The sequence below is a fragment of the Sciurus carolinensis genome, chromosome 3 (assembly GCF_902686445.1).
Source record: "Sciurus carolinensis chromosome 3, mSciCar1.2, whole genome shotgun sequence".
Taxonomy (NCBI): domain Eukaryota; kingdom Metazoa; phylum Chordata; class Mammalia; order Rodentia; family Sciuridae; genus Sciurus; species Sciurus carolinensis.
Window position 1 is genome coordinate 40,077,113 of NC_062215.1, and position 72,089 is coordinate 40,149,201.

Genomic DNA, 72,089 nt, shown 5'->3' on the forward strand with positions numbered 1-72,089 from the left:
CTGGGGATATAGCTCAGTTGGTTGAGTACTTGTCTCGCAAGCACAAGGCCCTGGGTTCAAATCCCCAGTCCGCAAAAAAAAAAAAAAAAAAAAAAAAAAAGTAGAAAAGAAAGGCTTTTCAAACAAAAACTGAGACCAGCATTATAACATGATATGTTAATAGAAGTGCCTCAGATGGAAAGACTGGGACCAGAAAGACAGACACTTGGGTGTACACTAACAAATGAAGATCCCTTGAAATGAAAGCAAACATAAAAGACATTCATTTTTCTTTTGGTACTGGAGATTGAACCCACTATGACACAACCCCAGCACTTTTTTAAACTTGAGACAGGATCTCACTAAGTTGCCCAGTTTGCCCTCAAACTTGGAATCCTCTTACCTCAGCCTTTTGTAGCTGGGTTGACAGGCAGGCCCCAACCTGGCAAGACACTGTTTCTTAATTTTTAGTCCCGCTTGAGATACTGTCTTTCGAAAGCAAAAATAGTAACAATGCCTTGTGAGTTTATAGAACTTGTAGAAGTGAAATTTAAGACAACAATAGCACAAAAGATAGGTGGGGGGAGTTTATGGTTGTAAGATTCCTACCCTATATGGGAAGAAATGTATTACTATTTGAGGATTACTATGATTGATTAAAGATGTCTAATGTAAACACATCTTTTAAAGAGGCATAGAAAGGTCAGTGTTGCCATGGAGTCAAGCAGAGGTTGGCAGCCCACTGTCCACATCCCGCCCCCCACACCTGTTTTAGTCAATCAAACTCTATTAGACACAGTCATACCCATGGGCTTGCTTGCTGTCTGTGGCTACTTTTGCATTCTCATGGCAGAGTTGAGTAATTGCTGAGTAGTTGCAATGGAGACTGCATGGTCCACAAAGTCTAAGTAACTATTTTAACTGATCCTTTACAGAAAAAACTTGGTGGCAGTGAGGAGGACCAGGGAGGTTAGACAGTAATCCAGGTGACGAATGATGAGAATTCAAATTACAGAGGCCATGCAAGTGACTGGAATCAGGATATATTTTCAAGGTAGAACTACACAACATGGACAAAATTGACAGTATTTAGGTTTACTTCTATCAAGGAATTACTTTTCTTTTAAAAACAAAACAAAAACTTATACCAAGGTCAACTGGAAAATTATACAAATAACTGTACAAGATTTTGTCTGAAGTTGAATTTGGATGCTCAGCATCCTGTTTTTGTAATCCCCAACCCCACCAAGCATTTCCAGAAGTATCCTACATCCAGAGCCCTTCAGGTTCAGAATTTGAAAAATACAGATCTGTAAGAATAACCATCTACACATCACACAAACATGCCTTAATAGATGATGTTGTGTCTCTGAGCACAACAGTGTAGTGGGACTTGGCCAACACCTAACTAGTGTCAACCCTGCTACAAGAAAGGAAGCTGCTTGCAGTAGGTGTGGTAGTGCAGAAACAATGCAGCCAAGATGGACCATTTGCCAAGTGGGCTCACTGGACAAGGGAAGGCAAGTGCTCTTGGCAGCTATGTTTTTAGATGCCAGCTTGTCTGGACATAAAAATGAAACAGAGGTGGTATCATGGAGGGCCAGTGTTGTGGGTGGAATTTGTGGAATTTGTCCCCCAAATCTCATATGTTGAAGTCCTTATCCCCAGTGCTTCATGTAACCTTGTTTGGAGATAGGGTCTTTACAGAAAAGTGAAAACAAAGTCATTATTGTGGATCCCAATCCAATATGACTGGTGTCCTTATAAAAGGGAAATTTGAACCCAGAGACAGAGGGAAGATGAGGAGAAGAGAGAAAGGAGGAAGGACACCTATAAGCCAAGGAAAGGCCTAGGATGGTCCTCGCCAGATAGCCTCAGGAGCCAATTCTGCTGACACCTTGACCTCAGACTTCCAGTCTCCAAAATCATGAACAACTCTTTTGCTGAAGCAGTCCAGTAACATGGCACTTGGAATGGCGGCCCTAGCAGATGCATAGCCTATCTGCCCACTGATGGTGAGAAGAGAGAGCGTTAGAGCAGCAGGATGCCTGTCCATGTTTCCCAAAGTATGCCCCATGGCCCTTCGGCGAGTGTAGTTCTGCTGCATACCCTTGGGTGGTGCAGCATGAGAGATTTCAACTTACATAATCATGTACTTACCTTGCTGTGTAAATGCTTCTAAGAATAGTTGCACAACTCAAGGTTTAAATGCTACCAAAACTATAGGCTTAAATGCTAATTTTAAAATGGATGCAAAAGAAAACGATCTCCAGCTGGGGTCCAGTGAACACCCATCCTTCTTTCTGAGAGTTTTGCTACCTTCAGCTCCAACTGCCCTCCAGGCCTGTGCATGCATGTGCATACATATACACACGCTTTGTACTTTCATGCCCTCACCAAGGAGGCATGGAAGAGAATTTGTTGTTTGTGAAAAAAAGTAGACACTCAAGTCCCTACTTCTCCAGATGTTGGCGACACCTACCTTTCTGCAGACCATTCTTCCATCTTTCTCTGCTCTCCCTCTTTTTAAAAATTTTTAAAAATTTTTTCTAATTAGTTATACATGACAGTAGAATGCATTTAAAGAGAGCCAGGCCGACCAGCAATCTGAGAAGATTGTCAGCGCCCCAGGTCGACCCACAGCTGCATTTGGTGAAACCTGTGCCAAGGAAGGTGAGGGCTGGACGCCTTCGTTCTTCAGATAGAAAGACACACCAAGATCCCGTGGGAGAGGCGGGATGTTTATTTTATAGGGAAAAGGGCTCTTGGAGCCGTGAATAGCATGCACAGATAACTTTATTGCGTGTGTGTTATGGTGATGGTGACACGGTTTGCACGGAAAGGGGTTAAAGAATGTCCGAGTTCCCACTCTGGCACCTCTCACCATTCCTATTTCCTCTCGGTCTCAACTTCCTTCTTTCGATTTCTTGCGGTCTCTCTCTTCCTCATTCCCTCCCCGTCTCTCACTCCCTCTGTAGTCTCTTTCCATCTCTTCCTCTTTCCTCATCTCCCTCCTCTACCTGCGTCTTGGCCACCCAGCTTTCATTCGCCAGGAACCCCGTCCAGGGCGGGCGCGCACACGACGCCAAAACCGCCATTGGCAGTGCGCGCCCAGGGCTGCGGGGAGGCGGTCCCCGCGTGGTGCACCCCGCAGCCCCGGCCCGCGGCATCCGGAATCCCCAGCACGCCCGCGCTCTCCTGGGTGGGCGCCCTGCGCTCCGGGAAGCAGAAACTGCAAGTCTCCACCGGTTCGGGCGGCGCCCCCGCACAGCTCCCAGCTTCCATCGCGGCGTCTGCGGGGACAGGAGAGGACGTTGGCTGGGGCTGCCGCTGCGGCCCTGCACTCCTCTACCCGGCCGCCGCACGCCCGGACTCCAGAAATCTCCTTTTATCTAGGAACTAAGGGCCACGCCAGGCTTGTCCCTCCAGCACTGGGCTTTCAAATCCACACACACACACACACACGCACGCACGCACGCACGCACGCACGCACCCACCAGGGTGACCTCCTCCCGGTTTTAGTTCAGAGAGCCTGCGTCCTGCGATGCTGATGGCTACCTTATACCTGCACTTTCTCTTTTGGCCCAGCCGTTTTAACCGGATGTGTCCCAGACTTCTACATGTTAAAATTTGGCAAACACTATCCGTATAGAAGCAGGCAGTAGGGCTGGGGATGGAGCTCAGTGGAAGAGCAAGTGCTTAGCACGCGCAAGGCCCTGGGTTCAAACCCTAGCACCCAGGGAAAAAAAATCCTAATTCAGCAGCAGGCAGTGACAAATCAGAGGGTTGGCCCGAGTCTTGTCACACAAGCAGTTAAGAGGGCGAGGACCCCCATTTCACACACTCACCCTGGGAGGACTTGATCCGGGCTCTGCACGGCCCCTTGGGGGGCTGGCTGGAGAGTGGATCTCCCCTCCTCTTGAGGAAGCAGGCCAACGCCACCAGGAAGCAACAGACTATGGCGCAGAGGCAGAGCCCTAGTGTGCTGTAGACTAGGGCCAGCTGTTCGGGGCTCAGCTTCGATCCTAGAAGGACTGCAAGACAGTGTAAGACCTTGAGTTCAAGGGGGACCCCACTCCTCAGGGCCCTTATCTGAAGTGTCTTCTTAAACCAGCAGCCATCCTAACTCCTGTCCCACCTCAGAAACCCTCAGTTCCCCTTCCGGTCAAAGTCCTTCTTTTCCCCTTCTTATGCCCAAGCCATCCTTGTGGCCATCCCCCACTCCCAGTTAACTGCTCTCCTCTTTGACTCCTGGAGAGGTGGGATTCCTTTCCTGACCTGAGGCTTGGCTAGTATGCTTTCTGGGTCCTGGAGGAAATTGACATCCACTTCTTCCAAGACCTCAAAACTGGACACTTCTTGAGCTGGCCCTTTCTGTTGTCTCTGTTTCCTAGGGAGTTGATGGGAATGGTCCCAGAGATAGATGGATGTGTGGATGACAGTACAGGAATGGTGTCTCCATCTTCTCTGCATCTGGCTCCTCCTCCAATGAGGAGCCTTCCTGGATGAGCTTATACTTCGAGGTCAGTACCAGCAAGATTACTAACCAGCCTCCAGACTTGGGGTGCCAGAGAGATCCACTGCCGGGCCAAAGCCCTCCTTTGACTTTTTTCTTATCCCAAGATGTTCCTGGCCTTTGGAATTGGGATGTGAGCTAGGTCCTCCAGTGGAAGGACAGATAGCTAGATGTAATATAATATGTACATATTGCACTCATGCGTGCAAACTTGTGTATGATGGGACCAGTTACTGAGCCCATTCTATGTGCTGGGCACTTTGCACAGTAGTTTCCTTAATCTTCTGACTCCATTGGAGGATAGGATGCCACTTAAAAAATTGAGATATTGCTGGGTGTGGTGGTGCGCGACTGTAATCCCAGCAGCTCAGGAGGCTGAGACAGGAGGATCCCAAGTTCAAAGCCAGCCTCAGCAAAAGTGAGGTGCTAAGCAACTCAGTGAGACCCTGTCTCTAAATAAAATACAAAATAGGGCAGGGGATGTGGCTTAGTTGTACAGTGCCTCTAAGTTCAATATCCGGTACCAAAAAATTTTTTGAGATATAATTCATATACCATCAAATTCATCATTTTAAAGTATATATTTCTGTGTTATTTAGCATTTTCACATATTTAGCATATTCAACCATCTCCACTAATTTGAGACCATTTCTCTTGCCCAAAACAACCCTGTCCCATGAACTCTGCCCCCTCTGCCTTCAGGCTGGCTGACACTCTCTGCTCTCTAACTCTATGGGTTTGCCTGTTCTGGATATTTCTTATCAATGGAGTCAATCAATGTGTGACTTTTTGCTTCTGGCTTCTCTCACTCAGCACTGTGTTTTCAAGGTTCACCTGTGCATAGTAGTGTCTCAGAACTCCATTTCTCTGTATTGCTGAATAATATATTCTGCGTGTGGATAATACCACATTTTGTTCATCTACTTGTCACTTACTTGTTGGGCATTCAGGTTGTTGCCACTTTTTGGCCGCTGTGAATAACACTGCTATGAATGTGCGTGTGTGAGTCTTCCCATGAATGTGTTTTTAAATTTTCTTGGGTGTGGATGTCATTCCATTGCTGGGTCATTCCATGATTGCTTTTTAAAGAACTGCAGGACTGCTTTCCACAGCACCCCCACCATTTTACACTCCATTTTGTAGATGACAAACCTGAGTCTCAAAGTCATATTGTTTGTTCCCAGTCTTAGATTTGTAACTGGGAGCAGGTCTGACAGAGTCCCAGGCCAGTGCTCTGGGTCAGTATGCCAGACAGAGACGGGCCACAGGGCAGGTACTGCCCCTCATCCTTACACACACTCTTAGATTCAAGTGTTGATGATGTGATGGAGTTGGCAGGATTCTTAGTGGTCGTCTGGTGTCACCATGGCATTTACAAAGTGGGGACAGGAGCTCTGGGTGAACTGGTACCACACCGAGGCCTGTGGTGCTGTCTCGTATGTGCCATGCCCAGAGCTCAGAGAGCACACAGAGGAGGGGATCAACCACGGGTGCTGGCCTGTGGTTCTCAGGATGTGGTGCTGCACATCCGGAGGCTGAGGCCCACTGCTCCCACTGGCCCCTGGAATAAAACAAAAATGTCCTACTGGCTGGACCAATGGGAGAGAAGCCAGCAGCCTTTACAGCAGAGACAGAAGGCCAGCTACGAGACAGAGTAGAGATGGACTGCCATGATAACTCAAGGAGGAAGACTAAACATTTGCAGATGCTGAATATTTTCAGCATGAGGTTTGAATGGACCACAAAAGAACAGCCACTGATACCACGTCCTGGAGGAGTCCTCTCCCTTCAATTCTGGTCTGAGTCAGGACTCATTTTACCCAAGAAGATGCCCTGGGGGTAACCCTGTGCCAGCCCTGGCCCTACACCTGAAGCAGGCCTGGCAGCCGCAGGTTTTGCTCTCTTGGGAGACGTGAGCCATCATGTGAGAAGTCTAACTGGAGAGGCCACAGGAAGAGACCCCATGGAGTTGGACAGGCCTGAGAACAGATGTAGGAGGAGCAAGGTGAGGCCACCCCAGCATCAGAGCCAGGCCTTCAAGGACCCCATCCCTAGCACCATCCACCTGGTGGCCCCAGGCAGACCAGCCAGCCAGAAGACTTGCCCAGCTGAGCCCCACACAGAACTGCAAAAAATAGTAGAATGTTATTTTTAGGGCACTAAGTTTCCAGTGGCTTTTCCATGCTGCATGGATGACCATCTAGAGCCCCTCTGTTTTTAGGGGATTAAAGGACTTTTCCAGTTTCTCTGCTTTCCTCTTTTCCCAGATCAAGGATTTGAGGTTTCCTATGGGAAGTGAAAAATGGTCCCTACCTAGAGACCTGCTCATAAGTCATGCTTTTCAAAACCCTTAGACTAAGAAGAAAAATGCATATTAAAACTATATAAAAGAAAAAGAGTCATTTTCTACCTGTCCCACAAGGGGTGTGGAAAAACAGGCACTTTACATGTTGTTGGTGGGGGTTGTCTCTTTTTAGGGTCGTTTGAAACCATCTATTGCCATTTATTTTTAGTTTTTAGTTTTTTTAGTACTGGGGGGATAGAACCCAGGGGTAAGCTATATCCCCCAATTTTTTTTTTTAATTTCCCTATCCAGCATCACTAAGTTGCTGAGATTAGCCTCAAACTTGAGATCTTCCTGCCTCAGCCTCCTGAGTCACCAGGGTTACAGGTATGCACCACTTTTCCCAGTCATCTACCACCATTTAAAATGTAATTTTCTGATTCCTTTGATTGATCCACTTTCATATTTAGGGGTGTGTCCTCTTACATACACACAGGTATCCGTTGCAGCATCATTCACAGCAGCCAAAGACTTCAGACATGCTAGGAGTCTAGTAGCAAGGACAGTGGATTGTGGTATGTCCAGGAGATGGAATACTATGCAGTCACTAAAACAAATAGGGTGGGTCTGTGTGTTCTGAAAGGGAGCAATCACCAAGAGACTTGGAATGACATAGCATGGTGGGCACTCTGGATGCCAGCAAGGGTATAACCGAGGTGAGAAGATGTGAGTGTGCCTCAGAAGATTTATGTGTGAAAGAAGAGATAAAAAACTGCAATTCATTGCTTCTGGGAGAGAAACTGAGAGGCTGGAGGTGGGATGGAGATTTTTCCCAAAAGCTTTTTAAAAATAGTCTTTAAAAAACGATGTATGTGTATCATTTCCAAAACAACACCTAATAGTGGCAATCGGATTCCACATTTCTCTAATTTATTCCCCCGGTGCTGGGGATGGAACCCAAGGCTTGCTAGGCAAGTGCTCTACCACTGGGACCACATGCCAGCCCATACCTGTAAAGAGTCATGTGAAGCTGACCAGGAAGGATGGGGAGATCACACAGCAGGTTTTCTGCTGCTCAAAAGTCACCTAGATGGCCTTGGTCACCATGTCCTGTGGCAGTAAGTGCCAGGACTCTCCTTGGGAAAAGGAATAGTCTGCACTGGCTCAGTGGGGACATATTTGTCACTTCTCTACTTCCTTTCATTCAATCTTGAAGGTCACTCAGTTCTCAAACTCAGGAACCACTTCCGTTGGCCTCCTGTGACCCCTCAGGCCAGGCCACGCCCAGCTCCATGTGGTGTAGAGCCCTAGCTCTGTGCTCACTCTACCCTGATCCCAGAGAGCATAGGAGCTCAGCACAGGTGTTAAACCCAGGGCTAGGCACATGCTAGGCAGGCGCTCTTCCACTGAGCTACATCTCTAGTTGGTGAGCAAGTTTTTGTCAGAAGAGATGCCGGTGAAAATAAGTTCAGGGTAGATGGCCCCTGTTTGCAGTTCCCAGATACTACCACCAGAGGGCATTGCACAGCTTTGCCCTCTAGAGAGCCAGGCAGGCCCAGGGCATAGTTTATTTCTCAGCCAATTTTTGCTAATTTTGTTTTGCTTTTCTCTCTTTTTTCCCCCCTGCTTTTCTCTTTACGTCTGTTTTCTAAAAAAATGTTTTCAAAGCCATCTCTCATCTAAAAATGGAATTTTCTAGACTGCTGCTGTCCTAGCTCGGGTTTGGGGCAACATTTTCCATTCCTGTGACTTCAACTGCCACCTTCTGGGTGGGTGAAATCCAAATTTTCCAGATAAGATGCTATCCAGAACTTCAGTTACATGCAGGGATCCTGGCTGTCCCCAAACCTGGCCTTACCATCACATGTGGTGTTCCCACTCAAAGCTCAGAGTGTCCTGGGGACACTGTCCCTTACAGTGCCCCCCCAAGATATGCCCCCTTGTAACCTGCACATGTGATGATAGTCTTTCCAGATGTAATTAAATTAAGCTGGAGACTAGATCATCCTGGACTAGGATGGGTTCCAGATCCAATGACAAATGTCCTTAGATGACAAGGGATGAGAGACAGACACAGAGGAGGCCATGTGAAGATGGAAGTAGAGATTGGAATGATGAGGTCACAAGCCAAGGAATGCCTGCAGGCACCTGAAACTGGAAGAAGCAGGAAGGATCCTCTCCTGGAGCTTTTGGAGAGAACACAGCCATGTGCAAACCTTGGTTTTCGACCTTCTGCCTCTAGAACTGTAAACATGTCAATGTGTGTTGTTTTAAGTCACTTGGTCTATGGAGCAAGATCACAGCACCACAGGAAGCTAACCTAGTTCACCAGCAAGGGCAGCTGGTCCTCACATGCCAGCTACCATACACACACACACCAAATGTGAAGTCACTTAAGCCTTGAGAGAGCCCCACGAGGTCATTATGGGTGGGGACAGTTGGGGATGAGCAGTATTGAAACTTCCCCAGGTCACCTGGGAGGTGGTGCTGGATGGAATCCAGGTGCAGGCTGGTCAAGGGCTGGCTCACAAAACCACCTGCAGGTCTTAGCGTAGGACCCCAAGGGGCCCATGGGACAACTCCAGGGGCCTGTGACTTGGAGAAACAAGCAAAACAAAGATGTCCTTTCTCTAATGGCTAACTGAAATTTAGCTTCTGCTTCCATTATATATGGAGGCCACCATGAGCTGCATGAGCAGCAGGTATGGCCCCTGTCCCCAACAAAATCACAAATTCCTCTTTAGCAGTTAAAGAGCCAGACATGTCCTCTGTGCTCCTGATCAGTTTGAAGTCCCCGGGCCTGCCACTTGAGTTGGTTGCTGGATGCATGAATACTGAAGCACCTGGGTTAGTTCTGTCACTGGGATGTGCTCCATGATTTGATAGCTGCATCTCAACGTCAGTGGTCTCCTGGTCACCCTGTCCATGTGATCCCCCACCCATGATGTGTCAGTGGTACAGAGGCTGTGACTCTGAACTGGCCAGACGCAAGGGCCTTTCCCTCACCTCCTGATCTCATGCCTCTGTTCTACCTCAGGTCCTCGTCATCTGTGGCCCCAGTATTGCCAGAAATAGCCTCTCACACAGGGCCCATGCTGCTATGGTCGTCATCCATGCCCCCAGAGGCAAAGAGGAAGATGTCCTCACAGTCACATTCTGACCCTCTTGTCCAGTTGCTGCCTCCCTGCCTCTAGCTGGACACTGGCCTTCCCAGCCTGGCAACAAGGGCCCTCTGTCATCTGGCACATGACTCCTCCTAGTGCCATCTCCAGCTACTCCTGAATGCTTGCTGTTCTGTCTCAGTTCCCCTCCTCCTTCTCTGCAAGATGTCATCCTTGGGATGCACCTCTCCAGGCTACACCACGGCCAGAGAGGAGGATGGTATATATACATGTGTGTGTGTGTGTGTGTGTGTGTGTGTGTGTGTGTGTGTGTGATTGAACCCAGGGACACTTAACCACTGAGCAATATCCCCAGAACTTTAATTTTTTTTTTAATTTTGAGATAAGATCTCAACTAAGCTGCTTAGGGCCTCACCAAGTTGCTAAGGCTGGTTTTGAACTTGTGATCCTCCTGCCTCAGCCTCCCAAGTTGCTGGGATTACAGGCGTGCACCACCCCCACCTGGCTGTGTCTCTATATTTTGATGTTTGAGGTTTTGAAGTCTCCACCATCCCTTGCCCCAGCTGGGTTTTGTTATCGCCAGACAGAGATTACTTTATCATTTGCATAAGTCTTGTCTGTAGTCTATCCCTCCATGAGACTGAAATCCACAGGGTCAGGACAGGATCCTGCCCTTGCTGCCCCCCCACTGCACCGCAGGCCTCCCGTGAAGGAATGGCAGTTCTGAGTGGGCTGCATGAGAAACCTGGGGTAGGGTGAGGTGGGCCTGGCAGGACTACGGACTTGTGGTGGGTGACAGGATTCAGAAAGCCCACAGAGGGGACAGGGAACAGAACAACCATTCCACTGGGTTCAGTAGCATGGTCACATGGTGTCTTCTGCTCTCTGCCCTCAAATAGTCCACATCTGGGTCTGTCCCCTGTGCATGTGGCCTCAGGCTTCCTGTTTACAGTCCACACCAGCCCAGCCCCTGCCCCAGCAGCACATACAGGTATGAGAGGAGAGAGCGGAATAGAGCTTAACCCCAGATCACCCAGATGCAGGGCAGGGACAGGGTACAGCAAGAGAGTCACAAAGTCTCTGAGGTTCTGGTAGGGTCTGTGGTGTCCCCTGGCTGTACCGTGGTACAGTGGAGCAGCCAAAGCTGCAGGGTGAGGCACAGTAATGCTGACCCCACACCCTCCCAACATGTCCTTATACACACCCACCCACACATCATGGGAGCTCTATCCCTGGAGCCAAGATGAGGCCCCAGGTTTCTTCCAAGTACCTTTTGGAGAAGTCTTATCTGGTGATCACAAGCAGGAAGTGGCTAACCTCATCCTATGGGCAACACATGATCTTCAGGAATCAGTAAACCCATGGGTGCTGCCCTGGGTCGTCCTGCTGTTGTAGGGTGGACAAAGCCCAACTCAGTCACATACTTGCCATGTGACTCAGGGAGTCACTCCTAATTCTAAGACTCAGTCTCTTGATCTGTGCAAAGGTTAAGACTGACCCAAAGGGGAATCTACTGCACTGGAGGTGGGAAAGGTTCCAGGCTGGTGGGGAAAATCAGGTGTGTCACAGTAGGCAGGGAAGGTGTACAGGCCATCAGACACTGGCAGGGAGGCAGACACTTCCTTCTTGGTTGGTTGATTGTCCCTCTGTATCCACGCACCCCACCCCCATCGCATGAATCTGTAGCGCCTCCCATGAGAGAGGCTGTGCTGCACTAAAACTGGTCACAAACTCATCACAGCTACAAATTCTTTGCCACTCCTACCACCAAGACATGACGTCTGTTTCTCCTCTCTTGAATCTGGTGACTTCATGACTTGTTTGAGTAACAGAATGCTGTAGCAGTGATATAACTAATGTCTGGTGTAGGTAGCATGAGGCTGTGTTTCTGTCCCTTACTCTCCTCATGAGAAGGACAAGCCTGGTCAGCTCACTGGTGCCAGGAGGAGGATAAGAGATGCAGGAAGTGGGGCTACCCCAGGGAGCCAGCCTGACACAGCCAATCCCTGACTCATGAGGAATTCTAAGCCACTGAGCTTATGGATGACAGCTAACTTGACAGCAGACAAGAGTCAGAGATGAGCCAGGTGTGATGGTACCCACCTGTAATCCCAGCAACTCAGGAGGCTGAGGCAGGAGGATCACAAGTTCAAGGCCAGCCTTGACAACTTAGCAAGATCCTGTCTCAAAATTAAAAATTACAAAAAAGTGCTGGGGATGTGGCTCAGTGGTAAAATGTCTTAGGGATCAATCCTCGGTACCAAAAAAAAAGAATCAAAGATGACAGGCTAACCAAGTGGAGATTGCAGCTGAGAACCTCCATTATCAGGGCACACCAGACCTACCCTTTGGCATTCTGGCCCTGGAGCCTGGCCTTCTGGAAATGCTGTCACCATGAGGAAAGTCATAGCAAAGGAAAGAAACCAATCAACTCTCTGGGAACTCAGACCTGCTGTTTCTCCAGGGGCAGCTCCAGGGTCTCTCAGGTGCTCACAACTCCACATGGAGTCCCCCTCCATTCTTCCCAACACCACCTAACAGGGTATGGAGTCGAGTTGTTTCCTAGAAGAACCAGTCAGATTATTTCTGACACCTGGCACTCAGTAGCTGCCCAGCTCAGCAGGACTCTTCTTACCATGTCCAAAATGGCCTTAAAGTTTTAAGTAATATCTCTTCCTCTCATTCATAGGAATTCTCCATTTCCTCTAAATGGAGGCTGAGATTTGGCGGAGGCCTGGGATGGCCTCCTGGCACAGTGCTCACACAGGTAGGGCTGCAGAAAAAAAACTTGCTCATTTGGGGATGGCTGGTGGGGGTGGGTGAGGAGAGGCTGGTCAATGGTACTAAGTCACAGGAGAAATAAGTTCTGGCACTCCACTGAACAGTAGGGTGGGCTTAGATAATAATGTACTGTATGTTTGAAGAATGTAGATGAAAGGATTTTCACTACAAAGGAATGACAAATATTTGTAGAGATAGATCTGTTTAGGCTGATTTGAACTTTACACAACAAATACATGTATCAAAACATCACATGGTACTCCATAAATTGTATAATTTTGTGTCAGAGTACATACAAATTTTAAAAAGAAAGAGATAAAAAGAACCTTAGCAGCCTTCATTACAAAGGTCCCTCTCTGGTGAGAGGTAATTACTGGTAAGGTAATTTCTTCTACTTCTTTCTTGCCCACACACTTCTGGAAATTTTGTCTAAATTGTTTTGCTATCCTGGTTTCTGGCTACTTGCCCGGACTCTGGGCTTCTTATATTGCAGATGCTTCTTTTTTTAATATATATTTTAGTGTCCATGGATCTTTATTTAATTTATTTATACGCAGTGCTGAGAATCAAACTCAGTGCCTCACACGTGCTAGGCAAAGGCTCTCCCACTAAGCTGACTCCAGCCCTTCAGACTCTTTTTATCAAGGCTTGGTGCCCAGTCTCCCCTGCATTTTGACCCTCAACACCACAAACTGACTCCAGTGGCTTACCTGGACCTGCCTCTGAGCCTCTGTGCTCCAGTCCTTGGTACCTTCCCGAGTTATCTGACCTGGTTTCCGTCTCCCCAGTCTGCTGCCTCCTGAGTTCTGGTGGAAGGTTCACTTGACTTCTGAGTTTGTTCTCACAGAAATATTCACATTGCTTGGGGTGCTGTCCACAGATGGAGATGCAACTGATGCAATCTCTCAGGAGATGGTCATAATATTTGCCTTGCTCCTTGTGGCAACTGAGTGACTCTGGGAAACAGAAACAAATGATGCTACTGGGTGATATGGACCTGCAGAAGCTCTGGGTATAGTCTCAAAGGACATCAAAGTTAAAAATAATTACAGTCCAATTCAAAAAGCAATTCCAGAGTAATCCAAATCTTTTTACAAATTGCATTTTACAAACTGAATTTATACAAACTGAAGGTTATGAATTGTCCTCTAAGTACTGTTCTAGCTGCACTGCACACATTTTGATATATGGTATTTTTCCTATATCTAGTTCAAAACGTTTTTCTTTTCATTATTACTCCTTCTTTGGCCTATAGATTCTTTTAAAGTACATTTCTTAGTTTTCAAACATTTGAAGATGTTCCACTTATGTTTTAAAGTTGATAATCTAGATTATTACATTGGCATATAAGATATTTACTTGCATTTTTCAAACCTCATCAAGAAAAAATATATTTCAAATTAGCATGAGGAATAGAGGGAAAAGGTCAGAATCCTCTTTGGCAAGTTGTGGGAGGGGGTTGGAAGTAAAGTGGGAAAGTTGACATTAGTAGCATTTTGTTTGTTTTAAAAATAAATGGGAATCACAGCAGCTTAAACAAGTATCAGTGTCAAGGAGCAGAAGCCAAGCAGATTAAAGTCCAAGCACAACAGAACCAACACTGAGTGTATAAAGAAATCTACTTAGGAGCTGGGGGTGTGGCTCAGTGATAGAGTGCTTGCCTAACATGCAAGGGGCCCTGGGTTCCAGCCCCAGGACCACCAAAGAAAGAAAAATATTTGGGACAATAAATTTGCCTTCCAGAAAGTCTAAGAATATTTTTATTTTCACAAGTAAACTTTCTTTTGTCTTTAAGATACTGTAGGATATGACTAAAAATACAAACTTCAAAACCAGGCAGACTGGGGAAGTCCCTCTTCACCACATGCAGGCTGTGCAGTCTTCACTGCTCCACACCTCAGTCTCCCCACTTCCCAGAGAGGGGTAATGACAATGCTGGTTCTTAGTGTTGCTGGGCAGAGTCGGAGAACCCAGCACAGTTACTGGCACCTAGCACAGGCTCGGTTAAGGGAGGCTTGAATAGAATATTCACTAGAGCTTCTTCACAATACACCCCCCCCACACACACACCCATACACACACACACACCTGTACACACACACACACACCCGCACACACACACACCTGTACACACACACACACACCCGCACACACACACACACCTGTACACACACACGCACACACACACACCCCACATCTTTGATGGAATAAAGAGATGGACAGAAAGACCACAGCACTGGGACCTCAGGAAGACTTAGATGGCCCTGCAGGGCCTGCCCCTCTGTGCGGTTCCACAAAGCTGCCAAGACTGCCACCACCCCTCGTGGTGCAGGGTCAGCCCAACACCAGTGTTTGCAGGGCTTCTGTGTCCCCCTCCCTTCTTTAGAGGCCCCGTGTGCGTGCCACAGGTGGTGCCATAGTGCCCCGACCACTCGCTCTCACTGCCTGACCTTGACCTCTCCCACTCTGCGTCTCAGGATCCCCTGTCCTGTCTTCCCGTCTTTGTGCCTCAGCCCATGCTGGTCCCTCTTCCAGGGCTCCCTTCCCTCCCTGCTGACTTCCATATCCTATGAACTCCAAGAACATGTCCCCATCAGCTGAGGGGGATCCTCCCAACTGTGGCTTTTTATGATACTTACTCTTTTTTCTGATCAGATGACACCCTCCTTAAAGGATCAGTCCAGATTCCTATTTTCATGACATTAGAGGGCTCCATATATATTTGCAGGATGAAACCATGAAAGTTCTAATTCATTAGTGAGCAGTGTGGTTCAGAGTCATGGTTTCTGAGTCAGAGTCCTGGGCTCAAATCCTGACATCTTCACTTTTCAGCTGTGTTACCTTAAATAAGTCACTCAGCCTCTCTGAGCTCCACTCAGTGAGTATTTATGATATTTACTACGTGCCAGGCACTGTGCCAGACTCAAATCAGACATGGTGTCCCCCCTCGGAGAGTTCAGTCTAGTGACTGCGTCAGATATGAAACAAATGCAAAACAAGAAAAAAAACCATAATAGCAAATTATGGTGAGTTCTATCAAGGAAAAGAACAAATTATTTAAAAAGATCAGTGAACAACAGATATTTTTCAAGACACTCAGGGAAAACTGAATGTGGCCCAACTATCATACTATGTTAAGGAATTATTTATTGCAATAAGATGTTGAGTTTATGTTTTGGGGGACCTGATGTGTGGGGTATCCCTGATCTAGTATTTAACAGGTAAAAATGATATAAGGTCTTAAATTTGCTTTAAGATATACAAGCAAAAATGGTTGGAAAATAAAAAGGCAGAATTTCAATGACTGAAGCCAATGATGGGTACACAGGACTTTCTGTGCTATCCTAACTCTGCGTCTATGCATGGTTGACAATTCCTATGATAAAAGTTTTCAAAAGAAAATGACAGAAACTGACCAGAAGGGCCTAACTCCTAGTGGAGAGTCGAGGAGACCCCTGATATTTGGTCTGAGACCTGAATGTTGGGTAGGAGGGAGCTGAGGGATGATGAATGAGGGAATTGCATTTCGAGTAGAGGGAAGAGTGTGTGCCAAGGGCCTGGGGCCGGAAAGAAGGCAGCATGTTCAAGAAACTGAAAGCAGGGGACGTGGCGAGAGTGGGACGCAGGGCGAAGAAGTGCCAAGCTGTGCGTTTCCTCCCCTGACCCCCACTCTCAGCCACCAGACTGCAGTGGGGCCAGAGGGCGCTCTGGGGGCAGTGGGGCTGGTCCAGCAGCCCTGGGCCCAGGCTCCAGGACTCACTGCAGAAGGCTGTGCAGGGGCGCAGGCTCCGATGGTCACAGGTCGACTTGCAGGAGATGCAGCTCTTCAGCAGAGAGTCCCAGTACTGCTCTTTGGGGCAGGATCCCATAGCCAGCCAGCCACAGGCCCTGTGGAGCTGAGAGGTAGGGAGCATGAGGGCTGCTGGCAGGCCAACTGGAGCCCAGTGGCCTCCTCACTCAAATCCCCAAGGACTTTCTGTGTCTCAGTGGGCAGAGGGCACCCAGACAAAGCTGGCTCCCAATTCCAGCTGCACTCAGTAGTGCCACCTCGCCTATCCATGCTTCAGTTTCCCCATCTATGAAATGGTTATCCTGGGAGTCCCTCCCTCCTTCACATCAGCTGCACCCTGCTTGGCCCTGCTTTCTGCCCTCCTTTCAGGCTGTGCCTCTTTCTCCTACAGGACCTTTGCACATGCTGTTCCCATTACACAAAATGCTCTTCTTCCCCTCTCCAACTCCCTCGGTTGGTTATTTATTTCTCTTCCTTAAGATTTCTGATCTTCATTTCTTCAGGGAAACCTTTCGGACTCTTCCCCACACTGTGACAAGTCACTGATACACATTTGCAATGCCCTTTTCTTGTCACTGTGGTTGCTTTCCTTTCATACCATCTCCTACAGCAACTGTGGGCATCATGTGGGAGGGAGGGCCTGGACCAAATTGCTAGGTCCTCAGGACCTAGATAGTGCTTAGGACATAGTAGGTGCTCATTAAATTAATTTTTTTAAAGCAAACGTAGCCTACAATAAACACTCGATAAATGTCCATTTCCTTCCCTTTTCCTTGTTTACCATAGTATGAAACACAGTGACACGTGCAAAGTGCACAAGTCTTATGTGTACAGTTTGGTGATTATGGATACATGGTGTCACTTCAACCCACATTGAGAGAGAGACATTTCCTGCACCCTGGACTACTCCCTGGGTCACCCCACTCCCCATACCTAATCCCAGGTGTAGCTACCGTTCTAATCTTTCTTTGTTTTGTTGCAGTGCTGGGGGTCAGAGTAGGCAAATGCTCTGCCACGGAGCTACACCTCCAGTCCTTCTTTTTTAAATGTTATTGTATCTTTTAAATTTAATTATTTATTTATTTTTTACAGACGGCATTTTGATTCATTGTATACAAATGGGGTACATCATTTCGTTTCTATGGTTGTACATGATGCAGATTCATACCACTCGTGTAATCATACATGTACATAGGGTAATGATGTCTGTCTCATTCCACTATCTTTCATACCCTCCTCCCTCTTATTCCCTCTACCTAATCTCAAGTTCCACCTTTATTTATGTTCATGTGGTGCCAAGATTCGAACCCAGGGCCTCACACAACTGTAGCCCCCTCCAGTCCTTCTTATCACCAGGGACTTTTGTGTTTGGCTTTGTTTGCCCACATGGTTTCTGAGTCTTGCCTGCTCCGATGCTTGGCAGTCTGTATGTATTCATTCTGAGATGCATCACTTCTTTGATAAAATGCTCTGTCTGATTTTAGGACCCTTGCTTCTCCTCAACTTCTCATTGGTTTGTTTGTTTGTTTGTTGTTTGTTTATTGGCACTGGAGACTGAACCCAGGGACACTTTACTACTGAACTATATCTCCAGACCTTTTTATTTCTTCTTTTGAGACAGGGTCTTGCTAAATTGTCCAGGCTGGCCTTGAACTTGCCATCCTCCTGCTCAGTTTCCTGAGTGGCTGGGATGACAGGGGCATGCCTGGCTCCCCAGCATCTCCTTTTAAACTCTGCAAGGCATGTTCCCGCATCTATTTCCTACCACTCCAACACTTGACACGGTTCTGTTGAAAGATCATCCTCCCTCTTGGAGGCCATAGGCGTGGCATGTCTCCATGTGCAGTTGCTTTTAATACTACTAATCAATATGATTCAGATGACATAGAATACTGGGAAGATTTCATGTTGCTGGGACACAAAATAACATACATCCAGTTTAATATTAATACTTAGATGAAGTCATAAATAAGCAATTATGATTTGCTCAAATTTGTAAGGAGCCTGTGATTTCTTTTAGTATTCAAATTCTCTAAAGGTTATTTATAGGTATATGAGAGTATTCCTCTGAGCTTTGATGTGGTGTTTGGTCTTCATTGCTTTCTTAGTGTTAATGATTAAGTTTAAGGATATTTTTCCCACTTAATAAAAAATAAATAGGTTAATCATAAGTATAATTTGTCTTCTTCCTATGTCTAGTTCTTTAAAGATCAAAATAGAGTTTTAGTCTGCCAATGAGTACATGAAATAGAATAAATATTAAGTATAAGCTGATTCCTCTATTCTCTGTTAGTATTAACAAAAACTTTCCACTGTTAATATCTAACATTAGAGTTCTTGGAAAGGGTAACTGCTATAGAAACTTAATGACGTATTCTTTCAGGGAAATTAAAACTAAACAGAGCATGGTGCCCTCTACCTTGTTGGGAACTGGCTTTTGTTTTGTTTTTTATTTAAGTTATCATACAGTAAGAACATGTTTCTTGAATAAGATCATTAATTATACTCTTGAAGATTTTTAACTTAACATTTTATTGTATTAACCATGAAATGATGTAATAATATCAAAGAAAAAACATACGAAAAGATTCTGTGAACAATTAAGATTCAGATTCAGCCTCAGAACACTTGGTGTCTCTGTGTGCTGTTTCTCCACCATGCCAACGCCTCCCATCCACCTAGGACCCCCAACCCCTGCTAGGGCTGGACCCCGGCAGCATGTGCTTATTCTTTAACTGAGAAAACATGAGTGGCATCCCACTTAGCACAGCAGCTTAAACAGGTGAGTTTATCTTCTTTCCCTCCTGAAAACTTACAATAGACAGTAAAAAGTTCGTTTGTCCTCAAAGATAAAGACAAAGAAAGAAGTTGCTAAGGCAGGGGCCTGATGGCAGCAACATTTTGGAAGATGGAAGAACCGGGAGACCAGGGGGACTGACTCCCATCATTTATGCCCAGAGAGGGAAGGAGGCCACAGGCTTTCAGGATGTCTCCAGAACGGGAGGCACCAAGAGTGGCTAACAACAGGGAATCGGGCAGGAGGTGTGAAGCATGAAAGAGAATAGGATGGAAATTTATATAAAAGGACTTGGTCCCACCCAGATCCCCGTTCCTCATTGTCCACCCAAGCATTAGACTGGACATCTCCCCAGGCACAACTGAGAGTGCAAAGAGGTCCTTCCCGGCAAGAGGGGGATCCAGTGAGGATCCTCCTCCAGCATGGTGTCTCCCCTCTTCTCACTCGCTTTGCCTTTACCTGAGGGGTGCTGCAGGCAGGTTTGTAAAAACTCTTTCCACCTCACTCTGCAATAGCTGGAAATAAGCAGACAGTGTTCTGGGAAAATGGACCCAAAGGAAAATACTGAGACGCACTGTCAGTGGGAAAGTCTCTAAAGAAAATGGCCAAGTCCCTGCCTGATCACACTACAGCAAAGCATCCATGCCAACAGTCCCGTCCATTCCCCAGGACTTGCAACCAGCTGTTAGCTATGAACCAGAAACCAAGGGTCTGAAACTGGAGCACCACCCCCAGCACAAAAGAACTCAAACCCAGCAAACGGAAGAAGAGTGCCTGGGGCCAACAGAGGTGATGCAGGAAGCAGAAGAAGGGTTAAAAACAACAGCAGCAGAATTTCCTCAGAAATATAAGAGAATGTTGCATTTGTAAAAAAAAAAAAACAAAACAAAACAAACCAGTGCATTCTTTTTTAAAGAACATTCATAAGAATTATTAAAAATTAAAGATGTAATAGCCAGGATAAAAACATAAGTAGAAGGGTTGGAAGATGCAATTGAAGACATTTCTGAGATATGAAATGATAGAATCATTTCAGAAAGTCCAAAGATTGACTCGAAATTGAAAGATCTCCACAGCTGTCCTGGGATGTGAAGAGTTACAGCAGGAAGCTCTAAGAATCTGTCCTTCTTGCTAAACAACTGAGCTGGCAGCAACAAAGGAATTAACTATTTTGAAACTCTGGAGCTATCCAGGAGAGATCTTGAAGGAGACAGGTAAGTTTCAGGAACTTGGATGGATTTCCGCCTTGGCTTGGTAACGGCTTCCATTCCCTGGCCCCCAGACCCTGGAAGGCATCAGTGGGGACAACTGCCCAAGTTCCTGGTTAGCATTTGCTGGGGCCAGGATGGGCAATAAGGCCCTTGTCCTTCAAATATGGGGGTTGTGGGTTCTGATTGCTGACTCTGCTGCTTTAGATCACTCAGGGGCCAGCAGCATGGTTGATGTGGCTTCTGTAACCCCCTCTCCTTTTGGGAGCCAGACACTTAAGAAAATCTTTGTGAGGACACTGGGTGACTACAGAGATAGAGGAAGAGAAACATCAGTGAGTACACACAGCCAGGAACACATACTGTGCAAAAGGAGTTTGAAAAAGTCACAAGTGAATGACTCCAGTCCTTAATGAGCAAGATCCAATTCCTGAGGAGTGGGAGAATCAGATTTCCAGAATTACCACAACAAAATACTCAAAATGTCCAGTTCTCAAAAGTATCACAAAACATACAAAGAAGAGGGAAAACAGAATGTTCACAGGAAATAAAGAATTCAACATTCCAGATCTCCACGGAAGCCTGTGCATTGGAATGATCAGTCAAAGGTGTCGAATCAATAATCTTAAATATGTTCAAGGTAGCTCAAGGAAACCATGGACAAAGAACTAAAGCAAATGAGGAAAACCACGTATGAATAAAATAAGAATATGAATTAAGAGATGGAAACAAAAAAAAGGAACCAACATCTGGAAGCAACCAGATGCACTTCAGTAGGCAAACGGATGAAGAAACAGTGGCGCATCCAAACCATGGGATAATACTCGCCAAAAACAAAGGAGTTGCCGAGCCAAAATATCACAGAGTAACTCAAAATCCATATTACTAAATAAGCTGAACCAAGCTGGAAAAGCTACTGTATGATGTAAACTTTGACATTCTGGAAAAGTCAAGACTACAGAGATCAGTGGCTGCCAGGCATAGGTGGAACAGGGAAATTACTCTGTGTGACATGATAATGGTGGATATACAGGGACGTCTTCTTGTCCAAATATGTACACCACCAAGAGTGAATCCTAATATAGACCATGGACTCTGGGTGACGTGTCAGTGTGGGTTTATCGATTATAACAAATGTACCATTCTGGTGGGAGATGTTGATAAGTGGAGAGGCAGCTTGTGTTTTCAGGAAGGACAAGAGTAGATGGGAACTCTTTGTACTCAATTTTGATGTGAAACTGAAACGGATCTAAAAATAGTTTACTTTTTTTAAAAAAGGAACCAAACAGAAATTCTGGAACTGAAAAGTACAATAACTGAATGAAAAACTCACTAGAGGGAGTTATCAGCAAATTTAAATAGGCAGAAGAAAGGACTGGTGAACCTGAAGGTAAGTCAGTTGGGGAAATTATTGTCTGTAGAACAGAAATTTTTTTAAAAAAAAAGGATATGGGAAAAAAAATGAACTAACCCTGAGGACCTGTGGGACCCTTAGCAGACATATGCTTATAGGAGTTCCAGAAGGAAGAGGGACAAAAGGGCAGAAAATTTGAAGAAATAGTGACCCCCTGCAAATACTAGCAAACAGAATCCAACAGCACATCAAAAAGATTATTCACCATACTTAAGTTGGGTTCATACCAGAGATGCAAGGATAATTCATTATATGTAAATCAATAAATGTGATATGTCACATTACAGAATGAAGGACACAATATGATCATCTCTAGAAGTTCAGAAAAAAACACTTAATAATAATTTAAATTCATTTATCATAAAACTTCTCAATGCATTAGATGTAGAAGGAATGTACCTCAGGGGTGTAGCTCAGTGGCAGAGCACTTGCCTAGCATGCACAGGGCCCTGGGTTCCAGAACCAGCACCTAAAATAAAAAATAAAAATAGAAACAAAAAGTAATGTATACCTCAACACCATAAAACCTGAGTATGACAAAACTTGCTAATACACTGAAGAGGAAAAAGTTGAAGGATTTTCCTCTAAAATCTAAAACAAGACAAGGATTTCTATGCTTACCACTTTTATTCAATGTAGTACTAGAAGTACTAGCCAGATCAATTACCCAACTGAAGAGGAAGAAATGAAGGCATACAAATTGGAAAGGTCACTAAATTGTTCTTGTTTGCAGATAACATGATCTTATATACAGAAAAACCTGAAGAATCCACCAAAACACTACTAGAACTAATAAAAGAGCTAGGAGTGATGGCACATGCCTGTAATCTTAGTTACTCAGGGAAAGTTAGGCAGTGGGATTGCAAATTCAAGGCCAACCTGGGCAATATAGGGAGACCCCATCTCAAACATCAACAACAAAAGCCAGAAATGTTCAGTAGAGTTGTAGGATACAAATCCAATATACAAAAATCATGGTGATTCTATATTCCAATAGAAACCAAGAAATCCCATTCACAATAGTTACAAACAAAATACCTTGAAATAAATCAAACCAAGGAACTAAAAGATCTCTGCAATGGAAACTAAGACACTGATAAAGAAATTCAAGACACAAACAGAAAGATATCCTGTGTTTAATGAGTTCTCAAATACCCCATTTTGATATTGTGAAAGTGTCCCTACTAACCAAATTCAAATGCAATCTCCATCAAAGTACCAATGATGTTCTTCACAGAAATGGGGAAAAACATAGTCCTAAAATTTGTATGGAACCACAAAAGACCTTGAATATTCAAAGAAAACTTGAGGAAAAACAAAAAAGCTGGAGGCATCACATGACCTGACTTCAAAATATACTACAAAGCAATAGTAACCAAAGCAGCATGGTACCAGCATAAAAACAGATGCATGGACCAATGGAACAGAATAGAGAATCCAGAAATAAATCTGTGAATTAATAATCAACTGCCTTTTGATAAAGGTGCCAAGAATATGCATTTGGAAAAGAATAATCTCTTCCATTAATGGTGCTTGAAAAATTGGATAGCCACATGCAGAAGAATGAAACTAGACCCCCATCTCTTACCAGTTATAAAAGTCAACTCCAAATGCATTGAAGGTTAAAATGCAAGACTCTGTAAAGCCATGAGAAGAAAACACAGGGGAATTGCTTTGGGGCAAGGTTTTGTTTGGATAGGACCTCAGATGCATGTAGGTAACAAAAAGTAAAAACAGACAAAGGAGATGGCATCAAACTCAAATGTTTCCAAATAGCAAAGGAAAAGACTGATAGCGAAGAGACAACCTACAGAATGGGAAAAAAATCTGACAAGGGTTAATATCCAGAGCATATAAAGAATTCAAACATATCAACATAACAGAAAACAAATAATCATATTAAGATATGCAAAGGAGCTGAACAGACATTCCTCAAAAGATTATGAAAACAAGTTTGACATCACTGAACACCAGGGTCATGCAAAAGAAAACCACAGGACATCATCTCACCCCAGTTAGAATAGCGATGATCAATAAGACAAGAAATAACAAATGCTGGCAAAGTTGTAGAATAAAAGGAACTCTTGTACACCATTAGTGGGAATGTCAATTAGTACAGTCATTATGAAAATAGTAAGGATATTATTCCTCAAAAAGTTAAAACTAGAATTAACTAGTTAATTGATCCAGCAATCCCACTACTGGGTAATATCCAAAGGAAATAAAATTAGTAGATTAAAAAGACATCTACACTTCCATGTTTATTGTAGCACTCTTCACAAAAACCAAGTTTGGAATTAAATGGCCAACAACAGATCAATATATAAAGAAAATGTGGTATACACACAATGGAATACTATTAAACTATAAAAAGGATGAAATTCAGTTATCTGCAAAACTATAGATGGATCTAGATGATATTATTTTAAGCAAAATAAACCAGACACAGAAAGACATATACCATATGCTCTCACTCTTATGTGGAATATAAAAAAGTTGACCTCATAAAAGTAAAAAGTAGAATAGTGATTACCAGAGATTGGAGAGGGAAGGGGAAGTGCAGGATGGGGAGAGACTGGTCAAGAGGTACATTATGGAACAGAGAGGATGTTCATTATATGGTAGGGTGATAATTATACACTGCTTATTTCAAAATATTTAGAAGAGAGGTTTTCAAATATTCTCACCACAAACAAATGACAAATGCATGAGGTAATGGATGTGCTAATTACCTTTATTTTATTATCATACAATGTACACATATATCAAAAATCATATTGTAACCCATAAATATGTACAATTATTACATGTAAATTGGAATTAATTGTAAAAGAAATAATGTCTCCAAACTTCCCCAAAGTAAGGACAGGCATGAGTATACACATTTGAGAAGCTCAACAAGCTCCAAGCAGGAAAAACTCCAGAAAAACTTGCACCAAGACACAGTATAATAAAATTATGGAACCCTAAGGACAAAGAATGTGAAAGTAGCAAGAGAGAAGTAATTTGTCATTGGTAGATTCAATTTTTACAAACTCACAAGACTTATCCATATGCTGTCTACAAAAGGCTTTATATTAAAGAACACAAAAATGTTAACAATAGAAGTATAACATTACCCTATGTAAATTTATGATTACACAAATGGTATGCCTTTACGCCATGTACAAACAGAGAAACAACATGTATCCCATTTGTTTACAATAAAAATAAAAAATTTAAAAAAAGAAGTATAAAGAAAGATACTTCATGCAAATAGTAACTGAAAGAGAGCTGAGGCAGATATATTATTGTCAGACAAAAAGACTTCATGCCAAATCCAAATAAAGACATCACAAGAAAAGAACATTATAGACCAACATGCCTATGAATACATATGCAAAAATCCTCAACAAAATATTAGCAAATTGAACCCAACAGCATATGAAAAGCAGCATTCACATGGTCAGGTGAGACTTATTCCTAGAAGGCAATTATGGTTCATCACATATAAACTGATCAATATTATGCACCACACTAAAGAATGAAGAATGATGGTGCACACCTGTAATCCCTGAGATTTCGGAGGCTGAGGCAGGAGGATTACAAGTTCAAGATCAGACTCAGCAACTTAGCGAGACCCTAAGCAACTTAACAAGATAGTCTCAAAATAAAAAATAAAAAAGGACTGGGGATGTAGATCAGTGGTAAAGTGTCCTGGGTTCAATCCCCAGTACCTAAATAAATAAATACAAGGAATAAAACTACACGACCATCTCAAATGATGCAGAAAGATCATTTGACAAGAAACAACACTTTATCATGATTTTTTTAAAAACTCAATAAACTAGGAAAGGAAAAAATCTTCCTGAACATGAGAAAGGCCATAAGTCAAAAACACACAGCTAATAATGTACTCAATGGTGAAAGACTGAAAGTTTTTCAAAGATTAGGAACAAGACAAGAATGCACATTTTTGCCACTTCTATTCAACATAGCACTGGAAATGCTAGCCAACGCATTTAGGCAAGAAAAAGAAAGGTATCCAAATGGGAAAGGAGGAAGTTAAATTATCTCTGCTCACAGATAACATGATCTTAAGTATAAAATATCCCTAAAATCTCCACATACATGCATGTGCATGCACACACACACACACACACACACACACACACACAACCTATTAGCAAATTGAACCCAACAGCATATGAAAAGCAGCATTCACATGGTCAGGTGAGACTTATTCCTAGAAGGCAATTATGGTTCATCACATATAAACTGATCAATATTCTGCACCACACTAAAGAATGAAGAATGATGGTAAAAGGTTTAGCAAAGTTCTAGAATACAAAATCAACACACAAAAATCAGATGAATTTTTATAGATGTACTATGAACAATCCCATAGGAAAATAATTCCACTTACAATGGCATAAAAAAGAACAAAATTCTTAGGAATAAATTCAATCAATGAGGCAAAAGTGTGTATTGAAAACTACAAAATATTGCCAGAAGAAACTAAAAATATCTCAACAAAAGATAGCCTGTGTTCATGGACTGGAAGATTTAATGATGTTAAAAGGTTAATATTACCCAAAGCAATCTACAAACTCAATACAATTTCTAACAAAATTCTAATGACTTTTTTTTTACAGAAATAGAAAAACTGATTCTAGAAACTCAAATGGAATTATAAGAGACTTTGAAAAGTCAAAAGAATTTTAAGAACAAAGATGGGAGATATACTTCCTATTGTGAAACTTACTACAAAACTTAATCGATAAAAAAAAAGTGTTGTTACGGCATAAAGATAGACATACCGACCATGGAACAGAATACAGAGCCCAGAAGTAAACCCTTGCACATTGTCAAATGGTTTTAGACAAGATGATTCAATGGGGAAAAGAGTAATATTTCCCAACAGTGCTGGGAAAACTGGATATCCACATGCAAATGAATGAAATTGGACTCTTACCTAATACTATAATATAAGAATTAACTCAGAATTTATCAAATGCTAAGAGCCAAAGCTACAAAATTCTAGAGGACAACACTGAGGGAAATTGTCATACATCGAATTTGGCAATGACACCAAAGACATTGGTAGGAAAAGAAAAAAATTAAATAAATTGGACTTTACCAAAATTAAAAACTTTTGTGCACCAAAGGATACTATTGAGGGAATGAAAAGACAACTCACAGAATAGGAGCAAATACTTACAAATTGTATACCTGACAAGGGTTGTTATCCAGACTACATAAGAAACTCAAAATTCAAACAACTCAAGTCAAACTGGACAAAAGACTTGAACCAATATTTCTCTGAATAAGATACACAAATGACTGACTAGCTCATGAAATGAAGCTCAACATCATTAGTCATTAGAGAAATACAAATCAAAACCACAATAAAATATCACACATCATTGAGATGACTATTGTAAAAAGAAACTGAAAATAATGAATGTTGGAGAGGTGGAGAAATTTGAACCCTTTGTGCACTGCTTCTGAGAATGTATATTGATGCAATCACTGCAGAAGATGGTCATAGCTCATCACATTTTTATGTCCATTCATCAAAAAGTTAAACACGGACCTACCATATGATCTAGCAACTCTGCCACTAGGTACATACCCAAAAGATCTGAAAGCAGGGATATAAACATACATACCAACTGTCACTGTTTGGATTTAAAAAGTCCCCCACAGGCTTAGTGCTGAAGGTTTGGTTCCCGTGCAGCAATTTTCAGAGGTGGGGCTTTGGGAAGTGGTTGGATCATAAGAGTTCCAACCTCAGTAGCCCAATGAACTACTGGAAGGTGGTGGAAATGTAGGAGGTAGGGCATGGTTGGAGGAAGTAGGTCACTGCAGGCATGCTCTTGTCCTGGCACTTCTCTCCCTCTCTTCCTCCTCCTTCTCCTTCACCTCCTCCTCCTTATCCCTCTCTCAGCTTCCTGGCTACCATGAAGTGAACAGTTTTCCTCTGCCATGCCCTTCCGCCATGATGTTCTGCTTCACCTTAGGCCCAAAATAATGGAGCCAACCAACCATGGACTGAAACCTCTGAACCATGAGTCAAAATAAATCTTTCCTCCTCTAAGTTGTTTTTCTTGGGTATTGTCCCAGCAATGAAAAGTTGGCTAACATTTAGAGCAACATTTTCATAATAGCCAAAAGTTGTAAACAACCAAATAGTTCATCAACAGATGAATGGATAAATAAGATGGCATACAAGGGAATATTATTCAGTTATTAAAGCAAATGAAGGAGGGACACATGTACTGATGTGGATGAATTTGTAAGACTTGCTAAGTGAAATCAGCCTGATACAAAAGGGACAAATGCTACAAAATTCCACTTACACGAGGTCACTGAGCAAATTCATGGAATTAGAAAGTAGAATAGATTTTACCAGAGCTGGGGGAGGGGGGGAGAAGTGCTAATTAATGGGTACTGAACTCCTGTTGTGGTTACTGAAAACATTTCAGGTATAGATAGTAGTAATTCTGCATGTGCTTAATGTCACTGAATTCTACACTTAAACAATGATCAAAATGTTACATTTTGTTATATGTATTTTACCACACCAAAAGAGCAAAACAGGAAGGAAGAAAAATGGAGAACGATGCCTTCATATTCATAACAGATAATTATTTTCAATAGAAGACTAAATATTTTCTATCACGTGTGGAGTGGAATAAACACCAATAAACATTATCAGACATGCAAGATCTGGTAATACTTGGGGGTGTGCTTCATCAAATAGAGGGAGTAAGAAAACAGTGAGGTGAGGAGTAAAACAGTAACCCTCTCAGCAGAGAGGTGAAGATGGAAATTCTCCGCAAAATGGGAAAGGAGTTCCCCAGGTGACAGTATGAAGGGTCCCCTATCCCAACTAAGTGAAGAAGAAAGAAAGAACTATTATCAATGAAAAATGGAAATGATAGATAAATGAGTAAGTCTGACCAGTTGACAAGTTAGATCTGTTATAGAGCTGGGGATAAATTATTGATATACAACAACCTGGGAGTTATCAACTTCAGGGAAACCAAAGAGGTCAATAATAAAATAAAGATAATCATAGTACATGTATGACTTAGCTGTTGACAATAGTAATATTTTCATAAATGTGAACAACTGGCAATGAATAATATACTTTGAGTCCCAGTGTCCTCATCTGTACAACAAGGATGTGATGGCTTACGTCATTGTGAGCATTATGTGTATGACAAGTGCCTAGCATGGTACTGAGCACTATAGCCTTGACCTCCTGAGCTGTTGGCTTTATTAATATTGCCTCTCCTTGCATTATGGAGTGTTGTACTGAATAAGACCTAGACCTAACTCAAAAATAAAAATTTTAAGGGTCAATTCCTGCTACAATAACTGGAGCCAACTCTCTCCTTATCTGCACCTTGGGAGAGGAATTAGTTTCCATGAGAAAAGGAACAGATATGGGAGAAAGTGTTGGCTCCTTTTTTTTAGCAAGCTCTTTACAGTTTTGCCACAAAAACCTGTAGATGAACTTGAACATAAAGGACAGTAAAAGCTTCGTAAGCAGGAGGAATGTCTCCTTTAATCTTTTAAGTGAACATTGATTGAAAATTTGGACTGGAAGCTAAAAAGATGGGTTGTCACTAGTGAGGTGGGGGCAGGAGAGATTCCAGTATGGAGGATGGCATGCATGTCCCAGATGTCACAGCTGATCCTGGGTGACATGCACAAGGACAGAGGAGGATATGACAGTTTTTTATTAACTGTAGAGAAGAAGGGGAGGCAGAGAAATAAGGGGTGGAAGTGAGAGGAGGATGAGGAAGAAGAAAGATGACTTTTTATTTCTGTTAGTCATATATGATTTCTTACTAGGCCTTTTTGAAATACTGAGAATAGCTCTAGGACTTGCCCCTGGAAGCCCACACACGCAAACACTACATGTCAGTGGTGCTCAGGGTCAAGAGCCACTGCCCCTTGCTGGTCTAAAGTCATAAGTTAAACAGGCTCTGAGAGAATTAATCAAGTCACTTCTCAGTTTTCTGTTAATAAAACTGGAATGATCATTTCTATCTGCTGTGATTTTTGCCTCTTGTTAGCTTGGTTTGAAAACTGATTTGCAGTTGGATGTGATGGTGCAGGCCTGTGATCCCACTGGTGCAGGAGGCTGAGGCAGGAGGATTAAAAGTTTAGGTCAGCCTGGACAACATAGCAAGACCCTGTCTCAATACAAAAAATAAAAAGGACTTGGAGGTAGTTCATTACCCCTGGGTTCAATCCCCAGTACCCCAAAATAAATAAACTAATTAAACTTAAAAAGGAAGAAAATTGATTCACCACAGTTCTGTGACAGAATGTGTGGGGAGGAAGTGCCCATGGTGAGGAGGCACAACGGGGTCCCCTGAGGAGAGGACCTGAGCCATGTAAAACCTCAGTTTTTCTTACCTGTAAAATGGGACTATAGGCTTTCCTCAAGGGCATGTACATGATAACATGGAACTGGCTGAAGACGTGACTGTTAATATTGGTAGCTATTATTCTGGCACAAATAGTATAGAATGTAATAGGCTGATGATGGCCATTTGTAATAACATAGAATAATTGTAATATCAATGACAGAAATATTCTACCTCCTATTGTCTCATTCAACTCTGAATCCAGTGCCTTTCATAATACTAGGCACACAGAAGAGGTAGTCAATAAATGCTCATAAATGACTGAACCCCTTGTACATAGTTGTCCTCAGTAAAGAATTGTGGCACTACAGCAATGCATATGTCTCCACTCTACTGTAACGAACACTGGGCGGGGATAATATGTGAGCTGTTTTCAACTATCCCCTTCCCTGCCTGCATTTCCTCCATCCCAGTAGCACTCAGGGGAGCGGTGTCCTAGTGGGGGAAAAGAAGAAGCAGAAATTCTAACTTCTGTTTTTCACACTAGGAGAAAGGATTCTTGGCACAAAGGGACTGGGTCAGAAACAAGCACAGGAAATTTCACTCAGATTAAAAACAAAACAAAACAAACAACAACAACAAAACACCCAGTTGAAGATTAAAAGATAAAATGAATAAAAATAGTTACAGAGAAGAAACCATTTGGTGATTTCTTTACAACCTTGGAGTATGACAGGTCTTTCTACATCTGACCCTAAATCCAAAATTCATAAAAGACTGATAAAAATAGAATACACAAAACAAAAAAACCAAATGGCAACAACAACAAAACTTTATGGCAACAAACTCCTTACCAAAAAGTACAAAGACATATGAAAACTGAGAGCAAAACATTTGCAACTCATATTTGAAAGACAAACAGAAAAGGAAAGACACTGACTACACCTAAGAGAAAAATGGGCAAAGGTCATAGATGTACCGTTGACAGACAGGTAAAACAACATAAAGATGCATGGTTTCATTCATAAAAGACAGGCAGGCAGAGTCTAACCACACTGATACATTTTCCTTCTAACAGAGTTTTTCAAATAAAAAAATATAAAAGAACTTCTGGTGGCAAAGCCTTGAATGAATGGCACTCTCATTCATTATGGAAGGAAAGTAAATAAGTGTGACCATTATGGAGGACAATTGGGCAATATTTATCAAAATTATTAATAACTCAGTGATTAAACTCCAGGTTTATCCTACAGGGGGGAAAGATAAACTCACTGCAGCGATGTTTATAATTACTGAGGATTTTTAAACGTTCATGAGTGGTGGACTGACTGAGTAAATTACATTATACTTTATACACTGGGCTATTATGCAGCTATATAAAAAGAGTAATGAAGAAGCTCTTTATATATATTGCTATGGAAAGAACTCCAGATATATTAAGTAGAAAAAAAAAAAGCAAACCAAAACATGGTATATATTGTGTAGCTCATAGGTTCCTTTTATTCTCCCGCAAAAGGAAGAAAGTTCTAATTTATATGTGTGTTAGTATTTGCATAAAAATCTGTTAAAATAAGAAAATAAAGACAATATTATATTTAAAATGAAATATTTTAAAGAACTTTTAAAAGATGTGCAAGACTTGTACACTGAAAGCTATAACACATTTTCAAAAGAAATTAAAGAAAGTTTAAATAAATGGAAAGACATCCCATATTCATGATTGAAAGACTTCATATTGTTCAGATATTCACCAAACTGTGCTACAGATTCAATGCAATTCCAAACAAAATCCCAGCTGAGTTTTTCTGCAGAATTTGACAAGCTGATCCTAAAATTCATATGGAAATGCAAGGGACCAAAAGATCCAAAACAATCTTGAAAGAGAACAAAGTTGGAGAACTCACACTTCCCTATTTCAAAACTTACTACAAAGCAACAGTAATTATGACAATACAATACTGGCATAAAAAGAGACATAGCTCAACAGAGTACAATTAAGAGTTCAAAATTGAAGACTAACATTCATGGTCAATTAATTTTCAACAAGGGTACCAAGACAATTCAATGGCATAAAGAACAGTCTTTTCAACAAATAGTGCTGAGACAACAGGAATTTACATATAAAAGAATGAAATTAAACCCCCACCTCTCAACGTTACTTCAAACTGGATCAAATGGAAGAGTTAAAACTACAAAGAAAAACTCTTAGAAGGCATAGGGCTAAATATTTATAATTTGGGATTAGAAAATGACCCCAAATGTACATTTGATAAAAGAAACAACTGACTGATCAATTGGACCTCATGAAAATGCAAGACTTTTGTGTTCCAAAGAAACCATCAAGAAAGTAAAAAGCATGGTGGTGCACACCTGTAATCCCAGTGACCTGGGAGGCTGAAGTAAGAAGATGGCATGTTGACAGTCAGTCTCAGCAACTTAGCAAGATCTTGATTCAAAATAAATTAATAAATAAATAGGACTGGAGATACAGCACAGTGGTAAAGTACCCCTGAGTTTTATCCCCAGTCCCCACCCTAATTGCTGCAGAAGGAGGAGGAGGAAGAGGAGGAGGAGGAGGAAGAGAAGGAGGAGGCAGGAGGAGGAGGAGAAGAAGAAGGGAATAAAAGACTGGAAAAATAATTGCAAATCATATAACTGATAAGAAACTTGAACTCAGAATGTTTAAAGAACACTTATAATTGAATGATTAAAAAAGACAACCCAACTTCAAAATGGGATAAATAGTTGGACAGACATTTTTGCCAAGAAATATATGAATGGCCAACAAACACGTGAAAAGATGCTCAGCATCATTATCATTGGGGAAATGCCAATCCAAACCAGAAGATAACACTTTACACTCACTGTAATTGTTATAATGAGAAAGATGGACAATGGTAAGTGTTGGTGAGAATATGGAGAAATCAGAATCTTTGTGCATTAAATGGGATTATAAAATGGTATAACCACTTTTTAAGCAGTTTGGCAATTCCTCAAAATGTTGAACACAGAATTATAAGACCCCCAATAATTAATTACACCTCTAGGTACCTGTCTAAGAGAAATAAAAACATATTAACCCAAAATATGTTCCCCCAGGTTCATAGAAGCATTATTCATCCTAATTGGAGAGTAGAAACAACCAAAATGTCAATAAACTAATGAACTGATAAACAAAACATATCCATAAAATGGTCACAAAAATGAATGAAGTATGAATATATGCTATGAATGAATGATCCCTGAGAAAATGCTAAGTAAGCAGAAATAGCAGGTCATGATACACCACATACTATGAGTCCATTAATATAAAAAATGTCCCAAATAGGCAAACCTATGGAGACAGAAAGATTAGTGGTAGCCTAGGTTTGGGTAGGGGATGAAGTGACAAGGTTTCTTTTCAGGGTGATGGAAATATTCTAAAATTAGATTATGGTGATGGTTGCACAATTCTATAAATATACTAGAAAACTTTAAGTAGGTGAATGTTATAGCATGTAAATTACATGTCAATTAAGCTGTTTATCCCAGAGGAGGCAGGCACTGGGCAGATGAAGGAGGGAAGGAAGACTTTCTATTTTCTATTTTTCCATCCTTTCTGGGTTTCAAATCACATGACTATGCCATCTACTCAAAAGCAATTTAAAACCAAAGATTTTAAAAAGGTCTCTGATTCTGCCCCATTTTGGGTGGGGAAGATGAGAGGTGAGAACTTCCACCCACTCTGGCCTCACTGTGAAGTGATGGCTGAGTGGACAACAGATTCGTGGGACAAGGGCAGCCTTAGAGAGGTTCTAACATGGCCTGGAAGCCACTAAAGCCACTGCGCTAGATAGGGAGATAGTGTCCACTTGACCATGGCAGACACCCAACTGACCACAGGATGCTGTCCCTACTTCCCTTTCCTCCACCACCACCTGGACCAATGTAAAAATCCCACAGCCACCATTTATCCCCAAAGATGGTCAAGAAACCCCCAAGAGGGACAGCAACTGGGCAGAACAGAAGCTTGAGAAAGAAGCTCTGCCGATGGACAGAAAAGAAGGAAGAATTCCTCTTGCACACTGGACCTGCGGGCTGGGCTCACCAGAGAGCAGCCAAGAGGGACGATTCTTAGAGCCCTCAGTCTGAGTTTCCTGTCATACTCGGCTAGTTGACAGGTGCTGTACCAAGAAAGACCTCTGTGGTCAAATTAGTTTGAAAAATGAGGGGTTAAAGAAAGTCAAAGTCGGACAACTATTTACATTACTCAGAAGAGATCCGAGACATGTCAGTTCCATTAAGTGAAGGGGCTCCCTACACAGCAACTTGCAACAAGCACCGTGCCAAATAAGCAGTAAAAAATATGCCTGTCTCAAATCTAAATCTAATTGAATTTTTAGTCGTCACTACTGCAGTTTAGTAAAGGCAATTTTGAATTTTCTCAATCTATCTGTTCTTGCATTTTTAAAATTGGCATCTGAAGATTGTCATGTAAAAAGTTTGGCTAATATACTGCTCTGATTGCCTTGAAAGAGGAAGAAAAGACTTGAATTTCTCAATATCAGTTTGAACAAGATTGTTAATGCAAACAAGCATTCTCAACTTTATTATTAAAGTAAAACCACTCATAACAGTTTAAGAACAGAATGAGATCTAAAACAACAGTTCTCTGTTAGTAAACCATTACCTGTGATGCATTTCTTGTATGCAAAACATTTTTCTATTTGAGAAAACAGCAGCACTTGTTATAGTAAATAAAGATGGTTCATTCACACCTTACTGGTTTTATATTTTTGTTTTAATTTGTAACTATTCTAGGTTTTATTGTTGCATGAGAACTAAAGCCAAAAAGAATATATACCTACTTTTATGTTGGTACAAATATAAGAACTATTAAAATTAAAACAGATTGAGTTAAAAAAAAAAAAAAAACTAAAGCACATTTTAACCACAGGCCTTCCCAGAGCCTTTCCTCTTCAAGAGCAGGTCTGAACAAGAAAAAAAAAAAAAAGAGAGAGAGAGAGAGAAAGAGAGAGAGGGTCTAGACATTTCAAAGCTTTAGTGCTTCAGTCTGTGAACAATGGGAGCTAGGACATTTCCCTCTCCAGCCTCTGTGGGTGCCAAGTCACAATTCCAGCTGGTCCCTGACTCCTGGTCCCAGAGTCCCTGGGGGTTTCATCCTAGGTCAAGGTGGCCTCTGGTCACTGACTTGTCAAACTCTCTAAGAAACTATGTGTATTTGAACCCTTGGCTTGGAACAGGTTTGTAGTCACTGGTCTCAAATGAAAATCAGAGATAAGACAGGCTTCAAGCTTAGGGTGCAGGGGAAAGGGACAGACGAGGCCTGAGGATCTTGGCTGTGGCCTGGGTATCTTGGCTGTGGCCTGGGTGTGGACAGCCCCTCCTCACATCCAGTCTTGCGTTCATCTCATGATGAAGGACCAGGCATCATCTCATTTGCTCTAAGCAACAGATGTTTCCAGGTAATGTTTGTCTTTGAGCAAACCTCCAAATCCAGTCCTAATGAAACGTTTCAAGAAAAATAGTCCCATTTCTTCGACAAATACTCAGAAGTAAAAAGTTAATAATGAGAGGGAGGGAATTGGTATGGATTAACACTGTAACTAAATGTCTAATGTGGGCCATGCTCAATTCTGATTTGAACAAAAAAACTGAAAAGATGTGGATATATCAAGCAGGTACATTTGAGCACTGACTAGCTGTTTGAGAATATTAAGGAATTCTTTTCAGAAGTGGTAGTTTGGGCGGGGGTTAGGGATTTTGAGTTCAATACAGAGATTTCTAAAATCACACCATGTAGTGTTTGGGATTCATTTTTAAATGGTCCAATGAGGGTGGAAGAGAAAAAATGGGAAGGGGGTAAATGGTCACAAAGGTGACGATTCCTGCCATCGTGGCAGACCTTCCCCAGCTTCAGCCTTGGCCTTCCTCTTCTGGAAGGCAAGACCCCCCACCACCCCGCAAAGTGCACAGACATGGGGTTCTCCACGTGCAGGGGCCTGGGGAAGCCCCGGTTGCAGCCATCTTGGGGCCTCCCCAAGCTTACGGCTCTGTGTGGGTCCATGAGCCCCTCCCGAGCCTGGGGCGTGGCCCCCCCACCTGCCCACCTGCCCACCTGCCCACCTGCCCGCTGGCCCAGCTACTCACACTGCTCCTCTGCCTGCCCGCCAGCTCCGGCCACCTCGCCTGCTCTGGCCCCGGCCACTCATTACTCAGGATGTTTATTATTAGCCCTAGATTTGATTAGTGCCTGGGCTGCGCTTCCTGGGTTTTCCCCACAACCTGGAGTATGTAAATCAGCTGCCCGGTCACCAGCGCCTGCGCGTTCACGAGGCAAGGTGAGTGGCTGAGTCCCGTCGGCTTTGTCCACCGGTGTGCGGAGAACGGCCTGGGACCATCCTGGTGTGGCTTAGGGACTTCCAGATTTTCCCTAGCCCACCTCAGGGGCTAATCTCCTGCCCCAAGCGAATACCCCCAGGCCAGGTCTCAGCCTCGCAGAAGGGCTCAGGCCTTCCTTCTTCCTGGAGGATCTTGTCCTATTCCATTGCAAGTTTTGCTCCTCCTGTTTCTTCTTCAAGGCTCAGATGAGGTGTCTGGGAAGCCACACTGACTGCCACAACCAAGTTATGGGCTCAATTTCTGCACCTCCTCAGCTTGTCATGATGCCTATCAAAGCACTGGGAAGCTGAACACTAGAGCCTCCAGACAGGGTTTGAATCTTTACTCTGCCAAATACCAACTGGAGGTCTTGGGGACAAGTTATGTACATAATGTGCCCCCCCATGCTGCTGTGTTCTGTTCTGTAGAATGGGTATAATAATAATACTATGCGTGGCACAAGCCATGTGAGTCTGAGTTCACACACTCACATTCTGAGAGCAAGTTGTTGGCACAGTGAGTTCTCCACAAATGGGACTGAGGATTGAGACTATGGCCCTTATCACCCAGTACTGTAACTATTTCTATGTCATTCCAAGTCTTCTGAAACCTCCTGAGGGATCAGAAGCACAGCAACCCCTCATGTTCACTGCATCTCTTTTCATAGTATCCCAGATATGAAATCAGCCTAAACATCTATCAACAGATGACAAAGAAAATGTGGTGCATATAGTTCATGGAATACTATTCAGCCTTTAAAAAGAAGGAAATTCTGTCACTTGTACAGGATGGATGGAACTGGAGGATATTATCTTAACTGAAATAAGCCAGGTCCAGAGAAACAAAAACTACACATTCTTGTTCATATGTGGAATCTAAAAAAGTTAATCTCAAAGAAGTTGAGAGTAGGGATTGGGGAGGGTGAGGGAGAGAGGATGGAGAAATCAGTTAACAGGTACCAAGTTAGATAGGAGGGGGAGTTCTGGTGTTCCATTGCATGTAGGGTACTGTGGTTAACAATAAAGGATGATAATGCTCAAATAGATGGGGATTTAGCTCAGTGGTAGAACTTTTGGCTGGCATGAGTGAGGTTCTGGATTTGATCCATGGTACTGCCAAAAAAAAAAAAAAAAAAAGTGGGAGCAATTGTGCATACCTGCAAACCAAGTGACTTGGGAGGCTGAGGCAGGGGGATTCCAAGTTCAGGACCAGTCTCAGCCACTTAGCAAGGCTGTAGGCAACTTAGCAAGACTGTCTCAAAATTAAAAACAAAAAGTGCTGGGGATGTGGCTCAGGGGTAAGGTGCCCGGGGTTCTATCCCCAGTACCAGAGAGAGAGAGAGAGAGATACAATTTAAACAATGGAAAAGTAACTCTGATCCATCAGGTGGACAAGGTTTTAAAGTTTGATCCTATCAAGTGCTGAAGGTGATGTACAGAACTCAGCTCCTGCTGGAGGATGTGGGTGGGTGGTACTGTTTTTTAAGGCCAGGGTCAATTAAAGTATAGAATATGTGCCTACCCCCAGGACCCTGAAGTTTTGTCCATCATTAAAACCTTGCCAATGATAGCGGAAGATGGGAACATTTAAATGAGCACCAACAGAGAATGCTGAATAAACAGGGTGCAGAGGTCAGAAGGAGCTATGTATGCAACACCTAAAGGGAAGGAGGTGACTCTGAAGCTCATAGGGCAGATTGATAGTGAAAAAAAGTAGTTTATAAGCATGAGGTTTATAGTATGAAACCTTTTTAGTAAAACAACATCAAAAGCAATTTGAAAAACAAAAAAAGCAAATCACACACATGTGTACACGCACATATACACCCACGGTACCACTCTGGCCAGGATCATGTGCAAAGGCATGTGATTCATGGGAAATCTGAAAGGGCAGCACAATGACAATGGCGACCTCCAGGTGAAGCAAGAGGGGACCAGGACTGGGGATGGTATTTATCTACCCACCCCCGACCTCCATATGGAAGATTTTCATTACTGTGTCAGTGAAAATAACAAAACCACAGTTGGACTCGAGGGAGTTGATCAATAGACCCTCGTTGACAGGGACTTTCTGCCTGTCAAAATGGGGCAAGCCCAGGGTCACTGTTGAATGCCTGTATCACATCCCCTCCTTGTCTTCTGTTTGCACACCCTCAGGTCTGGGGATCCACCACCTCACAAAGCAGCTGACTCCCAGGGGCTTAGCTCTGACTGTTACAAAACTCCTCTCTGACTGTTGAGCAAACTGTGCCTTCCAGAAACGGAACTAGACTGGACTAGACTGGGTGCAGCTGTCTGAAGCCACACACACCGTCTTGGCTTTGTAGCACTTTAGAGAGTCAAAGCCAGCATGTGCTCTGCAAGAAATGAAAACTAAACAAACAAAATGCAGCCTGATTTTGGGGGTGACTGGGGATTGAAGGATGGGATTGTCTCACTGCTGATCAGTATGTGAATGCTTTTGCTCACGTGAGTTCCCTCAGAATGGTTTCTGAACCTCATTCTTCACTTTCCAAACCTCATTCTGAAACCAGTCCTTTCTGAGCTGACTCCCAGGGGGAGGGAGGCTTCTAATTTTAAGTTCCACAATCAAGGTAACAGACGAGTTTTGGAACCCAGAGTAGATACCTTATACACCTCAAAGTTTTGGAGTTGGTTCATTTATATGTGTATAATCAGTAGTTTAAAATGTGCGCATGGTAAAGGAAGAATTCTAAAGGGAAAAGAGTGAAAAGTAAATGTCTCTCCCACCTAGATACCACAAACCTGCTATGTGCAGCGTTCTGGCAAAGTACAGGCACTTACACACACCTATGTATCACTCTTGATGTGCTTCCCCTTGTTTCCCCCATGTTCTCCCCAACACACACTTTTTTCCACATATACATAATTGCTCATTTCTAAGGATGGAACACGGTGCTTTGCGTGTGACTTTTTCATTTACTATATCCTGCCCATTAGGCCTGATGGTTTTTAATGATCTTTCAGAATGCTCATTAGGAATAAAAACAGGAAGAATTTATGTAGTGCTTCCTGTGTTCTAGGCACAGGCCTAAATACTTTTGTATCTATTTGTTTAATTCATATTTTATCTTCCTGTCTCAGTGAAGGGCTTTAGTTGCTTAAGTGGAATGACTTAATCAATGGGAACATTGTTGTGCTGATCAATCACATCACACTGTGACATTGTCCCACATCACTCTTGTACATCTGTGGTATTTTCACCTTAAAGACCCATGACAGGCTAGACTGGTGGACTCCATGTGCTCCCTCCTGTCTGCCAGCCCCTTGTTGTCCCCTTTGATTGAGGCCACACTGTTGAACCTCTGACAGTCCAGAGAGAAGACAAAAGCAAGAATGTCCCAAAAGCACATTTCTTAGAAATGTAGAGAAAGCCCTCATTTTCATTATTGCAATTTACATATACAATCAGATGCTCTTAATTTCCTCGGTTCGTTCCATTTGTACTAATTTCTCAGAAATGCTAGATACCATTATTTTAGCAAAATCCAATTTGAAGAAACAAACAGCAGTTTCTCTATACTGAGTCTCTGAACTTCTGTGATAAGACCTAGTTTCTATTCTTATTTTAAAATATTTCCTTCATTACTTTTTATTATGAAAAAGTCAAGAGCAAGGTAAAAAGGGAAGCATAATTAATACCCACAGATCCTCCACGTGGGCTCAAGGACTCTTCTCATTGGGTCCATTAACTACATCTGCCTGTGTCTCTACCTGGCTGCCTTCCTGCTGAGACAACGAGGCAGTTTTCAGACAGGATGATGCTTTGCTGCCAAATGCTTCAGCAGATGTTCCCTGAGAAAATGGACATTTGGCTGGGCGCAGTGGTGCACATCTGTAATCCTAGCAACTCAGGAGGCTGAGGCAGGAGGATGGAAAGTTGGAAGCTAGCCTCAGCAACTTAGGGAGATCCTGTCTCAAAATAAAAAATTAAAAGGGCTGAGGAGGTAGCTCAGTGGTAGAGTGCCCTGAGTTCAATCCCCAGTACCACAAAAAAAGTGAATGCGATTAGAAAATGCATATTTTCTTACATAGATTATCATTATCACACCCAAGATAATCCACAATAATTCAGTAACATCACCTGCTATCTAGTGCATATATAAATGTTTCCAATTGTTCTGAGGTTTTCCTGGTTGCTAGTTTTGAATCGGGATCCAATCGAGGGTTACACATTATATTTTCTGCTGTCTTTTAGGCATCTGGAGTGGTTCTCCACTCTCTTCTTTTTCTGTGATCATCTTTTCCTTCTTTGGTTTGTGTTATAGTTTGGATCTTGAATGTTCCCCAAAGGCCCATGGGTTGAAGGCCTGATCCCCAGCCTATGGTGCTACTGGGAGGTGGTGTGAACTTCAGAAAGCAGGGTCCAGTGGGAGGACTTAGGTCTCTGGAAGGCATGTCCTTGAAGGGGATACTGGGACTCTGGCCCCTTCTCTCCCATTTTGCTTCCCTGCTGTGATCAGATGGGTAGCTTTGCTTCACCATGCCCTCCTGCCATGGTGTTCTGCCTCATCACAAACCCCAAAGCAAGCCAGCCAACTAACCATGGACTGAAACCTCTGAAACTGTGAGGCAAAACAAACCTTTACTCCTTTTAAAGTTGATTATCTTGGGTATTTTATTACAGTGATGGAAAGGTGACTAACAATTTGACACTGACTTGGTGAAGAAACTTGGCCATGATCTTACAAAAGGTCCACATCTAGTCTTTCTTTTTTCTCCTGGTGGTGTTGAATTTGTTCCTCTGTCCTCTGAGTGATCCTGGAGGTGCAGTGTCAGCTCTTCCCCATCACAGGGATGCTATTTCAGATCATTTGTGAAGGTGGTGATACCAGGAGCCCCCATGGGAAGCACACTAGGTCATTAGTGACACCCATGGGATTCTTTGGCACTGTGTGAACATCCTGGTACCCAACAGAAAGGACACCCTTTCTGTTGACAATGTTAGCATTGTTCATGGTCCTTGACTGAAACAAATGTTGCACTTGTGAGCTGGTGACTTTTTTAAACCTATCATTCCTTCTACATTATTAGTGGGTATTTTCTGTAAAGGAGAGTTTTCTTTTATGCTGTGCCTTAGATAAATGTCCCCAAAGGTCCATGTGTCAAAGGCTTGCCTATCAGCCCATGGTGCCATTGGGAGATGGTGGAGCCTTTAAGAGATGGGGCCTAATGGGAAGAAGTTAGGTCTTCAGAGGGGTGTCCTTGAAGGGGATTGTGGGACTTTGACCCCTTCCTCTCTCTTTTTGCTTCCTAGGTGCCATGATGTGAGCAGCTTCCTCCACCATGCACTTCTTCCATGATGTACTGTACCTCCTTAGGCCCAAAGTGAAAGGACCAAGTGACCATGGACTGGAACTTCTGAAACCATGAGCCAAAATAAACATTTCATCTTTTCAAGTTGATTATCTCAAGTATGTTGTTACAGTAATAGAAAGTTAATATTTTTATTTCTCCCTTTTGAAAATAAATATACAGAAAATGACTATGAATAATATTAAAAATACCCAAACTTTCACCACCTGCATTACATGTTAAAATGCTGGCACATTCACCTTCAAAATTTTTTTAAGGAGCCAGGCACACTGGTGCATGCCCATAATCCCAGCAACTCAGGAGGCTGAAGCAAGAGGATCACAAGTTCAAAGACAACCTCTGCAAAAGTGAAGTGCTAAGCAACTCAGTGAGACCCTGTCTCTAAATAAAATACAAAATAGGGCTGGAGATGTGGCTCAGTGGTCGAGTGCCCCTGAGTTCAATCCCTGGTACCACCCCCCGAAAAAGATTTTCATAAAGATAACTGAATGCTCTGAAATCCCCCTTGCCCTTTTCTACCTCTTCCCCTCTGCTGAAGTAACTGCTGTCAAAAATGTGGTACCTACTTCTAAGTTCATTTTAATACTTTTTAAAAAATCTTTTTAAAATGTTGATAAACCTTTATTTTATTAATTTATATGTGGTGCTGAGAATCCAACCCAGTGCCTCACACATGCTCTACCATCAAGTCACAAACCCAGCTCCAGTCCATTTTAATACTTTTAAAAGAATGTCTTTTTCTATGAACAATACTGTAGATAGCATCATTTTGCTTGATGTTTTTGTTTTGTTTTTTCCCAGTGCTAGAGATCTAGCCCAGGGCCTTGCACATGCTAAGCAAGTGCTGTACCACTGAGCTATATGCCCAGCCCCTTAATATTTTTTATATAAATATTTTGTATATATCACTATGCATCTTTCTTTTCCTATCCAACACTGTTGAGATCAGTTCACATTAATTCATATGTAGCAAGCTTGTTCCTTTCACTGTGTTCCTTTACCTTTCTTTAACTTTACCTTTAACTTGTTTCTTTACCTTTCTATTGAGGTACATTTTGACTGTATTTGAGTCCTTGCTGTTATGAGCAACCCTGTTGTGGGCAGATCTGTGCATGCCTCTAGGTGCATGGGTCTCTCTAGAGAGGAATTCTCAAATGGGATTTGAGTTGTGGGGTCTGCAACTTTCCAGTCTCACTAGATAAGATCCAAATGACCACACTAATGTACACTCCAACTAGCCAAGTATGACTGTCCTTGTTCCTCATATCTTTGACAACATAGGAGAGTATAAGATTATTAAATGTTTGCCAAACTAATAGGTGAGAGGTTGTGTCTTTTTTCTTTAATTTGTATATCCCGATGACTAATGAGACTGGGCACATTTGACCTTCTTTAATCCTTTCAGAATTTCATTTGTTATCATTCCCATTTTGCTGAAGAGGAAACTGAGGGTCAGAGAGGCACGATGACTTTCTAAGGTCACAGAACCCAAAGCCTTCAGTCCATACAGCATTGCTTCTCCATACCCTTCCCACATGGCCAGATGGCTCCTGGAGAGAATAAAAGATGGACAGGTTCTGGAGCCCCTGCAAGGCTTTTAGCAGAGAAGTCATTTGTTAATCAAAAAGTGCAGCTTTGCAAATAACTCTTAGCCCACCAGGGCTTCTGGATCAGGAGATAGAGAAGGCAGTCAAAAGTGTTTAAAGGGTTCATTCTCAGGGCAGCTCAGGAAAGAGAGGTGGGTTGGTGGTGTCCTAGCTTCTCTTGGCTTGGGGGTTGAATGTAGCAGGATGGGTGGTTTGGATGGGGAATGGAGCAACAAGGCTAAACATTCTGCAAACTTTTAGATCTTAGAGTAAGAGAAAAAAAATCTGTCTTTTTTCCTGCTTCTTTCTTTCCTTCTCTCTCTCATCTAAGTCCTCTATTGTACACATCATGTTGGGCAAAGATGTTTACCCACTTCTGCATCATCAGGAATCCAAAGAAGAAGCAACTTATAGGTGAACCGAGCTTCAGGACACCCATTTCATGCTGTGGAATCTTTGGACTCTGGGCAGCTCCAGGACACCAAAGCCTCTGATTTGTCCTTAGAACCCAGCAAAGTATGCATTGCACAATATACACTTCACCGACATTGGAAACAAAAAGCAAGCAAACAAACCCCCAAGTTCTGATTCCTTTGGGTTCTGCTGGTGGAGGTGACCAATTCAAGTAAGGAAAACCAATGAACCAGGTCTTTCGTGAGAAGAAGGGGCCAGTCCCCTAGGGAGCTGTCAGTGACTCAGCGGAGCAATCAGCCTCCACAAACCAGTGACTCCCAGATGGCCTGGGGGGAGATACACAAAAGCCTAGAACAGAGGGGACTGGCCCCACACAGCCTTGCCCTACTGCCTGCTCTCCTCTCCTGTTTCTCCACATCTGATGTAAGCTATCCTAAAACAAGCCAAGGGACATCCTGGGGACATTCCCACCCAGGGCCTTTGCTCTGCTGTTGCCCTTCAGCCTCCGGCTCTTTGCATGACTGAGTCTGAGCTCCAACATCACCTCCTCTAAAGGCTTTCCTACCCTGAGTCCCTACGGAGTCACTTCCTACTTCTTTGATCTGGTATATTTCCTCCCATTTACTTCCTCTCTCTATCTCTCTCTCTCTCTTTCTTTCTTTCTTTTCTCTTTCTTTCTTTTCCAGGGTTTGAACCCAGGGGTGCTTTAACCACCAAGATATATCCCCAGTCCTTTTTATGCTTTATTTTGAGACAGGATCTCACTACGTTGCTTAGGGCCTTGCTAAGTTGCTGAGGTCGGCCTCGAACCTGCAATCCTCCTGCCTCAGCCTCCTGAGCCACTGGGATTACAGACGTGCACCTTTTTAACAGGATGTTCAAATATGTCATCGTCTCCAAAGTACTAAGTAAGCTTCTTCCACTGAGTTTCATTTGAGGACTGTTTGCTGTGAGAGTCTTTTTCATTCTTCAATTTATCTTTTCTGGAGCATTTTCTCTTTTTTCCCTCTGAATCTTGAAGCTGAGGTTTTCTGTTCAGAATTTTTTTGGACAATTCTTGAAATTTGATCCACATATATGAGGGAGTTCCAGAAGGGCATTCTTCATAGCATTTGCATTGACCTTTATTTCCATTTTTGGCCCACCTGCAGGGAAATTTTCAATTTCTATTTCTCTAATAGGCCCATCCTCTTTATCTTCCTGTAAGTTAAGTTCAGGCTTCTCTAGGGTGCCTCTGTCTTCAGAATTTGACTCAATAACACTTTCGTATAGGTCAAGGAGGCACCAGCCTACTCCACATCTCTTCTTTGATCAGGAAGCGACCACTCGCCATCCTCCTCAAGACCCCTATCCCATAAGTTTTAAGTAACATGCCATTCTGAGTAATGCCATGAAATCTCATGCCAGCCAGAGGCATGAATCATCCCTCTGTCCACACTGCGTATGCTACCTGCCCCTTAGTCACTTGGTAGCATCTCAGTTGTCAGCTGGACTGCCAAGGTGTCAGAGTGCTTGGGTTCAAGTCATTGTTAGGTAGCAGCCTTATGCTACCTCACAATGCCTAGTCACTGACCTCACTTCATCGCCTCATGTGGATGCCACCGCATCTCACAAGCAGGGTGTCTACAGTACAGAAAATTGTTTTGAGAGGGGGGAACCATATTCACATAACTTTTATTGCAGTATATTGTTATAATTCTCATATTTTATTATTATTAATTTCCTACTGTGCTCATATAAATGAAAACTTACAAATGAAACTTTATCACAGGTATGTAGGTTAGCTTTTCATTACTATGACCAAAATATCTGATAAGAACAACTTGGAAGACAAAAGATTTGTTTTGGTTCACAGTTTCAGAGGACTCATCCATGGTTGTCCCCCTCCATTCTTTTGGACCTGAGGTGAGGCAGAACATCATGGTGGTGTAGGAAGGCTGTCGGCTCACGGCAGCCAGGAAACAGATTGGGAGGAGGGGGCCAGGGACTAGGTAAACCCTTCCAGGCGCACACCCAGTGACCTACTTCCTCCAATCAGGTGCCACTCCCAGTAGTCCATTCCACTATCAACGGATGACTACATGAGGTCAGAATCCTCATGAACCAATCAAGTACCCTACAAGTCTTGCCTTTGAACCCAGCTGCACTGGGAACCATGCATTCCACACGTGGCCTTTGAGGAACATTCCAGATCCAAATCATGACAATATGTATGTGTAGGAAAAAGCAGTAAATGTAAGGTAGTAGTGTCTGTAGTTTCTGGCATTCCCTTGGGGGTCTTGTGATGTAGCCCTATGGATGGGGGAGGGGCTGTACTGTAAATGACATCACTGTTTACTGAATGGCTGAAGCCAGAAATCCGGGAATGAGCCTCAATTCTTTCCTTTCCTTGCTCCCACATCTGACCCATCAACAATTTTTTCTACCATCTAAAACTCAGAAATACTCAACATGGCTCTCTCTCTCTCCCATCCCCGCTGTCCCTGCCGCCTCCTTCCTCTCTGCTGAGTCATTAACTGGTCTGCAGCCACTACTCACTCTGCCCCGGCAGCTCCGGGAGATCTCGAACTTAAGCCACAACAGTGTCAACCTTCTCAGGAAGCTCTCCAATGGCTTCTTATGCTTCCTTTCTCTGCCTATTTCTAAAATTTTTTTCTCTTTGGTTTCCAGTAAAGTTACTGTACTGTTCCTATGTGTGTTTTCTTTGAATTTATCCTGGTATGGGCTTACAGTCTGTCTAAAATCCAGAGCTTGATGTCTTTCACTTACTTAAAAAAGTATTCTTAGTTGGAATTGTGGTAGTTCAGTGGAATAGCACTTGCCTAGCATGCCTGAGGCCCTGGGTTTGATTCCCAGGACTCGAAAAGAAAAGTACATGTGTGTACATAAACATATAGACACAAATGTAATTTATTATAATATACATATTAGTCATCCTGTCTTAAACTATTACTGCTGCCCAGTGCTTTCTCTTCTCCTGCAACTTCATTTGCACATTGAACCTTTTATATCATATCCCATATATCACTTATCCTCTTTCCTCACTAATTTCATTATTCAGTCTGTATATGTTCTTCTGACCTATCTTCCAGTCCTTTACATCTTCCTTCCCTGCATCTAATCAGTCATTAAACACATCTTTTCAGTTCTTAATTTCAGTTACTGAATTTTTCAGGCCTACAATTTCTAATCAATGCTCTCTCTTTTTGTTTGTCATTTATTTTCTTCCAGTATTTTACCTTCTTTTATTTTCTTTTTCAATAACAAACTTTGTGTTTTAGATTATATTCAGCTTTGCAGTTAAATGTGGAAAAGTACAGAGTTTCTATTGCACCCAAACCTAGCCTCCCCATTATCAACATCCTGCACCAAAGTGGTACATTTTTTGTTACAATCAATGTGTTTACATTAATACACCATTATAACCCAAAGTTCATAATTTACATCAGTATTCACTCTTGCTGAATTCATTCTATGGACTTGAACAAATGCATACCAACATGGATCCACTATTATATACCTTATAGAATAGTTTCACTGCCCTAAAATTCTGTGCCCTCCCTGTTCACCCCTCCCTCCCTTCTACCCTAGCAATCACTTATCTTTTTGGGGGGGGAGCAGGGTACCAGGGATTGAGTCCAAGGGTGCCTAACCACTGAGACACATCCCCAGCCCTTTTTATTTTATTTTGAGGCAGGGTCTTGCTAAATTGCTGAGACTGGCTTTGAACTTGAGATCCTCCTGCCTCAGCCTTCTGAGCCACTGGGATTATAAGCATGCACCACTATGTCTGGCAATTGCTATCTCCATAGGTTTTCCTTTTCTAGAATGTCATATAGTTGAAATTGTACAGTATATAGCCTTTTCATATTGGCTTCTTTTATTTAGTAAAAGGCGTTTAAGTTTCCTCCATGTCTTTTCATGGCTTGATATCTCACTTCTTTACAGTGCTGAATATTATTCTATTGTCTGGATGTGTCACGGTTTGCTTTTCTGGTCACCTACTGAGGCACATCTTAGTTACTTCCAAGTTTTGGTACTTTTGAATAAAGCTTCTATGAACATCTGTGCATAGTTTTTGTGTGGGCATAGGAATTCAACTCATTTGAATAAATACAAAGGAATGTGATTGATAGATAGTATGGTAAAAATATGCTTAATTTTTAATGTCCTTTTCTAGATTCTCATTTGCTACCAAAATTTTCCAGTTTGTTTGTTTGTTTTAAACAGTGCTGACTATGGAACCCAGGACCTCGTGCATAGTAGGCAAGTGCTCTATTCCTGAACTACATCTGCAGCCCTGCCATATTATCCTGAAATTCATAAAAATTTAATCATGGTTACTGCAAAGTCCATATCTGACAACTCCATTATCAACATCCCGTGGGTCTGTTTTTACTGTTGGTGTGTGTTTTTTCCTCTTGAATTTTAGGTCAAGTTTTTTATTCTTGTAACCCTGGACAGTAGGCAGGAAAAACTGTGCAGATAAACAGAGGCCATCTTCCTGCTTACTTGTGGCAATTGGTCTGGACGCACCAGCCGTCCCAGATCCCTGAACCCAGCGAGGAACGCAGGTTGTGTGAAGGAGGGACTTGGACCTGTGAGGGGGGTCTATTTACTCTTCATCTTTATTCTTCACATTGTAGCTTTCAAGGGTCCCAACCACAAACCATGGACATCTAACAGACCCCTCCTCATTGGAAGGTTCTAAAATCCACATTTTGCATTCTCCTTGTCCCAAGCTCCATGAGGCTGAGGAAACCTTTGCTCCGTTCTCAATCTCAGATGTAGCTTTCCAGTCAGTGATCACCTTGGGGGAAGGTGGTGTCCCCTGCCTGCCTCCCTTCTCTGGAGTCCAGCTTCTCCCAGGTCTTGGCCTCATTGTCCTCTAATACCTCTCTGCCTTGAGAGTTCTCTGGAACCTGCAAACAGATATGTTTGCTTCTTTTTAATTTTGTCCAGCTTTTCTATTGTTCTCAGAAGAAGGAATGTGTGAAATAATCCAGTCTACTTGTGTCGTTAGACAGCTTTATGTTACTGTAATGAATACCCGAGATAGCTTAAAGAGAAAAGGTTCACGTTGGCCCACGGATTTGGAAGTTTCAGTCCATGGTCATTTGGCCCCACACTTCTGGGCCTGTGGCAGCAGCACATCATAGCAGAAGCAGGTGGTGGAGAAAGCTGTGCACTTCATGACTGGGTTACAAAAAAGAGAAAGAGAAAGGAGACCAAGGGTCCCACAATCTCTTTCAAGGGCACACCCCCCACCCAATAACCTAAACCCTCCCATTATGCTTCACCTCTTAAAATTTCTATCATGTCCTATTCTGAGGGAAAAGCCTTTAATACATGGGCTTTTGGGGGACATTCCAAATTCAATCTACAGCTGGAAGATGGCTGGAAACCTCCCATTGTCTTCAGAACAGAGGAAAACTTCCTGTCCTGCCAATCACAGGATGGGTGATTTGGATCTTGCCCAGCCCTCCAGGTTCATCCCAAGCTCCCCTTTACTCCTGACACTGCAGGGGGATGTTGGGCTTTTCCATGTACCTTGAATATGCCAGCTCTTTCCTGCCCCCAGGGACTTTGCATGTGCTCCCCTCTCTGTCTAGAATGCATTTTACCTCATCCTCTAGGTCTCAGTTTAGATGTCACTTCCTCTGAGTGATCTATCCTGGCTGCTACAGTTTGGATTTTAAGTGTCCTCCAAAGGCTCGTGGAACAATAAAGAGCCATCAGAGAATCTTCTTTGTGAGCTGACTCTGTCTGATTTACATTTGATATCCCTGCAGCTCCTGGGGGAAAGTGGGTGATGGTCATAGACAAGTTCATGACTCCGCAGAGATGATGGGGGCTACGGGGACAGTGACAACAGTGGGAATGTGAGAGAAATAGCCATACTGAGTATGTTTAGAGTTTTAGAAGGTAGAACAAACAAATTGTTGGTGGGTAAGATGCGGGAGCAAGGAAAGGGAAGAATTGAGGGTCAACCCCAGATTTCTGGTTTGAACCATTCAGTAAATAGTGGTGTCATTTACAGTAGGTCCCCTCCCTTATCCATGGGGATACATTCCAAGACCCCCAGTGAATGCCTGAAACCACAGATAGTGCCGACCCTGCAATACACTGTTTTCCCCTATGCACACCTATGATAAAAATTCATTTATAAATTATGCATAAGATGTTAACAGTAATTAATAATAAAATGGAATAGCAATATACTGTAGTAAAAGTTATATGAATATGGTCCCTCTCAAAATATCTTTCTGAACTGTACCCACAGTGAAGTGATACAGAGTCCGCATGAAGAGATGAAGTGAGGTCAGTGACTAGGCATTGTGATGTAGTGTTAGGCTGCCATGCAACCATGACTTGAACCCAAGCACCGTGCCACCTTGGCAGTCAAACTGGTAACTGAGATGCTACAAAGTGACTCATGGGTGGGTAGCATATGAAGTGTGGAAACTCTGGACAGAGGGAAGATTCATGGCACAGGCAGAATGAAGTGGGATGGCATGAGAATGGCACTCAATTTAAGACTTATGAACTGTTTACTTCTGGAATTTTCCATTCAGTGTTTTTAAGCTGCAGTTGACATTGGTTATCCAAAACCAACAGAAATCCAAACCTCAGATAAGGAGAAACTACTGTGCTGAAATGAGAATGACTGGAAGAGGAATCAACCTGGGATCTCTGAAATATTTTGTAGGTGATTTAGTCTCTGAGTCACATTTTCCTCCTTTCTAGAGTGGGGTCAATACTTGCACCCACCCCATAGCTTTGTTAGGATAATTATATGTTAGTGATTGTAATTATAACATCTAGTGTGGTTTGGATCTTGAATGTCCCTGAAAGACCCAAATGCTTGGTTGTCAGCCTGTGGCACTATTGGGAGGGAGTAGAGCCCTCAGGAGGTGAGGCCTAGTGGGGGGAAGTTAGTCACTGGGGTGTGTGCCTCAGCCTCTTCCTCTCTTCTTGCTTCTCAGTCACCATGGGGTAAACAGGCATCCTCACCCACACACTCCTGCCATGATGACCTGGACTGCCACAGGCCCAAGGCAACAGGGCCAAGTGACTGTGGACTACAACCTCTGAAACTATAAGCTAAAGTAAATCTTCCCTCTTTTAATTTGATTGTCTCAGGCATCTTGTTACAGTAATGGAAAGCAGATTCACACACTGACCTTGTATTCTAAAGTAGGCATAACCCTACTAATGCATTTGAGACTTGTGCTCTCTCTACCTAGCCTCTCTTATGTGCACCCTGTTCTTCCCTTCACACCCTCACCAAAATTTTATACCACAGGTAGAGTATCCTTTACCTGATATGCTTGGGACCAGAATTGTTTTAGAAGTCAGAGTTGTTGTTTTGGTTTTGGTTTTGTTGTTGTTGTTGTTTGCAGTATTTACATAGGCTTTACCAGTGGAACATCCTAATCTGCAAATTTGAAATCTGAGATGCTCCAAAAAACCAAACCTTGTTGACCATCATATTGGCACTTTCTGATTCTGAAGCACTTTGGATTTCAGATTTTCAGATTAGGGATATTCAAATTGCATACGTTCACATGCTGGTACTTGTTTATTATGGGTCTCACATTAGGTAGAAGTACTGTGAGGGCCCAGGCTCCTCCTTAAGCAGATACTAATGTGAAGATTAAGCACCAGTAGTGCATGTGGGAGTTGCAGGTCAGCGGGTGGAGAAGTGACACAAGGAAGGGACGACATTTCAAGCAAGGCTGTGTTGTTGTGATAGTCACCACAGGCAATGGGAACTCAATCCTATGGGGAAACTGGAAAGGAGTGGGGGGCTTTATATTTATACATCAATCCCTGTCTGTCCTCTTGGTTGAAAGGACATAAACTGGCTACTCCCTGGATGTGTGAATCCCTGGCACTTCTGCCTTGCAGAAGTGGAGAGCTTTCTGCTGGGCATCTGTGGGGTTGGGCAGATTTAGCTACTGGGCATGTGATCAGAGGAGGGTTCTCAGGGCCTAGAACCTGTTTGGCATGTGATCCCATGGAGGGGAAATGATTGGGTGGCAGTCCCCAAGCATTCACAGGACTGTCCTGTCCCATGGGGATCTGTGCAGACTTGTCCAGGTGAGAAAGCCCCACTGGAGACAGAGCTCACTGCTTCTGCCGGTACCAAAAACTGCCCTGGTTAAGCAGTGAGCTCCCTGTTACAGCTCCTTTGGAAGAACTATTAAAAAACATGGTTTCTACCCCCAGAAGCTCCACAATCTGGTTGAAAAGACATCCCTGTGCTTGGAGCTGGATAAAAAGACCTCATCTGCCTGGTATGATCTGCATACTTGTAATCCCAGAGACTCAGGGGACTGAGGAAGGAGGATTGCAAGTCGAAGGTCAGCCTCAGCAACTTAGCAGAGACTCTATCTCAAATTATTAAAAATTTTAAAAAGGACTCTGCAGTAAAGAACCCCTGGGTTCAATCCCTAGTGCCAAAACAAAATCAAAAACCCAACAACAAAACCACATCTAAGGAAACCATTCAAGACAAAAATATTCAAAGTGAGCTCTTGGTTGAACTCAGCCTTGAGCCATCAGGTGATGGGGGTGGGGCAGGATCTAAGGCACAATGGGTTAAGAAAGCGTCAATCTGTAGCGCCACAGATTGGGAAATAAGCCCTAACACATGAGCCTCTGGGGTAACTGTCCAAACTACACAGTGACAATTCCTTGACTTTCTTAAGTACCTCCGTTCCTGCTCTGTGGGTCCTGGAGCTCAAGGTCTCAACAGATGCTCCCCTTACAGAGGCAGAAACTTCTAGAAGAGGCGTGGGCAGCTCCAGACTGCAGCTCACTGGACAAACACGCAAGTCCCCTCAGCCAAAACAGTCTCTTCCTGACCTAGTTTTTCTTAAATAAACATTTGAAAATTCCTTAAGATATGACTTACATCCATGTAAATGTACAGCTTAAAAGTCTTTCACACACAGACACACCAGTCCCTAGATTTAGAAATAGAACTTGTCCAGCCCCTCCTAGGTCCCCTGTCCCTCACAGAGAATGAGAACCGTTCTGATTTTCAATACCTGCCTCTTGTGCTTCATGTATATGGGGACCCGGAGTGACCATCACCTCCTTTTTTTTTTTTTTTTTTTTTTTTTTGGCTAGTACTAACATATTTTTCCCCACATTTTTATTGGTGCATTTCAGTTGTACATATTGATGGGATTAGATACATATTCAAGTGTGTGCACAATATAACAATATCATTTGACTAATATCACTCCCTAGCACTTCCCCCTTCCTCCCCTACTCCCAGCTCCTTTGTCCCTTTTCTCTACTGATCTCCCCGTGATTTCTACCCCACCTTTTCCTTTTTCCTCTCTAGTTTCTGCATATGGGAGAAAGAATTTGACCCTTGACCTTCTGAGTTTGATTTACTTCACTTAACACGATGTCCTCTGGATTAATCCATTTTCCCGCAAATGACATAGTTTCATTTTTCTTTATGACAGTAAAACTCCATGGTATATGTATACCACATTTTCTTTATCCATTCATCCATTGATGGTCTCCTAGGCTGGTTCCATAGTTTGGCTATTGTGAATTGTGCTGCCATAAACATGGGTATGCATGTTCACGCTGACTTTAATTCTGCAGGGTAAATACCAAAGAGTGGTATGCCTGGGTCTGTGGTGGTTCCATGCTTAGTCTTTTGAGGAGACTCCATACTGATTTCCATAGCAGTTGTACTAATTTACAATCCTACCAACACTGTAAGAGTGTTCCTTTCTCTATACATCCCCTGCAGCATTTATTTTTGTTTGTGTTCCTGATGACTGCCCAGGCTGCTCTTAAACTCTTGGACTCGCACACCACCACCACACCTGTCTTTACTCCCCCATCCCTGTCCCGGCCCTGCAGTGCTGGGGATGGATCAGGCCCCTATGCATACTAAGCAAGCGCTCTGCCACTGAGCCCCACGATGGCCCCTGGGTCCAGTTTCCCATTTTTAAAATAAACTTTAAATTTTGTAATAATTTTGGGTCCTCAGAAAAGTTGAAAAGACATAATAAAGGTAAGCATTAACTAAAAGCTTCCAGGGTCTATTGGGGTTTTACCAGTTTATCCCTAAGAGTCCTTCCCTGGCCCTGGATCCCACACGGGGCCTCACCCACTGTCTCCAACCTGACGACTCCTCTGTCCTTCTCTGTTTCTCACCACCTAGCCAGTTTGGAGGAGCTCTGGAGGCAAGGACAGGAAGGACCTCAGAGCCTAGCTGTTCACACATTTGTGAAGGAGATGACTGTAGGGGCTGCTCAGCGAGCTGGATCCAGTGGGGGTTCAGATGAATTAGCTGGGGGGACACTTCTTACAGAAAGCTGAGGCTTCCTCCAATTTGGTGGGGAAAGGTGCCTGGCCTCTCACCTAGGCCCCTGAGAGGGCTCCCTCTGGGGAGCCTCACCCTGGCCAGCAAGGAGCCTCCCATGAACTGAGAGAATCTGATGTGCATTCCCTGCACCTGGCAGGGGTAGCAGAAGCCTGGCATGTCTGCTGCCTGCCCAGCTGGGACCCTTGCCTGGGACCCCCTGCCTGGTTCCAAACTCTGTGGAAAAGCCCAGAGAGTTACACTCATCAACACTGAACACGTTAAAATGAAACTCAGAATTGAAAGATAGCTTTCTTTCTTTTTAAGTAACCATAAGAAGCTCCCTCCTTGTTAACATATATAACATACTGTTATAGAAAATTGACTAGGTGTGCATCAAAAGAAAATGAGTAAGAAGAGTAGCACTATCTTACGTTTTTGTGAATCTCTTTTGTTGCCTTACAAGGTAGCTAGAAATGACCTCTGTCCCAGGGACCTGTCCAGTGTGACCTGTCATTTAGCCTAAGTATTGAGGACTGTCCTCCTCACACAGGTCTGTGGTTGGCAAGGGAGGATCCAGCAGATCCTTACAAAGGCCTGGAGTTCCCATCAGGGTTCCCCCTGAGGTCCTCAGGGCCGCCACTGGAGAGCGCTACTGAATGGGGAGGACCATGGGGTTCCCAGAGCAGTGCTGAGCCCTTGGGGGAGGTGCCTTGGGTTCCCGTTCACACACAGGTTCTATCTTCCTCTAGCGAGTCAGCCTCCTCTGAGCCTTTGTTCTGTCCTCTGTAGAATGGGGTCACTCTAAGCTTTGCCTGAGATGATATGTGGCACAGCAGCTAGAACACATTAGCCCTCAAATGGCTCAGGTCTTACTGTTTACCACTGGGTGTGACGGAGGCCCTTGCCTCTCCCTCCAGCCAGGCAGCTCAAAATAGGTAAGCAGAAGGTAAGGAGGGGAGGGAGAGAGCCAGGGCGCAGACCTGGGGTCCCTCCTCAGGCTTCCAGGGAGAAGAGCCTGAGGTGGGAGAAGGGAAGGACACCCCACGTCAGGGCAACTGCTACATGGGCTTTTCGTGTTGTCTGTTTTGCCCTGGGCATGCTGGACAGGCGCTCGACCACCAGCCGCACTCCAGGCCGGTTCTTTAGAGTGGAGATGGCCAGACTGAAGTGTCTGAGGGACTTTTCATGGTCAGCAAGTGCCCAGACAAGCCCTGAGCTGAAAGTACACCCACTACATAGAGCTAGGGACACAAAGGCCACCATTAAAGTGGCATGAGGCATCACCCCTGTGACAGGCTTTCTGGAACGTTCCAGGCACCAACATCTATTCAAATTCCTTTGTCCTCTCTGGCAGTTTCATCTCCATCCCTATGGCCCCTGCAGTGTCCCCTCCCCAAGATGAGCCCTGTGGAGGGCAGAGAGAGGGTCTTTGAAGACTGAGCCCTAGAGTCTGGGATACATTTTTCTAGGACCCATGTGGAACTCCATGTCCCCAGGGCACAACCAGACAGAGGGAGGAGGAGGACTGGTCTTTTTCAGGGAGGGAGAATGGAAATAGAGTACAGAGCTCAAGTCTCAAGTAGACAGCAACAAGGACTTTTCCACATAACTACACCCACGCAACCAGCACCCACAAATGAGAACACTCATTTCTGGCCCTGCAGCAGGTCCCATTCCTTGCCCTTTCCACCCAGTAACCTCTGTCCCCGGAAATCAGTCTTGCCTGACTGTGAACTCCAGGAACCATGCAGCATCTGTTCTTCTGGGTCTAACTTCTTTCACTCAGTATTACCCCTGTGAGGTTCACTTGTGTTGTGTGTGTAGTGTTGTGGTTCATTTTCTTTGCTGTGTGGTATTCCATTCTGTGAATACCCATAGTTCTTTAATCCATTCTCCTGTTGATGGATATTTGGGATGATTACTCTTGGGACTCTTACACAAGGGCTGTCAGAAACATCCTTTTACCTACATTCTAGTGATGATGGTGAATCTGTGTTGGGTGTACACCCAGAAATACGACTGCTCACGATGAAAGGTGTATTTTTGGCTTTTGTGACTATTTCCATGTCATTTAATGACCTTCCACAGTGTTTGTACCACTCCACCCTCCTACCAGTGGAGACCAAGAGCTCTAACAAGGCCTTGGATCATTTCAGAAAGACCTGGATTCAAGTCCTGCTCTGCCACTTAGGAGCTATGACACTTGGGGCAAACCATATGACTTCCTGGAGCCTTGGTGTCCTCACCTGTAAGTGGAAGGATGATTCTTACCTTCAGGGCTGCAGTGAGGACTAAGTGAAGTGAAAGCTCTTGCCATGAGCTCTTCTTCCTTCTTCAGAATCAACACGCCTCCACGGCCCAATGCAAAGGCCTTGGGAGGATGCGATACCCCAGGTCTCACCTGTCCCAGGGGGATAGATGCTCCCCAAAGTTCGTGTGTTAGAAACTTAATCCTCAAATTCATATGTTGATGGCCTTTGGAGATAATTAGGACACAGTGAGGTCATGAGAGTGGGGCTCCCACGATGGTGTTAGTGGCTTTATGAGAAGAGTTAGCACGCAGGCTCTGTCTCACCAGGTGGTGCCCTCTGACATGTAACAAAGCACAAGTGAACTCTCACCAGATGCCAAGTAGATGCCAGCACCACAGACTTCCCAGCCACCAGGACTAGGAGATAAATAAATTTCTATTGTTTATAAATTACCCAGTGTGACATTTGCAGCCCATGTATGCCGGGGCCGTGGACTAGTTGACCAAGAGACCAAGGAAGATACCCAGAGAAGGAATATGGTACATACATAGTGCATTGAGAAATGTTTATGGAAGAGATCCAATGGTGAGAGGCTGGACAGGTGTTTCACCAGAAAGCCCAGTGGCACCCGGTGGGACCAGTGCACCTCTGCTGCATACGGGGCCTGCAGGGCTGTGCCAGGAAGTCACACCTCCCATCCCTCGTGTTGCTTTGTCCAGGGGTGGCTGCCTGGACCAGCACTTTCCTCTCCATGGTGACTGATCCATACCAGTTACTACAGGGAGGGGGTTTTATAGGTTTGGTTACAGAAGCAATGAATCGTTAATTTGTTTAGTCTGTCTTGTTTCCTGGATGACCAGCATTCCAAGGAGCAGCTGTCTTAGCATGTGTGCAAGAAAACAGCTTACTACAGATAACACCAACTTTCTCTAATTCCCAGCACACACTAGAGAAATTCAGTGTCCTTCTAGATAGTACTTATCTAGGCATGCTGGCCTGGCCTGGCTCTCGTAGTTCCCTAGGCCTTATTAAATTCTTTGAAAGAGACATTTCAGGGACCTGGTACTACCGTCCTTTTCTTTAAGGATGAGATACCTGATCTCAGATATTTTGTTATAGCAACAGGAAACATGAATACATGCTGGATCTTTGCTTCCAGAAACAACCTCCTCTGAGGTCAGGGTGGCTCTCAACTCTCCAAAGCCGATGCTCCTATCCATAATGGTGGCATTTCAGCAGTGATAGGCTGTGCTTTGCCAGCCTTACTCTGGGGTGCCATCTGCCCCCTGACTTAGAGCCCAGGTAGGTGCCCAAGCACAGTGGTGAACACAGCCTCCCCACAACCTGTTCCCCTCATCGCCTGGCTTTTCAGCAAAGGACTGAACTCCAGGGCTTGGAAGGGGATGAGGCCCGAATATGGCTTTCCCTTCTGTCCCTGCAGTTGGCTTGCCGTGAATGGGAGAGGGTGACACCCTATTTTGAATCACACTGGAGAACAGGAACACACAGGGCCCACGTATGTGTGATGACAGCCACCCACCTCTGCGTAATAAATTTCTGTAGCAACCATGCCCAGGCAGTGCCCACACCTGTCACAACCACCCCCGCACCCAACAGCACTTCTCTGCCTGCAGGCTTCTGTCGCTGCTCCTCCTGACTCTCCCAGCACCCTCCTTTCAGTTCCCCGCAGGCACCCAGGGCTGCCCAACCCCAGACCCCTGGAACACGCTCTTCTTTCCACTCAAGGCTCCTCCCTCCATCCTATGCTCCCTCTTCCTTTATGCTCTGAAGTCCCCCAGGGACCCTTGCTAGCCACCTTCCCTGAAGTGCACATCCTCGTTCATCTCCATTCCTCAGTCTTCACAGTTCACCACTTCATGTTCAGCCGTTTGCTCATCCTGGTCTGTTTCCTCAGGGGCAATGCGGCACCATGACTGTGAGCCCATGATCTCTCCCCCATGTCTGGAAGGGAATAGAACTCAGTCTTTGTTGTAGAAGCTCAGTCTCCTTTGCCGCGGGACCAGGACCGCAGGCATTCTACAAAGGAGACCCGGAGGTGGTGAGAACTGCCTGAGGCTATGGTGAATGGTGACTACTGCCCTTGCCCCACCACCGCTTGCATTTCCTGGGTAATTGGGAGTGCCAGGTGCTGAGCTGACCCTGGATGCATGCAATGTGGAGCCCCATAGGGGTCAGTCATTCAGTCACAGACAGGAACCCAGGAACCCAGGTGACTTGGCCATGGCACAGAGACACATGGATGATGGCTGGTCAGGTCGAAATTGGAACCCAGTCCATTTGGCTCCCTGCACAGCATGTGGGGATCATGAACTTGGCTCCCTGTTCCCCCCACACCTCACCCTCATCCAATCCATGAGCATATTGAGCAGGAATCACTTTCAAAATAATTCTGAGATGATCACTTCTTATCTCCTTTACCCCCGCAGTGTCTGAGCTGTCCTCGTCACTCTCCTAGATTAGCCAGGGGACTCCCCATGAGCTCCTCCTGCTGCCAATGCCCCTCCTCACTGTGGTTCCCACCCAGGCATCTATGTGACCTGTTAGTACCCAAGTCTAAGTTTAGTTCTTATCTGTAGGACCCTCTGCCAGCTCTCCAGCTGCTCTGAAAGCCCATACAACCTCATGTCATTGAATCAGGAACTTTTACCCTCCCTGTGCTTTCTGAAGTTCTCCTCTACTCCACTCTATCTGCTCACTCCAGACATGGGACTTCCTCTCTGGACCTCAAGTGTGTCCATCATGCTCCTGCCTCAGGACCTTTGCACATGCCATTCCCACTTTCTGGAAGGCTCTTTGGCCAGATATTTGCTTGAGTAACTCATCATTTCCTGTAAATCTCGCCTTGCCAATGAAGGCGACTCTGACCATCCATCAGTGTGTGGGCCAACAAGTACATTGGGAAGGAAGAAAGGACAGAAGGAGAGAAGCAAGGGAGGGGAAAAGGAATGCCACCTGGCCATCTTTATTCCAATGAAATCAGGTTGCAATGAGCACCCAAGAGTAATCCAGATGGTGCAAAAATAAAGTTCAGAAAAGTCCCATATGAATGAGGCAGGACATGGAGGGAGGCAGCTCTGCTCATTTGCCCGGATGCAGATTTTGAGGCTCCAGATGTGTGTGAGTCTTATGTCTGGGCAGCCCCCACCCTGTCCCTCCCAACCACAGTCTCCTTCCACCCGCAAACCACCCAGGGGTTCTGAACAATACAAGGAGGCCTCCATCCCCTAGCCACAGCCCTGGGAATAGCCAGGGTGGGGAAAGATGCTCAGTGACCCTCAAAAATGACTCATCTCACTTCTGCTCCAAACGGGTGTTCCTGCCACCCCCAAGAAGATAAAGAGCACTAGAATGAGAGCCCAGACCCTGGGCTCCAGTCCTGCAGGTGTTCCAAGCTCAGTGTGTGACCTCGGATAAGGCCCGTAGCTTCTCTGTCCTCAGTATCCCCTTCCATCAAAGTCAGGGAGATTTATGCCATCACCCAAGAGACGAGCCCCCTCTGTATATTGAGCATCTATCCATATGATATAGTGGGGCTGACCTGTGAAGAAACCTGTTGCACCAGGGCCACCCTGACCTCCTGGAGGGTTTCCCTCTGACATCATGGCCGCCACACCTGGGCAAATGGTGCCCCAGACCCAGGACAGTGTCACCTGTTGCAGCAACACCCCCCCCCCACCCGCCACTTCCACCACTCTTTCCTCTCGGGAGGGACTGGGGTTTCACACAGCACAGCCTAGGCCCATAAATAGCAGCTGGCCACTCGAAGGCCAACCCTCCCAGGCCCCAAAAAGGAAGTGAGAGAAAGGCGGGCACTTTTGTCCTTCCTGCAGAAAGTACTGTTTCTGCAGTGACCTGCCAGGTTCTCCCCAGGGCCCTGTGCAGGCCCAACCGGCTCCCACTTCGCTCCTCAGGGCCTCTGTGGGGCAGGGTTAGGGTAAGGTGGGGCTCAGTCACAGTGGGGTGGGACACAAAGATGCGACTGACCAGGGAGGGAACAGAGGCCTCACGGAGGGAGCAGAGGACTCATATGTACTCTGACCTACATTGTTCTTTGAATTGCAGTTTGTTCAATAAGGTCCTGCTGACAAATTGTAAGGGACATACTGGGTAAAGACAGCCCCCGGGGGGTGGTGGGGAGGTCCTTGAGTGATGTGCTGAGTGGACTCAGGGTAAATTCCCTTGGGAGGTACACTCATCTTAGGCAAAACTAGATTTGGAGTATCAGTGCCTGGGTGATACTGCTGGTTATCAGTGACGAGTTCTGCTTCCTCAAATGTTGAAGTTTGAACATTAGAGAAGCAGCTGAGGCCAGTGTAGAAAGCAAGTTTTATTTAAAAAATAGTAACAGACTTCTCCCGAGAGGGAGAAGGGTATCGCAAGAAGTGAGAGCATCATGTCTCTTTTATACATTTTAGACTTTCTTTGTTCTCCTGCCCTCTTCCCCCTTATCTCTGTCCTTCCTGCATATGTGACTAGGCCCAGGAGATGTCTGGTGGGGTGGCCAAAAGGCGAGAAGCAGGTGGGCCAAGGTGGAGTGACTGGCCAGGAAGGGAGCAGCAGCCCAGGGGGGCATTAATTAGAAGCTCCCTGTCTGCTCGGGAGTTGCTTTATTAACAGCCTTTTGGGAGGGGTGGTATAGACAGGTAATCTTGGTAATCAAAGAACTCTGGAGACTTTAACATTCTGATCTCCCAGGGGCAATCTCCAACTTCCAGGACCCAAACCAGCTTCCATTTTCACAATCCGACCCGATTACATATCTACAGTGACTGCCTGTTGTTAATTCTTGCTTCATGGGAATGCCCTGGCCAAGTCCCCCAGCAGGGGACATTGGAGGAGCTGCTGCCCCATGGATGGTCACAAGATGTGAGCAAAGACTTTAATCTGAGATGGCAAAAGCTGAGAAGACACGGAGGCTGCTGTCCTTAGTCCTGTCTGTACCTTTCCCAAGGCCCTTCCTTCAGTCCTTTCCCTTTTCAAAAGCTCCATTTGTTTCCTGCCCAGACTCTGCCTGGCACATCAACCAGGAAATAGATGAATAAAATGGGATGCATTCTCATAACAACATGATACAGTGGGTCCAGGAAAAGAGTTAGACCCACAGACCTCTCAAAAACAGACTGAGGAGAAGGAAGACAGGGGACGATGTGGCTCCATTCACATCAATTAAAACACACACCCCAAACAGCCCCAGGATCATTAATCAGCCTCTATCTGTGTAGGTGAAATTAAAAAAATAATAAGAAATAAAAAGAGCTGGAAACACACACACCAAATTCCCAATACAGGTTACTTCTGGGTGGTGGTGGTGTGTGCATGTGATGGGAGTGGATGTGACTGGCAGACTTGAACTTCATATGCAAGGCTGTATTGCCTTAAAAAGAAGAGAGAAGAAAAAGAACAAACTCCACCAGTTTTAAACAAGGTCCCTCGGGTGTTTGTTAAATTATTTCTTGCACTATTCTCAGTATTATTTTCTGCATGCATTCAACTTTTAGGTGTCCACACATGGTTTTCCCAGCGTCATTATATATACCACAAGGTGGGCTCCACAGTGCAGGAGAAAACAGACAAAATATCCCCACCCCTGGAGTTTATGGATAGACAAATCATACACATGTAAATAAGTATAAATGTCGTGTCTGGTGTTGACGAGGTCAGGGAGGGAGAAGGAGGACCCCAGAGATTCTGGATGTGAGGAATGCTTATTTCATTTTTTAAATTTGTTCTTTTTAGGTATACATGACAGTAGAGTGTACTTTGGCATATCATGCATACATGGAGTATAACTTATTCTAATTAGGATCCTATTCTTGGGGTTTACATGACGTGGAGTTACACTGGTTACGCATTCAGATATGAGCATAGGACAGTTGGGTCTGATTCATTCTGCTGTCTTTCCTATTCCCATCTTCTCTTCCTTTCCCAGGGAATGCTATTTTAAGTAAGGGAGTATGTGAGGCACCTATGCTGACAATGGTCAAGTGTGCTACAAACAACACATATTTATTCTTACAGTTCCGCAGATTCAAAATCAGCTTCCATGGGGTAAGGTCAAGGTGTTGCAGGGCTGATTCCTTCAAGAGCCCCCAGGGGAGAATCCCTGTGCAAAAAGCATTTCTTGCCACTTCCAGCCATTGACTTGCTTTTCATCTGGGCAGGTGGTTCCTTCTGCCAGCTTCAGAGTTAGGGAGAGCAACATCTGGCTTCTCTGTGTTTCTGTTTTCACACCTCCTTTTCTTCTTCTGTGTCAGATCTTCCTCTGTTTCTTTTTAGGGCCCCCTGGACAAGCTAGAATAACCTTGCATCTCAAAATTTTTAGTTTAATCTGCCAAATCCCTTTTGTGATACAAGGGACCCTTCACAGGTTCCTGGGGTCAGAACCTGGATATCTCTGGGGCCACAAGTAGTAAGAAGGCCTCACAAACAAAGTGACACTAAAGACCTGAATCAGGCAGGGGGCTGTGGCACTTTGTGGAACACCTTCCAAGCAGAAGGAGTCAACAGCAAGTGTGGCAGGAAGGGCCTGGCCAGCTTCAGAAACAGCAGGGAGGCCGGTGGGTGAGAGCCTGTGCAGAAGGAAGAGGTGCAGGACAGGTAATGACTGCTGAGTCTGAGGGGCCTTGTGGTCGTTTTGAAAATTGGTTTGTCCTCTGAGTGACATGGGAGCCATGAGGAGGCTTGAAAATTTTGATGGACCCATCTGTAGGGGCTCAGCCATAGAACACTTGCCTCCATTCTGCAAGGCCCTGGGTTTCATCCCCGTACCAAAGTAAAACAGAACCCAAGCAAAAGCAGTCTCTTAAATGGAACCCCTGGCTCCAGGCCACAGAACTGGAGGACACTTTCCATCCAGGGCATTCTCATGTCCTTTATTGTTAATATTTTTGCAGTGCTGGGGATGAAACCCATGACCTTGTGCAGTCTAGGCAATTACCATGCCACTGAGCCACACCCTAAGTTCTATCCCTTTTTTGAGACAGGATCTCTCTATGTTGCCAAGGCTGGCCTCAAACTCCCGGGCTCAAATGATCCTCCTGTCTCAGGTAGCTGGGACTATGTGTGCCTGCCTCCGTGGTGTCTCCTTCCTTTTTATTGCTGAGAAACACCCCATTTGTATGGAGGTATCACAGTTGCCTGTTGATTGTCATCTTAGCTTCTCAGCTGTTTCCAGTTTTTGATGATTACAATTCAAGCTCTCTTAAACATTGATGCACATGTTGGTGTGGATATGTACCTTCATTCTATTCTAATAATGGAATTGCTATCTCATAATGTAGGTATGTTTAAAATTTTAAGAAACTGCCAAATTATTTTCAAAAGTGGTTTACTGCCTATATTCTGACCAGCAAAGAATGAGAGTCCTGTTTTTCCACGTTCTCATCAACCCTGGGTAAGGTCGGTCTTTTTAATTGTAGCCTATGTGTGCAGTGGTATCTCCTTATGGTTTCTATATTTCCCTGAGGACATTGAATATCTTTTCATGTGCTAATTTGCCATCCACATATCCCATTTGATGAAGTGCCTGTTCAAACCTTTTGCCCGTTAAAAAAAGTGGATTGTTTATATTCTTATTATTGGATTTTGAGAATTCTTTATATAGTCTGGATGAAGTCTATTTTTTAAAAATTAGAGCATTAGAGTTACACATAGTAGTTGGATATATTTTGACAAAATCATACATGCCTGGAATTCTATTTCAACCGTCATTCCCTTCCAAATTTCCCTCCCCACTCCCTATTCTCCTTCCTCTACTGATTTTTCCTTTGCCTGGTTCTTTCTACATATACATAAAAAACTCTCTTTGGCACATTTATATATACATGGAACATTATTTTGTTAAATTCATTCCATATTTCCTCCCCTTTCCATCCTTCCTTTATTCCTTTTGTTTGCCTTCTTTTGCTCCACCCATCTTCCCTCTATCTTTATGATACTGGTTGAAGTCTTTTAACAGATATATAATTTGCAAATATTTCCTCCTGCTCTGAGGTGTATCTCTTCATTCTCTTAACAGCATCTATTAAAGAGCAAAAGTTTTTAATTTGGACAAAGTTGATTTATCTTTTTAAAATTTTCTGGTTTATGCTTTCAGTGTTGTATGTAAAAAGTATTTGCCTAATCAAGATGTTTTCAAATGTTTTCTTCTAGAAATTTCATTTTTGGGTTTTACATTTAGGGCTATGATCCTTTGAGGGTTTATTGTTATATATAATTCAGAATATGGATCCAAATTATTATTACTTTTTTTGCATATGGATTTCAAATTATTCCAAAGCAATTTGTTAAAAAGATGATCCTTAGCTGGGCATGATGGCATATGCCTGTAATTCCAGCTACTCAGAAGACTAAGATAGGAAGATCACAAGTTCAAGTTCAAGGCTAGCCTGAGCAATTTAGCAAAACCGTGTCTCAAAAATGAAATTGAGCCAGGCATGGTGGCATATGCCTGTAATTCCAGCAGCTATGGAGGATGAGGCAGGAGGATCACAAGTTCAGAGCCTGCCTCAGCAACTTATCTAGACCTTGAGCAACTTAGCTAGACCCTGTCTCAAAATTAAAAAATAAAAGGTCTGAGGGTGTGACTCAGTGGTTAAGCACCCCTGGGTTTAATCCCCAGTATCCCCCACAAAAAAAGAACGAAAGAAAAAGAAATTGAAAAAGAAAGAAAAAAGATGATCCTTTTTAAATTGCCTTTGCACTTTTGTTGAAAATTACTTGTCTAGACATTGGGTTCTATTTCTAGAGTCTTTATTCTGCCCCATCAAACTAATGTCTGCCCCTTGCACTAAAACCACACCCTCTTGACTAGTCTAGTTTTAGGTCTTGTTCTAAAGCAGGTAATGTGAGCCTCCTTTGACTGACTGTTTAGTATTGAGTTTTCTAATGTACAAGCATGGCATATCTCTCCTTTTATTTGTGGTTTCTTTATCTCAGCAATATTTTTTAGTTTTCATTATATAAGTCTTTCACAACTTTTGCCACATTTATTCCCTTTTCATATTTTTGAGAGCACAGTAAGTTTATTAAAATTTCGATTTGTTGTTTGTTGCTAGTATTTAGAAATACAGTCAATATATGAAATGCAAAATCAATATATTTTGTATATTGATCATGTGTCTGGAGATCTTACTCAAGTCTCTTATTAGTTATAATAGCTTTCATGTAGATTCCATGGGACTTTTTATATAGAATTTTCCATATAACAATTATGTTGTCTAAGAATAAAGACATTTTTTCTTTTAAATCTGAATGATTTTTATATCTTCTTCTTGCCTTATTGCACACTAGCAAAAATGTGTTTATATATAATAATGTATTATATGTTTGTTTATATGAATATGCATATGTGTATATGAATCTATGTACATGTGCTAATTAATATAATGTGAGTGTGTGTGTGTGTGTGCGTATAATATATTTGGTGGGGGGAGTGTGCCATCCCTCAGTATTTATGGGGAATTGGTTCCAGGACTGAGCTGAGACTTCCCATACTAGTTTTCTGGGATAAAATAACAAAATATCACAGGCTAAGAGGCTTAAATGACAGAAGTTTATATGCTCACACTTCCAGAGGCTAGAAGTCTGATATCAGCGTGTCAGAAGTGTTGATTTCACCTTGTTCCTTGCTAGTAGATGACTGTCATTTTGGTGTCTTCACATGGTTGTCACTCTGTGTGTGTCTATATGCTATTTCCCTCTTCTTATAAGGACACCAGACATACTAGATTAGGGCCCATTCTCAATACCTCACTTAAATTTAATATCCTCTTTATAGACACTGTGCCCAAATACAATCACATTCTGAAGTATGGGGATTAGGACATCAACATATAAATTGGGCAACACAGTTGAGTCCACATTTTTCAGCCCCCTGGTCTTCTGAAACTCAAGTCCTTCTCACTTGTAAAATGCATTTAATTCCAGGCAGAGAACTTTGGAATACAATGAAGCACCAGAACCTATCTCCCCACCTAGACAAATATTGTACAGAAAAATCTGGCTTATGCAACTATTTGGGGATTCTGGAGTCCATTGGAAAGTTCCAACTTCCAGGGGAAGGGTTGAATGCTAAATTGCAGTTAATTTTGATCAATTTTAGCTTTCAATTCAGTAGCGGTTGTCCATGCCCTACACCCAGGCATGTGGCAGGCATGTGTGTTCCTGGAACAGTTTGCAGAGAATGTGCAGAAACTAGGATGAACTGGCTGCAGTCACAGCTCAGTGGTACAGCGCTTGCCTAGCACATATGAGGCACTGGGCTCAATCTTCAGCACCACATTTAAAAAATAAGTAAGTAAAATAAAACTATTGTGTTCATCAACAACTAAAATTTTTTAAAAAAGAAACCAGGATGAGCAAAAAATTTCAGGGATCTGTGTTTGGTTCACTGATTGCTACTTCAATATCAGAAGTGCAGGCAGGCAGAGGTGGTGGTCAATGTTGCCCTTGGGATTATATCTTGTCCTCCTGGCTTCTTCTCTTTCTGTATCCAGCTGACATGAGCAGAGCAGCTTTCCTCTGTCATGCCCTTCCACCTGTCTCATCTCAGACTCAGAGCAATGGACTCAGCCAAACTGTGGCCCCAAATTAACTTTTCCTCCTCTAAGTTGTTCTAGTCAGATTTTTTGGTTACAGAGATGAAACGTTGACTAATATACCTAATACCAGAAAAAAAATAGATTTAAATTTTAAAAAGTTTACAAGAGACAAAAAAGGACATTATATATTAATGAAAGGTTAAATACAACAAGAAGATAAGACAGTCAGGTGCAGTGGCACACAACTGAAATCCCAGCAGCTCGGGAATCTGAGGCAGGAGGATCTTGAGTTCAAAGCCAGCCTCAGCAATAGTGAGGCCCTAAGCAACTCAGTGAGACCCTGTCTCTAAATAAAATACAAAAATGGGCTGGGGATGTGGTTCAGTGGTTGAGTGGTCCTAAGTTCAATCCCCAGTATCACCCCGCAAAAACAAAACAAAACAAAACAAAGAAAACCTGGCAGAATTGAAGGGAAAAATAGGTAGTTCTCCAATAATGTTTAGAAACTTCCATACCCTGGTCTCAGTAATGGGTAGAACAACCAGACAGAAGATAAATGAATAAAGAACCTAAAAAATACAATAGTAAACCAACTAGATATTACAAATACATACAGAACACTCTGTCCAGCAAAAATAGCACACATTTTTCTCAAGTACAAATGCAACACTTATAGTATAAACTACATGTTAGGCTGCAAATTAAGTCTCAATAGATTAAAGAAAAAGATGTCATACAAAGTATCTTCTCCACCCTAAATGGCATCTAGTTAGACATCAGTAACAAAAGTAAAACTGAAAAATTCACAAATTTGTGGGGAATTAAACATCATACTCTTACATGATCAATATATCAAAAAAGAAATCAAAAAGTAAATTAGAAAATACTTAGAGGTGAATGAAAATGAAAATACAACATACCAATATTCATGGGATGCAGCAAAAGCAGTACTAAGAGGGAAAATTCAAGCTATAAATGCTTATGTTAAGAAATAAGAATGCTAGCGTGGGGGCTGTAGTTCAGTGGTAGAGCACTTGCCTAGCATGTGTGAGGCATGGAGTTGGATTCTCAGCACTACAAAAAAACAAATTAAATAAAGGTATTGTGTCCATCTACAACTAAAAAAAAATTAAAAAGGAAGAAAAATTCCTAGAAATAGGAAATCTACCTAGACTAAATTATGAAGAAATAGAAAATCTGAATAAACAAGTAAGGAGATTGAATTTGTAATCAGAAACCTATCAGCAAAGAAAAGCCCAGGACATAATGTCATCAATGGTAGATCCTACCTAATAATTAAAGAAGAACTAATACCATCCTTCTCAAACTTTTCCCAAAAATTACAGAGGAGAGAAAGTGTCCTATCTCATTAGATGAAGCCATCATTACCCTAATACCAAATCTAGATAAAGACACTACTAGAAAACTACAGTGCCATATCCCTTATGAATATTGTTGCAAAAATCCTCAACAAAATACTGTAAAATAAAATTCAGCAATGTGTCAATGTAACTATACGCCAGGACCAAGTGGGATTTATCCCTGGAATGCAAGGATGATTCAACATACAAAAATCAATCAATGTAATACACAATTTTAACAGAGAAAAGGAAAAACACACGATCATCCCAATTGATGCAGAAAAAGCATTTGACATAATTCAATATCGTCTCATGATAAACACACTCAACAAGCCAAAAGTAGAAGGAAAGTGCCTCAAAGTAATAAAAGCCATATATGAAAAACCCACAACATACTGCATGTTGAAAGCCTTTATTTAATATTAGAAATAAAGCTAGTATGTCCACTTTTGCCACTTTCTATTGAACATAATGTTGGAAATTCTAGTCAGAGTAATTAGACAAGAAAAAGAAATAAAAAGAAACTAAATTGGAAAAAGAGAAGTAAAATTATCTCTGTTTGCTGGTGATGATCTTGTATGAAAAAATCATAACAATTCCACAAAATAACTGTTAGACCTAATAAATGAATTCATCAAGGTAGTGGGATATAAAATCAGCATGCAAAAATCAGTTACATTTTCATATACAAACAATGAACAATTTGAAAAGAAAATTACAAACAGCATCAAACAGAATAAAATAATTAACCAAGGAGATGAAATGAAGGATTTGTACAATAAAGCTATAAAATATTGCAGAAAGAAATTAAATGAGAGATAAATTAAGGAAAACACGTCTCATATTCATGGATTAGAGGAGTCAATATCCATATGGAACTGTGGGTTACCAAAAGCCCTTTTAAGATTCCTATTTATACTAATATTCTGTTCATGATGGTACATGCCTATTTCTAAGATGATTGCTATCATCTAAATATTTCTGACCATGCAAAATACATGTTGAAACCTAATCTCTGGTATGATAGAATTAAGATGTGAGACTTTGGGGATAATTTAGGTCATGAAGAATGCACTCTCATGAATAAGATTAGGAGTGGCCTTAGGGAGATGTTCATTCTTCCTACCATGTGAGAATTAAGCAAGAAGGTACCATTTAGAAAGCATAAAGTGAGGCTTTGCCAGACACTAAATCTGCTGGCACCTTGATCACTTATTGACAAATTAATTAGTAATCTGGGTCTTTGCTAATATGCAACTCAAAACTTTTCCAGACTCGACCTATTACACAGTTACAAAGACACTTCCACATTTTTAGGTTTTTGTTATAATAGCATCCCACTTTGCAGTGACAAAATCTGGGTTGGTGTGCTGTGGCTGTGTCTTATTCCATTTTGTGCTACTATAACAGAATACTGCAGACCAAGCAATTTATAATGGACAGAGATTTATTGGCTCATATAGTTCTAGAGCCTAGAATTCTAAAATAGAAAGGTTATATCTGGTAAGGCCCCTTCTGCTATGTCATCACATGGTGGAAGAGCAAAGAGCAGATAAGAGAGAGACAAAAGGATGACAAACTCATCCTTTTATAAAAACATACTCATGTGATAAGAAACCTATTCCCAAGATAATCCATTAATCAACTCTCAAGGATAGAACCCTCATGGCCTAGTCACTTCTTAAAGTTTCCACCTCATTTTTTTTGTCATATTTTATTTTATTTTATTCTTTTAGATGCAGAATCACGCCAGTAGTGTAATCATACATGTATATCGGGTAATAATGTCTGATTCATTCTATCGTTCTTCCCATCCCCACCTCTTAATACTGTTAAAATGACAATGAATTTTAATATAAATTTGGGAGGGGACAAATATTCAAACAATGTCAGGCTGCTATAAAAAGATACCAAAGATTGGATGGCTTAAACAACAGAAATTTATTTTCTCACAGTTCTGGAACCTAGAAATTCAGGATAAAGGTGTCAGCAGAGTTGATTTCTTCCAAGACCTTGTTCCTTGGCTTGTAAGTGGCTATCTTCTTCTCTCCGTCTTCACATGGTTGTCCTTCTGAGTGCATCTGTGCCCTAAACCCCTCTTCTTAAAAGGACACAAGTCATACAAGATTAGGACCCACCTCCAATGACCTGATTCAACTTTAATTACCTCTTTAAAGACCTCATCTCCAACTATAACTACATTCTGGTATACTGGAAGTTAGAACTTCAACATATGAATTTGGTAGGGATACAGTTCAGCTCCTAACACTCCATTTCTATGCTCCAGAGTTGCTGAGGCAGGAGAACTGATGTGGTGGTGACTCACTATTGACCCTTAAAAGCTTCTACTCCAAAATGACACACTTCGCTTCTGCTCTACTTCATTGGCCAAAGCAAGTCACATGACCATGCCCTCTCTTCAAAGGGATGAGAAAATGCTATTCTAATCTATTCTTTCAAGGAAGAGAACTGGGACATTTATATAAAGCTCTAATGATTACCACTGTCTGTCATGGAACACCAGTAACTTCCTTTGTAGACCGTCTGCCAAGATGGTCACCAGTCATTCTCATCCTCTTTTTTATTCGTAGCACTTTCCCCATCAAGAAATAGAGTCCATTCTCTTCTCTTTGAATTTGTATTGTCTTATAGCTTGCTTTAATCAACAGAATATGCAGGAGTTATGTTCTAGATCTTTCCACCAAGGTCTAATAGCTTCTGCTTTTGCAGAGGAAAACCCATGTACTATATAAAGATATTCTACACACATGAAAGTAGCTCTTCAACACAATGAAAAGACTGAATCCCAGCATCCCTGCCAGTTGTTTGAGCCACCCCAGTGGAGGCACTGGGCATGAAACAGAGGCCATCTTTATTCCTCCAGCCCTACTGAGTCAACCTAGCCAACACCAGGCACATCAGAGACCTGCCGCACAATGGTTTGAATGTCCTCACTGAAACTCGTGTTGAAATATACCTCATCCCTATCGTGACCTGGAAGAGGTAAGAATCGGTGGAAGCATTAAGAGGAAATTAGGTCATTTGATGGATTAATGCATTCATAGATTAATGGATTATTGCAAAAGTGGCTTTGTTATAAAACTGAGTTCTCCCCTGACATGCTTGCTCTGTGATGCCTCCACGGTGCCTGCAGGAAGGGCCTCACCAGATACTGAGAAGATGCCAGCATCATGCTCCTTGACTTCCAGGACTGTGAGCTAACCTAACCTCTTTTCTTTATAATTACCAGTGTGTGGCTTTCAGGTCTAGGAACAAAATACTTGCTAAATTCTATCTGAACTCCTGATGAACAATATTGTGAGCAATAAAACTTTAGGAGTAGTTTGTAATGCAAAAAGAGATAACCAAGACACTTCCCCATTTTCCCTGAACTCTTGTCTACACTGAGGCTTACCCTACCCAAAGGGGAGATTAGGCATGTTTCCAAGGACCATACATAACAAGAACAGGACATTCAGAAAGTCCTGGACCAGTTACTGTCTCACGAGGATTGCCTGGGCAGAAGTCTGATGCAGTGTTGCAGTGTTGGGCTACTCCATGGTCTCCCCGTGAGTTAGTTTGGCTTCCTCACAGTATG

General features: G+C 43.2%; 1 protein-coding gene and 1 non-coding gene across 3 annotated transcripts; one reads left to right on the forward strand and one right to left on the reverse strand.

The window, feature by feature from the left end:
• Nucleotides 1–1,394: 1,394 nt before the first annotated feature.
• Tnfrsf13b (TNF receptor superfamily member 13B) lies at nt 1,395–36,527 on the reverse strand. 2 transcript variants are annotated; one of them, XM_047545855.1, is made up of 6 exons: nt 36,408–36,527; nt 22,291–22,360; nt 16,443–16,578; nt 13,393–13,638; nt 3,828–4,013; nt 1,395–3,272 (listed from the first exon to the last, which is right to left on the reverse strand). In XM_047545855.1, the coding sequence occupies exons 3-6, from the start codon at nt 16,549–16,551 to the stop codon at nt 3,022–3,024; spliced, it is 792 nt and encodes a 263-aa protein (XP_047401811.1). In that variant the 5' UTR covers nt 16,552–16,578; nt 22,291–22,360; nt 36,408–36,527; the 3' UTR covers nt 1,395–3,021. The 2 variants fall into 2 exon arrangements, with proteins under 2 accessions (XP_047401811.1, XP_047401812.1); XM_047545856.1 differs by lacking the exon at nt 22,291–22,360 and having other exon boundaries at nt 36,408–36,526.
• On the forward strand, nt 14,314–14,385 carry Trnav-aac (transfer RNA valine (anticodon AAC)). The gene has a single exon. It is a non-coding gene; the product is annotated as a tRNA-Val (tRNA).
• Nucleotides 36,528–72,089: the final 35,562 nt, after the last annotated feature.

Excerpts from the sequence above, each read along its gene's own strand:
- Tnfrsf13b (XM_047545855.1), bottom strand. The coding sequence starts at position 16,551 with ATGGGATCCTGCCCCAAAGAGCAGTACTGGGACTCTCTGCTGAAGAGC. Across the intron at positions 13,639-16,442 it reads CCCCTGCACAGCCTTCTGCA|AGTCACTCAGTTGCCACAAG; the intron begins GTGAGTCCTGGA and ends TCTGTTTCCCAG. Across the intron at positions 3,273-3,827 it reads CCGGATCAAGTCCTCCCAGG|ACGCCGCGATGGAAGCTGGG; the intron begins GTGAGTGTGTGA and ends CTGTCCCCGCAG.